This window comes from Prosopis cineraria, unplaced genomic scaffold (assembly GCF_029017545.1).
Source record: "Prosopis cineraria cultivar Desert tree isolate PC_DT_omini unplaced genomic scaffold, ASM2901754v1 PC3, whole genome shotgun sequence".
Classification (NCBI taxonomy): Eukaryota; Viridiplantae; Streptophyta; class Magnoliopsida; order Fabales; family Fabaceae; genus Prosopis; species Prosopis cineraria.
In genome coordinates, this window is record NW_026555334.1 from 41,171,922 (window position 1) to 41,243,279 (window position 71,358).

The 71,358-nt window shown below is 33.1% G+C and overlaps 3 protein-coding genes, 1 long non-coding RNA gene and 2 pseudogenes across 4 annotated transcripts; 3 read left to right on the forward strand and 3 right to left on the reverse strand.

Annotated features, from left to right (window-relative positions):
• Window positions 1-1,190: 1,190 nt before the first annotated feature.
• LOC129306993 (uncharacterized) lies at window positions 1,191-4,779 on the forward strand. Its single transcript, XR_008592282.1, has 2 exons — window positions 1,191-1,306; window positions 2,342-4,779. It is a non-coding gene; the product is annotated as an uncharacterized LOC129306993 (long non-coding RNA).
• An 8,370-nt stretch (window positions 4,780-13,149) lies between these two features.
• On the reverse strand, window positions 13,150-14,189 carry LOC129306456 (thaumatin-like protein 1b). Its single transcript, XM_054947070.1, has 2 exons — window positions 14,113-14,189; window positions 13,150-14,014 (listed from the first exon to the last, which is right to left on the reverse strand). The coding sequence occupies exons 1-2, from the start codon at window positions 14,168-14,170 to the stop codon at window positions 13,335-13,337; spliced, it is 738 nt and encodes a 245-aa protein (XP_054803045.1). The 5' UTR covers window positions 14,171-14,189; the 3' UTR covers window positions 13,150-13,334.
• An 11,412-nt stretch (window positions 14,190-25,601) lies between these two features.
• On the reverse strand, window positions 25,602-26,514 carry LOC129305614 (thaumatin-like protein 1b; annotated as a pseudogene).
• Window positions 26,515-27,997: 1,483 nt separating this feature from the next.
• On the forward strand, window positions 27,998-29,158 carry LOC129304610 (expansin-A9-like; annotated as a pseudogene).
• Window positions 29,159-41,271: 12,113 nt separating this feature from the next.
• Window positions 41,272-56,551, forward strand: LOC129304793 (phosphatidylinositol 4-phosphate 5-kinase 9-like). Its single transcript, XM_054944588.1, is given in 10 exon segments — window positions 41,272-41,430; window positions 42,525-42,987; window positions 42,990-43,914; window positions 44,701-44,868; window positions 46,180-46,345; window positions 53,547-53,657; window positions 53,906-54,093; window positions 54,497-54,654; window positions 55,226-55,391; window positions 55,969-56,551. Coding segments are annotated over 9 exon segments (2,496 nt in total). The 5' UTR covers window positions 41,272-41,430; window positions 42,525-42,650; the 3' UTR covers window positions 56,246-56,551.
• Window positions 56,552-57,857: 1,306 nt separating this feature from the next.
• Window positions 57,858-60,623, reverse strand: LOC129306442 (uncharacterized). The gene is made up of 7 exons (XM_054947055.1): window positions 60,322-60,623; window positions 60,034-60,203; window positions 59,572-59,648; window positions 59,399-59,464; window positions 59,126-59,200; window positions 58,980-59,054; window positions 57,858-58,541 (listed from the first exon to the last, which is right to left on the reverse strand). Exons 1-7 carry the CDS (start codon window positions 60,471-60,473, stop codon window positions 58,101-58,103), a joined length of 1,056 nt encoding a protein of 351 aa, XP_054803030.1. The 5' UTR covers window positions 60,474-60,623; the 3' UTR covers window positions 57,858-58,100.
• Between the last annotated feature and the right edge of the window lie 10,735 nt (window positions 60,624-71,358).

A 71,358-nucleotide genomic window follows, 5' to 3' on the forward strand; every position in this document is an offset into this window, starting at 1 on the left:
GGATTTAGGGTTAACCACTTTGGGTAAGGTTTTGAGTTGTCGAATAATACATTAGATGTTATTTAAATAAAACTAAAATGATTAACAGAAATTAATAAATTTATTGGTGGTGAAGTTGAGCTTTTGATTGGGAAATGTGGTTCTTAAGTGTAAAAGAAAGTGGTAAAAAAATTTAAAAATATATTTTTATTTTTTAACATAATGTTATAAAAAAATATGTTAACAACAATGAATGAATAAATTAGTGCCCTAATGGAGTCTATGGCTATTGTTCTTTTTTCTTTTTTTGGTCAAGTTCATGCTATTGTTTATAGCTGGATCTTAGTTAAATTTTTGTAGTGTTATTTTGGAAATTTTAGTTTGTCCCTAGTGAGTTGAGTTTATAAAATGTATAGTATATAATGATCTCTTTTATGTTTTGTTTAAATTATAGAGACATTCTTTTTATTTTTAAAACCTATACCTTCATTGTTAACACTATTAAAAATATTTCATTAAAAATTTCAAAATACTTAATTTTTTATTTGTAATTATGTTGCAAAATTTTAAAATTATTTTTTATCTTTATAATTTAATTGTCTACTTCCTTTCCCGATTTAAAAATTTAAATAATCACATCAATATTTAAATAAAAATTTTAAATTTTGTGTTAAATTAATAAAATTAAAAAATAAATATGAATTATATTGAGTAATTTATTACATTAAATCATATTATTTCTTTAAGTTTTTTTAATTATGTGTTTAAAATATATTTTAGACAATTTATGTATTAAAATTTTAGAAAATGTTGTTAAATAAATATGTTTATATAAATGAAAAATTAAAAATAAATAAATAATTAAAAAATATATGAATGAATTTTTTAGTAATTTAGAATTATTTTTAGATAACATTTTTATTTAAAAAAGATATTTTAGTTTAACATGTATAACTTAATGACCAATCGATAGTTGTGTAAAAATAAATGAAATATTAAAAATTAAAAGAATATTTATATTATTTATTTATTTATTTATATTAAGGGAGGGTTATACATGTTAGAGTATTTTACTCTAAACTATCTTTTTTTTTTTTTTACCAACACTCTAAACTATATATTTTGCACACTGGCACACTTAATTATTTACATATTTCAGTTGGGGGTATATTTGACTTTGCTCAAAGAAAAGTTTCTCTAGTTGCCTCATTCTTCTAGAGGGGAATCGAAAAATTCGGTGGCTGGACAGAGGGAGCCCGCGCACGCAAGGAGAAGTTTAGCTTCGGCATGTAGCTCTCGTGTTTCTTCCTCGCCTGTTCCCTATAAGGTGTGCCCCATTTCTTTTATTTCCCTTGGGGTTGCTGTTGGTTGAGAGACAATAAGGGAGCTAGAGTGTGACTATATGAAAATTATTAGATTAAGAAACTTACTTTGGTCTAGGCATATCATTATAATTCACTAGTTGTGATAGGATAGAGAAGAAGAGGTTACGGTTCTGTTTTTCTTTTATTTTAATAAAAACCTTGTTAAGAAATTGCTTATGGAATCTTTAAGAGATTGTGTTGATGTGGAAAAGTATTGTTGGTAGTTTTTGAATTGAGATGCTTATGTTTTGGTTTAGTATTTTTATGCACACAATATGTTTGATGAAATGTGTGAGGAAGGCAATATATATTGGATTGAGCATTTGAGTGTGATTATTGTGCTAATGATTAGATTAGAAAGGAAGCTAATTAATTCATTTGTTTGAAACCTGGGAGATTTTAAGAAGTTGTTTAAAGAAATGAATAATATAAAATTATAGAAGACGGAGCAGAAATTAAAAGCTTTTGTACAATTCAAATCTTTTTAGAATAAGAATATATGGGAATCCTACTTAAAACATTACATCTTCTTGTTTGGAATCACCTTGCTGCTCTAATGTAAGAATTCACACCAAATATATATAGATGCTCAGTTGAAGCATCCAGCACAAAATCTCAAAGCTTTTTACCTTTTATTAAAGAATATAAAATTGAGCTTTCTGATGTCAGATAGGTCCATGAATTTTAACCTTTGCTGGCTGTGGATGCAACTAGAGGCTCTCATCAGCATTAATCTATGTGACTGGCTAGCATATTATATGAATGAGTCTTTGAGAAGAGTTATAAGCCATGCTAGCTTCTAAGCCTCACATAATCACATTCCATCCTCAATCTAGCCTAGTGAATCAGGCTTGTAGCTTTAAAAGGAGGAGCGGTAAGAGAGTCTCAAATATGATTGTTCTAATATTAATGCAATGAAAGTATGGGCCAAGACAATATCATATTTTTTCAGAGATAATTAACTAGAAAAGTCCTAATTACTGTCATTATCATTGCAGATAATTAATAACTCCTTCAAAGGATTATAGGAATTAAGTACCCTCAACATCAGTATGAGGGACACATGAGAAATAGGGCTTTTAAGGAAAATCTTGTTATTACTGACTGTTTTGATTGAAGACCGATAATTAATGGGTGATATTGAGACATTGAGTGTTATTTAATCTCTGTATTGGTATATAAGTGTTGAATATTGAGTATTATTTAATCTCTGTATTGCTATATAAGCGTTGAATATGTTCCTAAAGTTTCATTAAACTCTCGGTAAAAGGTTATGTTATTTAGATATGGTCAGCTATTCATTCTCTTCAATTTCTTTGGTTCAATTATGTACTGAAAAGACATTGGGAATATCGAATGATGTTGTAATATGATTGTGTTGTTTCCTAGTTATTCTCTTAGCTCCTAGCATGTCTGAATGTCAATTCATATTGTGGTACTGTGTGAAATTCCAGTCTATTAGGAAGCATACTGTACAATTATTTTTGAATTGAAGTACTTGCTGTCATGAAAATTTGTAATTGTAATAATTATGTTTTTGTTGGTCTTCCTACTTGCTTTTCCTTGCTGGATAGACTATATTTCTAGGGGTGATAGTGGTTATTTTGCCACTGGTCTTTATAGTGATGATTATAATTGGAATAAATTCAAAGGCATGACTATTTAGCATTGTTTTTCCATGAGAAATTTGTCCCGGTTGTCTTAAAATACTGGTGTTGATTTATGCCTCTAAAATTAATAACATTTTCAAGTTTCATAAAAATGTGTAAGATTTGTTGTGGCACACCTCTCTTTGGTTAAAGCATCTTAAGTAGTCATATATCATGGATTTCCATGCTAAAAACCTTGGTTTATCTTGCTGCATACATTTGTCTTGGGTTGAGCTTGACAAATTGAATGTTAAAATGAGATGTTAAAATGAGTTAGTGGAATATTTATACATAAAGGAGGATTTGCTTTGATTGATATATAATTATAAGTGCTGTTTAGTTATATCATCATGGTATGACTTATATTCACCATTGCTTAAAGGGCTTTGTTGTTCTAAAAGAGCCTTTAGCAAGTATTTGGATACAGATTTGAAAGTGAGATTTAGCAAGTATTTGGTGAATATTTGAAATTGAGATGTTTGCAACTATTTTTATAATAATTAGAATGTTTTTATTACTGAAAGAAATTTTTACTAGCAAATATGAGTCCACGAGAAAGTTTGAAAATTGGCTTATGAATGTTGTTTAGATTCTTTTGTAATAAAAATTTTCATATATTGAAGGGTTGATCTCTAATATACCTATGAACACTTATGGATGAACCAAGCACAACGCGCATGTTTTTCATGAACCTAATGCCCATGCCTGTTTTTGTAGCTTCAGGCTATTTCAGATTTGTTACTTATCCTTGTTGATTGTGTGTCACCATCTATTTTTTTGCGGCCTATGTGTCACATCTATCATTTGTGGCCTATGACCCAAGCCTGTTACTTGTGGCGTACAAATCACACTTGTTGCTCGTGGTCTAAGATCACATTTAATTGGTGACTTACCCACATGGATTGTGTACCTATAATTAATATCTTGTGCTTTGTGGGTTCCTTTAAAAGAACTTGTTTTCAAGAAAGAGTGTGTTTTCTTCTTACTTTTAATTTTTCAAAAGAAATTATTATTCTAAATTTTTAGATAAGTTGATCCTAGGATTTCTATTTCAAAGTATAATGAGTTCGAAAATATGTTTCCCACACTTGTTGATAATATTATTTCTGCATTTTATATATTGCGAGTATTGTATCAGCAAACATTTATCCATGTTCATGTCTGTGTATTTGGAGTGCTTTAGATAATTTAAATTATTGAGGTATTATCCTATCATCTTGACAAAGTAAACGTGATTTGGGATATATATGTTTATGCATATTGTAATCATTTTAATGCTGAGCCTTATTATGAAACATCATTTAATTATTTTTATACCAATTATTAGGAATGTTCAACCCCTTTGTTTGAATAATGGTTTTGTTGTTTTCAACAATTGCTCCAAACAACAAGCAAGATATCGACTTGTTTATTTTTATTATTTATCGATTGAGGAGGTAACTCTTATATTCTTTTTGAATTTTTAAAGAAATTTTTTACAAAAATTCATGAGTATTATAATGTCATTTGATGTTATACCACAGTCCAGAGGTGTAATATTTTTTCCCCCCAATTGTAATCACACACACACACACACACACATATATCTTGATTAGTTTTGCGAAGCAAGTCCAACCTTGTATTTCGTGCTGGGCGTGAGCCCCATGTAGGTGATCAGGTTTGTTTTAATTTAATTTATGATTATATTTGGGTTGTATACTCTTTTGCTATTATCATTATACCTTGCATCACAAGTCTTTATTTCTAAAAACATTTATTTGAAATAAATTGTTGTGCTACTATATTTTTCTCCGTTTGTATTTTGATTGTATCTTGTTCTGTCTTCTTGTAGTGGTGTGCGCTATTGAGTTTTAGAAAAGAGGATGACCGCATGCTCATATATTAAATTATAATTAAATGATGTGTTATATTATTTTTTTTAAATTATTATAATTTTTATACTAATTATTGTTATATATCGATATTGATTAGGAACTGTTATTGCTTTTATTTAATTTTAGTTTTCTGTTTGTTTTTCTGTAAATATTCTCCTTTCCTTTGGCCTTTTGATTGAAAAAAAAAAAAAAGCAAATAAAACTAAACAGTGGAAGCAAAATATGGTGAGAGGCTGGGAGCACTTCGACGGTTCTAAAAGCAAAGTGTCGATGGTAAAGGGAGGCTTTGGTTTGAACGGATTTTCCATGGCCATGAAGGCAAACCCGAGAGTGTAAGCCTTTTAAAAAAAAAAAAAAATTTGCCAGTGAGCCAATGGAGACGACGTTTGTGAGAAAGCATGATTGAAAGGGAACGTTTTTAGTAAAATGTTGAGGGCAAGCTATTCATAAATTTTAGCTACGCAAGGTTTTTTTTTTTTGTGGGGGGGGGGGGAATTTTGGCTCTCCTCTCCTCCAAATTTTTTTAACCAAATGAGGGGTGGAGAGCATTTTCCCTCCCTACTGGCTTCCAATACCCTTAAATTAAACACACTTTAAAAGGATTACTCTATAGAGCTGCTTACATAAGAGGTTAAGATTTTAAAAATTGGACTGAATTGGTGGGTTTAACCGATTGAACTGGGAATTAATCATTGGTTCGGTCCAGTTGAGGTAGAAAAACGGGGAAGGAATTAGATTGGTCAAGAACTGGTTAATTGATTAACGAACTATAGAAATCGTGAAAAGTGAATGAATGGTATGCATATTGACCAATTCAAGTATTAAATCTGAAAACATAAAGGAAGGGAAGCTTAAAAAAAGAAAAAGATAAAAAGCAGGGGATCGAAGGAGATGCAAAGAAAAAGCTAAGAAGAAAAGTTATTTTATAACAAATTATCATCAGGTGTGCTTATGCAGAAATTGATCCATCATATTTACAATAAAAATAGGGAGAATTTTATCTGGGGCTCCTATGGGAGAAAAAATTGTATTTAGGGTTTAACATATTTTCTTGAAATACGTAAAATGATTTAAAATATTTTATAATGAGGATAGAAAAAGATGTGAAATAATGATGTCCTTGTAGCACATGCTGCCTTATTTTTTAATTATATTAAATTTAAAATTAAAGAATGCGAGATAGGGGAAGCGGGAAGCGGAAGCGCAATTTTTTTTTTTTAACCAACTAAGCGGAAATGCAATTGAGAAGGGGAAAATTAATGGATTTTCGGGTTAATGTAGAAGCTTTTTTTTTTAATAGAAAAGAAATTCAACTTAATGTCATTAAATGCCTTTCACATTGCGAAATGAATAGGATGAATCATCCTAAATACGTACTTTCATTTTTTAAACAAATTAAAAGATAAGTTATATTAAATAACTTATAAATTTCCTTTGATCTTAGATAAATAATTTTAATTTTAAATGTTATTTTTATAATTCTATATTACTTTTTCCTAATTTTATATGTATTATTATTATTTAAGAATATTAAATTAGTTATAACTAGTTTGATCACAATTTGATCACAGATAAACCATTAACATGTGAATTAGTGTCTTCTCTGATTCAATAACCAATTCAATTTTTAAAACTTTGCATAGGATTGCAATCAATATCATGCACAGACATGAAATGTTGACAAAGCTTAAGCTGAAGCACCAAAAACGGGTTTAAGTGAAAAAGGAACGATTGAATAATGGCCAGCAACAAAAATTACATCATTTCTCTATCTAGAAGATCATTACAATACTCGGGTGCTATTTATAAAACAAAAAAAAGGAAGATTTTTTAAGAGTAATTATAACTTTAGATCTCTGTATTTTGTTCAAATTTCATTATAAATTTTGGCATTTTTTTTAAATATTTTAGGTCTCTATTTTTTTTTTTTTGTGTTCTACGTCCCCTAACATCACTCATGGAAGAACTTAGAATACAAAAAAAAAATTTAGGAACTTAGAACAAAAAAAACACAAAAATATATAGCAAAACTTAAATAAAGTAGAAGGATTTAAAGTTATATGTTTTTTTTTAATCTTATTTATAAATTATATTATTAATTTTTTCAATTTTTTATTTTTATATTAGTGAGATAAAATGTATTATTAAATCATGTGTGTTTTACATGAGCGAGTTATGAGCCTATTTAAGGTTTTTCTTCATGCATGGCTTTCATTGTAGTCCTCTCTCCAATAAATACTAGGCACATACATGAAATGTTGATAAAGCTTAAGCCGAAGCACAGAAAAGGGGCTTAAGCGAAAAGGGAATGATTGAAAGAGTAACAAAAATTACATCATTTCTTTCTGTATAATATCATTACTATGTTAAATTATATCTCAATCATATAAATAAATAATATTAAATAAATTAATGTGTACATATCTGAAAAAATCATTATCAATTGAGATATCTTGATTATTTCAAGTATAGACAGAGATGTACAACCCACTAAACCCCCGTAATTTTCAAAGAGTGCGAGATAATGGAGAAAGTAAAAGTATCGTGTGTTTAATGATTATCGACTGATCGACTTATAAGAATCAAATCAGTAACCACTTTATTAAATAATTAATTAATTAATTATATTTTATTATCTCTAAATCGGGCAATTAAGAGATAGAAAATAACTGATGGTTAGTGGGTTATAGGTTGAGTCTTTGCCCAATAGGTTCACTTGTATGGTCCACCTATCACAGTTCACACAAGATCATCAAGACTAATTTATTTTGGCTTATTAATTAATGTAAATTTATAAATAAACATTCTAACATATTATACTCAGATGCTATTTACAAAACAAAGGAAAAATGGGAATATTTTTTTAAATCATATTTGTAAATTATATTATTAATATTTTGTTAATTTTTTCTTTTTATATTTAAATATTGATAAAAAAATATGTCATTGAATCATGCATATTTAACTTCGGCAAGTTATGAACTTGTTTAAGTTTTTATTTTAACAATAAAACATGTCAAAAATAATTTATATATATATATATATATATAGATGAGTAATTGTTAGGTATAATTTTTTTTTATTTTACATTGAAAATCACTAAAATGTGGATCTCTAGCACGATATCAAATACTCCCTCCACTTTGTATTTTCAAAAATTATTTTTATTTTAAATTATAAGATATTTTTAGAAAAATTTAGTGTTTTAAAACATAAGATGTCTTGATAAAAAATTTTATAAATAATTTTTTATATTATCCTTTCCATTATATTATCTCTTTAACATTCTTTGATAAATAAAATATTAAATTATAGGAATTTTTAGAAATTTTTATTTTTATTTTAAAAAATAAAGTTATAATGTGTGTTTAATAAATTTTATTAGGTATATGTAATTTTAAATTTTATCTAAAAATATCTTATAAAATGAGATAAAATAAATACTTTTAATTGAATTACATTTTTCAATTAATTAATTAATTAATTGTATTTAAAATTATACACTCTTTCTATGTTTATCATTATATGATAAGATATTTTAATTAAAAAACATTAATAAGTACTTATTTGATTCTCTTTATAAATTATTTTCATCAATTTTATCAACACCAATGTAAAAAAAATAAAAAGAATAAATATGTGTAAAATTTTAAATACGTTTTATATAATAATATAAAAATTAATTTTATATTACTTTTTTTTCATAAAAATAATTTTAAAAATATTTTTTAAATATTATTTAAAAAATTATATTATAATTTGTAAATAAAATTAAATGAGTTTTTTATAATATAATTTATAATATGATTGAGGAAAGTACATTTAAAAAGATTTAAAAGATTCTATATTTTTTGACATGACATTATAAAAAAATGTCTTACAGTGCTACTAAGTTGAGAGAATAACTGTTTACAGTATGTGCCTGGATTTGATAAATCGTACATGTATGACGTAGACTGTTCGCCGTTGTTTCGAAAGACTGGACAGGATCATCCCATTCGTTGGTTGAATCAGAAACCGATTAAATGTATAGTACGGAAAATAGCAAAAAAAAAAAAAAAGAGCAAAGGGCTCGATAATCGGTCATGAACCAATTTTTAAACTTGTGGTTGAATCAATTGAACTTTTAATTAATGCTTACTAACTGCAATTTATGTGTATCTATATTTAATAAGAATTGGGAAGAAAGAAAAACTGCGTAAATGCTAAATATATAAGAAACATGCAATACATACATACATTTATGTATTCTAAAATTATAGATTTTAATTTATGAAATAAGCATATACATTAAAAGACGAAGTATTGATGGATATTGCCTCTCCTTTTTATTGTATATTATTTTTTAGATTTAAATATTTATTTTTTATTGTCATAGATAATTTTTTTTTATTTTAAATATATTGATTTATTTAATATTGATTTCGCCGCGGCTTGACTACTGAACCACGAACTTGACATTACTATTCACACGAAGCACGAGTGTTCAAAATCTTAATATTTTATCTTTATGAATGGTAAGTTAATGATGATTATAAGATTACCAATTCAGGCAAAAAAAAAAAAAAGATTATCGGGGACATGGGTCATTCAAAGTAACTCGGAACTTGATCCAGTTTCTAGAATATGTATTGATTGGCTCTTGAAGCCTTGGCGACGTTACCGAGGAAGCAGGTTTTGGACCCCCATGTGACAATGATAGAAAAATTCATGTGCTTAGGATATTCTAGAAGCTCGGGGAATGATTCAGATGAAATTGGAATGGTTCAAAACAACCAAAAAAGCACCAAAATCTTTAGGAACATGCCGGTACACTCCAAAAAAACTCAAATATTTTTAGAATAGTATGAAAAACATAAAAAATATTTAAATTATTTTAGAGACATGTCTATCTTTTATATTATAGAATAATTGGTTAGATATTATCATCATATATTTTAGAGAATCATTGTAGACCATTGGATTATATTAATTTTTATGGTCCACTACAGAAGTGAAAACTTTTTAAAAAATGGAAGAGATTTATAAATATTCTCCTCACTCCTTACTTGTAATCATAGAGCAAAATAACACAACTCTTAAATTTTCTCATCTAAACTCTCTACTTTCTCATATATTCTAAGCATTCTAATTTTTTTACCTAAACTTTGAGGGTTCAACTAACTTAACTTATGATCAAGAGAGTGATTAAGGCCGGGACATGCAGCTCCACATCACACAGTGCCTTGTTCAACACGCTGTACTGTCGGCAGTTTTGTGTATTCGGACTTCGGGCTTCCTAGTTAAAATGGATCCACTCTCCGTAACTGATTTAATTGATCCACTTACTGTAAATTCCAACACCTGAAGGCATTTAATATGTTATTTATATGAATTTTATTTCTATTATGTATATATAAATATATATGATTTAGTATTTTTTTTTATTTTTTAGAATTATACATATACGTTATCTTATTTTTAAATATATATATATATATATATATAATCTTTGAAAGGGAACGTGTTAATTCTTTACGTGTTCAAATTTGTTAACTCTAATTTCTGGTGAAAAATGTTGTTCACTGTAATAACCTTCTTCGAGTTTAAAAAACACATCTTAACCAGAAAATTAAATTAAAGATATTTTGATCAAACAATAAAACTAGTGGTGGGGGAATCATTGGTTGCTTCTGGTGAGGCTGGAACGGAAGAAATTAAATTACAAAGAACGGTAATATTTTTTTCAGCAGCGTACTTGTAATATCCAATGTTATAGAGTATATAAAGACCACTTCAATCAAATTCGAATCCGAATACCATTGCTGAACCCAAAATAAATAATGCTTTTATTGTTAATTTCCATTATTATTTACAGCTCATGCATCATTGCATCACAGCTAAACTCGCAACCGCAAGAGATCCATTTAAAAGCACTTCCTTTCCCGTGTAGTTCAGCATGCTTTTTATCCATTCAATATATTTAATGAAACTATTGTTATATGTGATTTTATTTAAGAATGTCTTGTTTAAAATAGAGGGAATATTAATTATGGCACTTATGATATCAAACACTTCAAAATTAAAATCTGATTTTCAATATCCTTTTATTTCATTAACTTCCTAAAAATATATAGGGATTCGGATCATGTGCAGCAGTTTTTGGCAAGGCATTAAAAATTAGACCGGTCATTAAAAATAATCGATTAATTACGTGAAATTCATATTAGCAAACAAAAATTACATGAAATTTTGGTGACAGCTCATGGTATAAAGATTCGGATATGAAACTATTATTACTAAGAATTAAAGTAATATTTAGTTATATATGGCCCAAAAATACATAATACCCAAACTTTGATGGGAAATCTCTCAGTCGGCTTCTTTAAACCGTAATTATAGGCCGTAAATATTTTGGGGCTCACTTCCAAAACATAATTAAGCCCAATCAAAAGTATATTAAAAAAAGTACCTAAATATATAATCATTTTTAATTAAATCTTACCTCTAATAATATAACTACTTATTTTTAAATTAATATTATTTTTTTTATATTTATCTCTATCTCTATTTAATATGTTGTTTTATTTTAAAATAAATAAACGGAGAAACCTATTTGTCTTTGAACATAAATAAATGCGACTTTCAGATATCATCTCTCATGCAAGGATTATGGTGGATACTAGCATGGCAGCCAGATGCAAGTTAACGAAAAATCAAGTAAAGGAGGGCGAGCTGCAGTGGAACAAGGAAGGATGGAAGCCGCCTTTACAGGGATGGATGAAAGTGAACGTTGATGGGGCCTTTTCGACCGTTGAGATGAAGGCAGCGTGTGGCAGTATTTTGCGAGATGATAGTGGATCCTTCCTTAGTGCATTCATGAGTCACCTGGTATGCAAAGACAGTTTTTTGACTAATCTAAAACACACTGCACGTGATCTGCATCCCTAAAATAGTGGATCTATCTTCAGTGCTCATCAAGCTCATGGACGGCCCAGAATTTTTTAAATTTAAATTTTATTTATTAAAATAAAAAGTTATAAATTTTTGGATAAATAGTTTATTATCAATTTGGACAGTACTTATTTAATTTGGGTGGTTTAATTTAATATTATAATTTTTATAAATTGACTATTTACATATAATCTGGACAATCTAGATTCAATATTAAATTGTTATCTGTAAGGTCTAGATTTAATGTTTTTATTTTTTATTTTGATAAATATAATATTGAAAAATAAAATATGTAATCTTTTAACTAGAACTTTTTAAAAAATATTTTAAAAAAAACTATAATTTACAAATTTTAAACCTGGAGCATGCAAAATACATTTGGATAGTTAATATATAAAAAATAAAAAAAATTAATATTAATTGGACCCTTCAAATTAAATATAGATTAGATTAGCTATAAAATACCTTATAATAAAAATATATTTTTTTAGGTAATTTTGAGCTACATTATTAAATTTTAAAAATTTTTTTAAATTTTTTTATACATAATTAAATTTTAAAAATTTAAATAAAATAAAAATATTAAATTAATTCTTTAAATCTGAACTATCCAAATTAAAAATCTAGAAGGTCTAGGTTATATCACATTGATGAAGGGTGATGAGTACTAAAGATAGATCCAAAAATAGTGACGTACCACAAATAGATCCAAAAATAATGGCGTAATCACGTTGGAATGAGGGGACAAATGCACTCCTCACTTTGAAAATCTTTTTAAATTCAATGTATAAATTTTTAGTATCATGCATTTATACTCTTAAAATTTTAAATTATTTATGTTCGAGTTTTATTATTTTCACCTCTACCTCTTAAGCTTTAAGATTTTGCAGCCCTCACTCGTGAGCCCTAGCCACCGCCCATGTGTTTGTTCAGTGGCAACTAGCAAGTACTGGTGTACACAGGCACGTATATGCACATAAATAATTTAATTTTTAAAGGCATTCAGAAAATGGAACGAAAATTGTGTATATAACACACACACTCACACGGATATGTATATCCTTGTATCCTTCTGCAGATATATACAGAAAGGTGTCTCAATAATACAGTGCATTCAACGCCATGAGTAGGAGGCCATTTATTCCTCTCACGAGATGTAAGTTCTCGTTTGTTTCCTAAAAAAATATATATATAATAGATTATAAAAAATAAAAAAATAACATGATTAAAGAAAATAAGTAATCACATTTATAAGGGAAGATGTAATTTAATTTATGAGTTTGAGAATTGTGATTCATAAAATTTTAACAGGATATAATGATTTTTAATTTTATAATATATATTAATGAGTTTTATTACATAAAAAAATTAATTCATTTTTATTTTGATTTTTTCAATCATTTTATTTTAATAACCAAACGAAACTTAATTATTTAATCAAGTGCTGGCCATATTATTCCTTGTTGTCTAGATAACTAATAATATATAAGAGAGTCCATCTTCTTTACGGAGCGGAGCTGCGGAGGTGATGAAGTTCAAGGACAGAATGTTATGACATAGTTAGGGCCGCCAAAACAAGTGAAGGTGCTGCTCTTGTCATCATAAGCGTAGCTGTAAGCACCAGGGCATTGCTTCTCGAAAAACTCTGAGTACTTGGTGGGCGGGCATTTGTCCGGTCCGCCGGCGAAGCTTCCTGTGCAACAGTACTCAGGCTTGTTGAAAGCCAAGCAAGCACTCTTACAGGCGATCACCTTCCCGCCCGAGCCTTTCACTTGCAGTTCCGCTGGGCACGCCGCGTTGATGTTCGCCGGACAGCTCGATGGCTTGCAGTCGCCCTTACCGCCTCGTGGAGCTATGGACATGGGGACGTTGAACCCGTCCACATTGCTCACGTCGTAGAAATCCTGTCCTCCGTTTGCCGCCACGGTGAGCTCGGCTAGGGTTGCAGGCGGGACCGCACCAGCGCCGTTGCATGCTACTTGGCCGGAGCCACAGTCTGCGGTTGCGCAAGTGAACTTGCCAGCGTTATTAGTACATCCAGTTCGAGCCCAGAAGCGACCCGACCATGGAGATGGAACGCCCACGGTGGTGGACGCTCCGCTTTTCAACTCAAACCCGGTCTTGGACAGCTGAGGCTTCTGGTCACCTGTTAGAGTTCCCGGCCATACTGTGTATTGGCACTTGTTGGTAAAAGTGATTGTGGCAGCTTGAGCCCCTGCATGAAATTATATATACGTATATATAACATTTAATATTCTGAGACCGATGAGTATATATAAAGAGCGTGAAGAAATTGAATGATGGTGAACATACCAATACCGGCGAAGAAGAAGAAGGCCAGAACAAGGGAAAGAACAAGTTGGGTATTCATGGTGTGTGCGAAGGAGCGAGTTTTTATGAGAATGAGGAGGGAGGAGGGTATATATAGGCGCCGAGGCTTGAAACCTTGGACTGGGTGTGGGTACACGTGGCCATCATTCATGCTCATTGCACTTCCGTGTACGCATTGAGCATTGAATATTCGGAGCTGGCGTCTCTCCATTTTTTCTCCGTTCATTTCCCTCCATTTTCCCAATAACGTTTCTTTTTTATAAAAATAAAAAATAGACATTTCTGCATTTAATTTACTGCCGTCAATATTCAAGGAGTGGCCTCGTGTTTCTAATTCATGCCCTCGTCTACTTGTTTAGTTATGGACCATATTTCACTTCATTAAATTGCAGTTTTCAAGAATTAAAAAAGTGAAATACTATATACATATATAACCATAGTTTATACAGGATTTGTTTTTTTAAAAAATTATTTGTACGTTAGTATGTTCCGATTCTTATTATAAAGCATTTTTAACTAATCCATTGCAATTAAGGAATGACACTGTCAACTTATTAATTATGTTTTAAAGTGAATAAATTTTAATTTTACTCCTATTAAAAATAGAAAGAGAAAGATATATAATATACAATGAGTCATAAAATTAAATTTATAAAAAATTTGAAATTGAAAAATGATTATTAATAACCTACATGTACTTTATATTAAAGATTAAAAAACTCTTTTAAAAGGTGCCTTATAATAAGAATAGGAGGAGTGTTAACTTAATAAAAGAAATTCAAATAATACATACTCTCTTCGTTAAAAAATGTGAGGTATTTTTTAAATAGTTAGATGTTCAAAATGTAAGAAATTTTAATCTTTTAGAATATAATTATTGTCTTTTTTCATAAGTATCTTTATTGATAAATGGCTTTATATTGTAAATATAGAAAGATAGGATTACTTTAAAAGTAAGTAACTACTTTATTGAGAGTAAAATTTAATTAAAAATATTTTATATTTTTTAACGGTGAGAGTATATTAATAGTGGTGGCATATTTTAACGTTGAGGTTTTTTCAGGCGTCTACTGGACTTGAGGGACATTGAATTTACTTTAGCAGCGGAAGGAAAAGGCTCCGAATTTGCTATCTTGCTGTGCCTAAGACCTGCGAGCAAGGTTTCCATGTTATAAAGACGGAAAAAGTTATGTTATTTTGGATAAGTGTTTATCGAAAGAATAATAAATGCACCAATTGGACTGTTAGAGTTGCTCGTGCTATATTGACAGTCAATACTTTAGTGTTTAACAAACCCTCTTCTAGAGCGTAGGTGATTATTATTTTAGAGATAAGCAGGTACTGTTTATTATATTTTATATGGCTTTGCTTTAATATTTTATTGGGGGGAAAAAAAAGATACAGTACAATTGTTTTGCCTTGCTTCATTGATGATTTGTGGAAAGCGGTAGGCAAAGGTGCGTTTAGTTCTGTTTCTTATTCTTTCGTCAGCTGTCAAATTAATAACATGCTAAAACCCTTCGTTGGAGCAACCAGGGATAGAAATTGAGATTATGGTGAGTAAAATAACATGCCAAGAATTTTGATCTGTGGGAGAAAAAAATCGAATGAGAAGACAGGTTTATTCTTATGTTCATACGTTAATTAGAAAATATAATTAACAGAAAATCAATTGGGGATGGTCACGAAATCTCTCCCATTCTTACCAGCTAACCGTTTCAAACCTATCATATAAATGAAAGAAAAAATGAATGAATTTACATCTGTCCTGGAATCTGCACCAGCTTTCTCATCGTCAACGATTTTTTTTTTTCCTTAAATCACGTTTTCACATTGATTACCAGCCTTTTAAAAGGGTTATGCGTGGTTTAACATAGTCGACGGAATACATATAGCTATTTTAAAAAATCCATTTTTGTTAATTAAATTATAATTAACAACTATATATATATATATATATATATATAAATTGCTCATATAACGTCTGGGGATCAAAACAGTGAAGATTTTCTCATCGATAGGTAAATTGATATTTGTAGGAGCCGTGTGTAGAAGGGCGTTGAACAAATTAAAATGCAGCCGCCTGGGGCGTTGTGTAAGATGAGTCATAGAGCTCATCCATCTGTTGATTCTAGTTAGTTTGAACCACAAAAACAAGTTTTTCGCTTTTTTTCGTTAAAAGACAATTATATTAATAAACAACGGTAAAAGAAAATATAAAAGTTAAACGAACAATAAGTGGAAAAGTAATTTTGACATGCAGGCAACTGGAATTTTCGCCGTAGGAAATAGACGATTGCTTTCCGCGAGCGAGCGAGGTTCCAGATCCACTTGATGGCACGGCACAAGCAATCATGTGCATAGCAGATAACAGCCATCTGAGATGTTGCTTGAGGGTAGAGATCGCATAGTTGATTCTTGTGATAAGGTGTCATGAGTACCCTTCCAAGACGTTTTTTGGGAGTGAGTTCAAAACTCAATAAGAGTATAAAATGCACCTCGTAAGGGAAGGGTGTCCAGCTAACTTATAAACTAGCTCCCACCAATGTAATCTCCCGATGTAAGACTCATGACATAGCCCACCCCTTAAGAGCTGACATCTGCAACGGCTTACACTCCACGACGCTTTATTCAACCTTCGGTTTGGATAGCCCTTTCCATGAACAGCAACTCTCAACGAGAGCACCAATGTCACAACCACAAGCCATTTAAATAGAACTCATCTCCAAAAGGTGCCTCATAAAAAGATACCCAGCTGACTTATAAATTACATTCTACCAATATGGCCTCTCAATGTGGGACTCACGACATGAAAATGATGATTTAGTCTCTAGTTCTCTTTGGTAACCTGCTCGTTGCTCAATAATTGCTCTCAAGATATTCTATGAGCCGGGTGCTAATCGATACTCTGATTTCTTTTTCCCCAGATTAAATTGATTAGGATTGATCTTTTTGGAAGGGTATAGAAGTAGGAAATTTTTTAATTTGAGCAGAGAATTTCCTTCTATCAAGTTAGTCGAGTGAATGGAGAGGGCACCAAACCAAATTGCTCTGGGGAGAGGGCAATTGAAAAAGATGTGGTGTTGATTCTTCCGCTTCGCAACCAAAGACACAGCTGGATGGTGTAGGCTTAGAATGTACCTGTCACGTTTTGTTAATTTCAAACCAAGAACAAGTCAAATACCACCGGCATTACTCCCTCTCAATTTTAATTAATTATTATATATCTTTGTTTGCTTCCCAATAAAATCTAACACCGCCGTCTCTGATTCGCTTGAATGGACTACGTTTTGTTTGTTTTATGCAAAAAATGAAAGACGGGACTTGCTATTTGCTGCTGGCATGTATTAGGAAATAGGAATGTTGATCCTTTATTTTACTCTTTTTTTTCAAGTGAAGATAACACGATCCTTGTTGATTTGAAAGACCGAGGATGTGAGGAGGAAACGCTAGGGTCCGTAATTTGCGGGGGAAAACCTGACATCACTTTGGACTTTCACTCCATTCACTTCCAACACTTCGCTAAATATAATGCCTCTAGTTAGCGGATGAGATTTCTTTGTGCGACAAAAAGAAGAAATGAGATTTGCGTGTTTCAAAAATGATTTTTTCGGTTTTAATTTAAAATTTGTACATAGAAAAAATATTTTTAACAAGACGAAGTTATAAAGTTATGTTTATTTCAAATTTTGTATCCATTAAAAATAATTTATTAAGAAATAGAAAAATAAAATTATATTAAATTTGAATGGTCCAATTTTAATCCAGCCAATCTGTATTGGTGTTCAGACACTAGCACCAAAACTGATCCCTTTGAGTCAGTTTTCTTCCTTTCCCTTGACTTGAATACTTCATGCACATGCTTAGACATGGGGACGCACGTTGAACCCGTCCAGGTTTTGGCCGAGCTCATCTGGAAGACGAGCAGGAACGTTGGTGGAGTGATTTGAATAATTGAAAATACTTTTCAATTGTTGATTAAGTATCATATTATTGAGTGCAACTCTACTTAAATATAAACAGGATACAAAATATAAACACCTACTTTAAAGAGAATTTAAATATTAATTTATCATATTATAAAAAATTAGTTCATTTCACTAGAGTAAAACCTTTTAGTAATGATTGCATAAATTCATGTCACCCATGCAACGGGAACTTTTTTTTAAATAGGACTTGAATTAACGGAGACTGTGGGCCTCCACAATCCAACTTCCCACATTGGCTTTGCACAAGTGCAGGACTTTTTGTTAGATTTTTTATATTAAATATATTTAAAAATAATATAATTTATTAAAATAACTTAAGTCATTTAGTTAGATAATTTTTAAGTTTGTATATTTATAATTTAGAGAGAATTTTCAGTTAAGGACTAAGGAAGATATTTAATTTCAAGTGGATACAAAAACATTTTGAAATTTTAATTTAATCCAAAGGAGAAAAGTTAAAAAAAAATTGACAATGAAAGACTAAAATACCTTTCATGTGTTAAGCCAAATCACTGGTTATTAATTTTTTTTTTACTATACTTGTTAATTTATCAATATCACTTGTAAATTATATTCATTTGTTAGACACCCAGTAATATTAACTATTATTTTTTGCTAACTTTACATGTTAATTTATGAGCATCAGTATTTAGTATTTACACAACCGATGTTCATAAATTAACAAGAAAAGTTACCAATTTTAACAACTGATGAAAAATTAATGTCAGTTTTATAAATTATTGACATGTCAACTCATGAAATTTGCATGTGAAGGGTATTTTAGTCTTTTTTACTATAAAAATTCTTCTAATTTTTCTCCCCCAGACTAAATTGAATTTTTAAAATGTTTTTAGACCCACTTGAAATTAAGTCTTTTCCCTTATTCCTTAACTGAAATTCTCCCTATGATTTACCCTTTAATATTTAAATGTGAGACTCTTTTATATTCTAATACTTCTAAGTCCATATAGTTTAAATATTTTTTTAATAAAAGATCAGGTTTTTGTGGCAAAAAATAAAGCTTAGATTTGCTAAGAATTGTTGGAGAACGCCATTCATACACCAGTATACTAGGTCAAACGTTAGAGTTGATTGGATTGCTTTCCGCAAATTGAGGGGCTAAATAACTTTCATTTATAATTATATCTAATATACATACACATACAAATTGGATAGAAAGCCATTGATAATATATACTCTTGGTTGTAAAAAAATAAAAATTAGGTGTAGTGTGCAAAGCATGCCAAAGACGTGGACTTAAAAAGAAGAAGAACCTGACTTCTATTCAACGTAAAGAACTCGGGTTTCCTTACCACAGTTTACCTAAATGTGAGAATGAGAAATAAAAAAATTAATGTAGATGTAAGAAGTAGAGATACATTAATTAAATAAAGCAGTGATGGGTTATGCCAGCCGTACAATAAAAAAATAAAGATTAAAATGATATGATAAAGGAAAAGTAAAATGAAGTAGCAGACACGGAATTAGAGACTGGTAGTTTGTTGATGCTGATGATCCTTGTTAAAAAGGGTTCCTCTATTTATAGACAATTTTGACTTGGTACCTAAGCCCCATGATCGTCAGTTTTCTTGAATTTAAGAAGCACTTCCTCTATCATAGCCATTTATCATAAGTGGAGTGTGGATGGTCTTGACTTAGTAACTAAGGCTTCATAAATATTTTTTTTAATTATTTTAAAGCTAATTAAATTGAGTGGAACTTGGGCTTTCAAATTTATAATTTAGGTGCAAACAATGCCCCTTGCATACAAATTGGTCGAAGCCTTCATAGGCCAATTTTGTATGGATATGTCTTAGAGGATCGGCTCATTCTTGTTCTGATTGATGGTTGATCTGGTACTTTTGTTGAAGGATACTCTTGTGATTGAGAATTAAGAACTATGTGGTCTAGCTTAGAATAAAGTTTCTCAAGGATTAGGATATCAAGAGTTAGTTTTGGAATTAGCCCTTTAAGTTTTTTGGACTTTAAGAATTAGTTTTGTAAAACCTAGTTGCTAGAGGGCTCAAACTTATGACTTTTACCTCAGTGAAAAGAGCCCTTTGAGAGAGAGCTCTTGTGGAAAGGGCTCTTGCAAAGCTCACTTTTCTAACTTTGACCCTTGTGACATCAGTCCTTATGGTACTGGCCTTGATAGCTTTGGTTCCGATAGTGCTAGCTCTGATGATTTTAACCCTTGTGGCTCCAGCCCTAATGGCTCCAACCCTTATGGTGCTAGCCCTGATGACTTTGGCCCTGACGGCTCTAGCCCTTTTAGCCAAATAGGTTTACTATTGAATTAGACCTGCCATTTATTCTTTAAGGAATGTTATAGCGGTACTCATCAAATGGCACTTTGGGAGATTGCCCCTCAAGTTTATCTATTCTCTAAAGGTGTAAGCCAATTAGAGCTTGTTCCTACGACGATCTAAACAGCATAGAAAAGATGTTCCTTAGGCCATCCTTCAGGGTTTACAACAAAGCTCTTTGCCTCTCATTAGCTCGTACTTCACATTCTGCGTGTGCAGCCACATTCTCTGAGTTGTAAGATTCAGGTTTATTATTTTTAACAACATATTAATCCTTATGTGTCCTAGGCATTCCTTTCACATGAGTCCCACCAAGTGTGCAAAAAATTGTTTGTAAAAACAATTAGGCATGATGTTGCGAGGCCAGAGATACGGGGTCTCACAAGGATGAAAGAACCTAGCTTTTATTCAAACGCGGGGAACTAGGCTCCCTTACTATAGTTCACTCGAATGTGAGAATGAAAAATAAAAAAATTAATGTAGATGTAGAGAAGTAGATATACACTAATTAAATAAAGAGGTGGTGGGCTCTGTTGATCTTACAACAAAAAATAAATATTAAAACTACATGATAAAAGAAAAACTAAAATAAAGTAATAGATACAGAGTTTGAGATGGGTAATTTATCGGTGCTGATGATCCTTGTTAAGAAAAGACTTCTCTATTTATAGATGATCCTAATTTAGTGCCTAAGCCCCATGATCGCTAGTTTTATTAAATTTATGAAGCACTTCCTCTATCATGATCACTCATTATGGGTGGAGTGCAAATGGTATTAACTTAGTGGTTAAAGTTTCATAAATTTTTTAATTATTTTAAAGATAATTAAATTGAGTTAAGCCTCCAAATTCATAATTTGGGTGTAAACAACTCCTTTAATCTTTAACAAGCTATAGTATACATTTTGAACCTTATATAAAGTTGAAGTACTAAAAATATACACTTGTTAATATACTCCTCTTAATTCTTATTACAAATTAAAGAACTAAATTGAAACTCAACATAAAGTTAAAGGACTAAAAGTATAATTTATTATTTTTAATATCATAAAAGCTTAAAAATACTTTATCCTTAAAATAAGCTAAAATAGAGTAGTCAATGTTGTTTATATATTCCCTCCATTTTTATTTATAAGAAAAATTATTACTTTTAATTTTTTTATATAAGCAAAATCACATTTTTTAATAAGTATTTATTACATTTTTTTAAATTACCCTTCACAATTTCATCATTCGCAATCTTAAAAATTAATGAAGTTTTTTAATTAAAAACACAATTTAATGAAAGGTATTTTAGTTCAAATCTTTATTTTCAGTCACAATTAATATAATATAGTAAACTAAATTTTTTTAAACTATATGATATAATTTTTTCTCTTACAAATAAAATAGAGGGAGTACCAACAAGTAATTTATTATAGTTAGAGTAAAAATTAAAAAAAATTAACATTTCAAGTTTTTTAGGAGTGATAGAGATAAGCAGGTTTTTTTCTTAAAAAAAAATTGAAACCACACATGCCTCAATCACTCTAAATGAGATCCCAAGTTTGATCAACTTATAATTATTTCAAGCTGTTAGTATTTCTATCCCCTCAAATTAAAAGAAAAAAAAAAATAGCATATGATTCTATTATTAGGTGCCAGTTGACTTCTCCCTCCGTCTTTACATATTAAAAGTTTTTTAAATTTTTTTAATTTTTAAATGTAAGAGGTTATCAATATATTTTAATAAACGAATCATTATATCATTATTACTTTAAAAAAGAAAAAAAATATTCATCAATTTACTTTAAAAAATTATTTTTCATTTACAATAATTAAGAGCAAAATTTAAATATTGTTATGCTTTTAAGTAGATAATAATTTTTCTATTGATCTATTTAATATAAAATATTTTATATATAATTTGAGAGCATTAAACTGGGGCCCCCTATAATATTGGGGAATTGCATTCGTTGCTCCTCACCGTGTACTCCATCAAGGCTAGGAGCAATTCTGACCCTTTAACTTTGAGATATAATATTTATAATATAAAGAAATATAAAAATTTTAGAATTTTAATAAATCTATTTATTATCAATCTGGCCAACACAGAAATATAAAAATTTTAGAATTTTAATAAATCTATTTATTATCAATCGGCCAACACAAATTTAATCTATAATTCAATTTAATAATAAATTTTTTATAATTTTATAATTTGATTATTCAAATAACTTTGAACAGTTCAAATATAATTTAGATAATTTAATTTAATATTAAAAAATTATAAATCTTATAAATTAACCTTTTATATATACCCTAAATAGTTCAGATTTAATATTAATTTTTTTATTTTAATAAGTATAATTTAAAATATTTAAAATTAATTTAAAGGGACGGTATAAATTATTTTAAATTAAAATAAAGGATTAAATTGCTCCTGACCTGATGATGCGGACGCATAATATATGTGATGCGAAGCGGTTGCGTACTGCTCCCTGCTTTTTCTCCCTGCAAATTCCAGGAATAATATCAGCACGTAACGGCGACCAATGCCGGGCCCCAACGTCAACCTCACTGATCACCGCTTATAGAACATGTTCATATTTTTTTTTCCAAAAAAAAATGTTTATAATAGTTTGATTAAAACATAAAATTCAGCTAAAATGAATGATAAGCCTTCGCTTGTAATAAACATGCGTATGTTTTAATAAGTTAAATAGTAATGCCATTTCGATATAAAATGAAAAAAGTATCTTTTGTTATTTATTGTTAGCAACGTCGTCATACAAATATTAAACTCGAGCAAGTTAAGTAGAAACTATGTTAGTAAAACTTCCTTGATCTGGCTGCTCCACCCCACCCCCCACCAAAAAGAAGAAGAAGAAGAACTTCCTTTTCTTTTTATTGAACTTCGATGCAGCCCTAGTCGATGAACTGGACTTATCAAATCTTGGTCCCTTTTTTTGGTCTCCTAATTTCTAAGCAAACATAATAGGAAAAAAAAATACAATAAGTGATAGATTCGATTAATGAGGGTTGTTTAATTTTTTTAGTAATGGTGGTGGTGGGGGAATGGTATTCATATATACCGTGGTGTGATTATACAGCTTTTATTTTTTTTTAATTAAATAAGTACATCTTTGGATTAACTTATAACTTGATTTAGAATAGGTCAAATTGAGATTAAAATATAAAAAATTTAAAAAATATTATTTGAATTAGCAAAATTTTTAACCTTGGTTAAGGTGTGAACAAGCATTTTTTGAGAAGCCATCAGACTTGACTTTGTTCCTCTACATTAAGGTTTCTCAGCTAGCTGTTGGAGGCATTAATTATCTTTTAAATATTTATGCTTGCTCTCTTTCTCATCATCTACACTTGAGCGCTGCTTTCCTTCTTTTGGCGGTTCCTTATTGGATGAATCAACTTGTAAGAAGGATGTCACTATCTTGGGTAACTCAGTCTGGATGAAGAAGGAGCGCAAAAGTGCACAGAGGGAGTAATTTTTTCATTTGGACATTGATGGAGTATCAATAAAAATGAGAGTAGATTAATTATAAATTTGGCTTCCCCTAAAAAAATCCTTATTGAAAGGAGTCAAAAATGAGGGGAGGGGAGGGGACTCCTCTTTAAAGTTTATGAACCAAATGCCTTTACGGCCATCTTATTGTCCATCTTAGTAATAGTTAAGTTGAAATGAATTGGTTAATCTTAATATGTAAATTAAATATATAATACTTGACCATACACACAGATCTTAAGAAATATATTATTTAAATTATTATAAAAATGTATTTAAATTTACTTATTTTTTAACATTATATTTATTTAGTAAGATGGCAAAAGTAATATATAGAATAATTATTTATATTTTATTTATTTTATTTTTAAAAAATTATTTTGATAAAAAATTTAATATTAAATTGAAAAAAGAGTTTATTATCATTATATCTTATATTATAATTTGTATCATATAAATATATATAGTTTAAATTTTTTTAATTATTTATTTTTAGAGATGAATAATTAAGTATACAATTTAAATTAGATTACAAAATATACAAATGATTTAAAATAATAAATTTATTTTAAATTATAATTTTTAAAATATTTATTTATAGCATAATACTATAAATTATATATAAATATATCTTATAAATAATAAAATTAATTAAAAAAATTGTGATGGAATTAGCAATGGAGTCATGGCAGAAAGCTTTGTGATGAAATTTTTCATTGCAAATTCATACTAAATCAAAAATAAGATATCTCAAAAATTAGCGATGAATTTTTTGTCATACATTCCATTGGTAATTATTTTTAACAAATTACTGATAGAATAGAATAATGATAAAAATTTAGTGATGGAACATTTCATCCCTAAATTTGTCACTAAATTAGAGAGAATTAGTGACAAAACATTATTCTGTCATTAAATTCATCACTGATTGCTGTTTTTTCTAGTGATGTAACAAGGACAAATGAATTATTTTTAATGATTTTTTTAGTATTTAATAAGAGAAAAATGTAGAAATAAATATAAAACTAATAAAATTTTGTAAAATGAAATAAAAAATAATCTTTTCTTTGCCTTATAAAAAGAACCAAAAAGAGTATATATTTTAACGAGAATAATGAATTTATTCGGATGGAGTTGTATAAACTAATCACCATCACAGTACTTGATTATTCTACTCTCCTTTTGTCTTAAATTATAAGATAAAGTTGGGAGTATATTATTATCTTAAAATATAAGATAATTTAAAAAAATAAAATTTTATTAATGATACTTTTTTTATATTATTCTTTAAATGAAAAGAGAATTAAAATAACATGGTAGTGGCAACTTGGTGTGCTGAATATTTTTGAAAGTTCCCAATTTTGTTTGAAAAAAATAAATTTTTTAAAATATTATTGTTGTGTTTTATTAGTGTGTGCAATATTCTTTATCTATATCTTATAATTTGGAATGAAGTAGTAGGAACACACAACTCATCATATGTAAATGTGCTTTGGAGCATCAGGCAATAGAGAAAGAAACAGAACGCATCTATAATCTTTCTCCAGATACAGAAAGGTATATGTATCGACAATGCAATACAATACAATCACCGTTTAATGCAGGTGATTCCTTCCTCTGATCTCAAGATACATTTATTTCCTCCCATTATAAATATTCTTACCAAGAGCAATTAATGAGACGATCGATCAGGTTCAAGGACAGAACGTGATGCATAGTTAGGGCCCTCCAAACAAGTGAAGGTGCTGCTCTTATCATCATAAGCATAGCTGTAAGCATCAGGGCAGTGCTGCTTGAAAAACTTGTAGTAATCGGTGGGAGGGCATGTAGCAGGCGAGCCAAAACTCCCAGTACAACAATACTGAGGCTGATTGAAAGCCAGGCAAGCGCTCTTGCACGCGACCACGTTCCCGCCTGAGCCCCTCACTTGCAGAGCAGTCGGGCACGCCGCGTTGATGTTCGCCGGACAGCTAGACGGCTTACACGCACGCACCACTCCTCCTTGAGGAGCTATGGACATGCATGGGCACGTTGAACCCGACCCCGTTGCTGACGCTGTGGAAATCCTGTCGGCCGTTTGCGGCTACGGTGAGTTCCATTAAGGTTGCGGGTGGGGACGCACCAGCGCCGTCGCATGCTATTTGACAGGAGCCACGATGTGCGGTGGCGCAAGTAAACTTGCCAGAGTTTGTAGAGTATCCAGTTCGAGCCCAAAAACGCCCGGCCATGGAGATGGAAGGTCGATGGTGTTGGACGCTCCGGCTGCCGACTCGAAGCCAGTCTGGGACAGTTGAGGCTTTTGGTCATCGGTAAGAGTTCCCGGCCATACTGTGTGGGAGCACTTGTTGGTGAAAAAATGGTGTGGCTGCTTGGGCTCCTGCTTGAAAATGAGTGCATTGGATATTTCAAATATATATGCATGTACACGGAAGTGAACATAAAGAAAGGCAGCATATATAAAAAGAGATTATGAGAAAAATAAGAATGTGAGAGTTAAAGGAAGAGAAAGAGGTATACGGGTGAGTGCTGAACATACCAAAAAAGAAGAAGGCCAAAATTAGGGAGAGAGCAACTTGGGTACTCATCGTGATGGAGTATCTATGAGTGGAGAGGGGTATATATATAGCCTAGAGGCACGTCAGATATGAGCCTCTGCTATTTGTCCATTTGAAATTTCGTGTGCACATTGATTGAAAAATGAAACAATAAATATTGCAGTGCAAAAAAAATTAACTTTAATTAATGTTGCGTTGAGGTATTATATAAAAAAAAAAGAGAGATACATGTGCCTTGTCAAGAAATGAAGTGAAATGAGGAAGGGTGGTTTGTTTCAGTTTATTTAATTAGGGGTAATATCATTTTTAGTTCCTAAATTTTTTCCAATTAATGATATATTATTTGAATTTTTGACTCATTACAAGTTAATCCTTGAAATTTATTAAATTAAAGAATTATATGAGTCGTGAAGAGTTAAAAAATTATAATAAGGACCGTTTGTTTCAAGTCATAAGTCCATGGACGGAAAATTGAGGAAAAGTTCAAGGGAAGAAAGTTACATTTTCCCTTTTATTTAATTTCTCTCCTTGGTTGTCAAGTAACATATGCGGACTTTTTGATAACCATAAACTATGATGTTAAGAATATGGGGGTTGAAAACGAAGAACATGGAAGGAAAACCAAAAAGTATCTTTAAAAACAAGAGGAGAAAACAAAATGGAAAGTAACTAAACCAGATTTTCCTTTGCCCCGTTTTTTAAGGTTTACTATATACCGTACCGTTTCTGCTTTCCCCACGACCAGCGTGTCTGTAGATGGGAATTTTTTATTTAGAAATTATGACAGTTTTCATCTCAGTTCTCAGATAATCAATCTACAATTCTAAGATCGACCGGAGTAGTCTTGGAAAATTTTCTTTCTTAATTTAACCTACCATTATAAAATTGTTAATTTTTTGATGAACATATACTATTTACGAAAAGTAGTTGTTAGATTTTTACTTCATTTTTTATGGTTGTTAGATCTTTTTGGTGTGGTTTAAAAAAAGTGGGGGAGAAAATGGTTAATTTGGTAAAAAGTTTCAAAAGAAAGATGCTGTTTATATAAAATAGGGGGAAAACTATAGTATCAATAGAATCCTTCTCTCTTTTGATAAAAAAACAAAACAAAACAAAAAAATGCAATCCTCCTCCCTGAATTTGTTTTTGGAGCCAAAATTCTACTACCCAACCTTCCCTGGTAATCAGGATATGAGTGTGTGTGTGTTCAGACCAAAGTGCAAGTTTACACTACTAATTTAATTCCAGGGCAGTGAATTTAAGCGTAGTTAATAAAATCAGGACCTAAGCAAAAATATGATATTTGATGATGCTCTCTCTCTCTCTCTAAATCTGATCCCTACAAAATTTGTGGCTTGATCTCATCTCTGGGAAGTGAGGCGCAGAGTGAAAAACTCGCTCCTGCAGCTAAATAAGAAAAGCATACTCAACATTGCCAAATTCTCGTACCACATATATATTTAGTTATATAGACATCTCTACGATAAAAAGGTCCTCCCCGAAAGAACAGAAACTCGCGACAATAGTATTCAATTGTACACCATGACCTTTGCTTTTACCACCCTTTTGGCCTCCTCCTTTCTCCTTCTCGTAGCAATTCCACTCCCTTGCGTGCATGCAGCTGTTCCGGGCACATGGAAGAAAGCTCATGCCACCTTCTACGAAGGAAGCTCCACATCATACGGTATATATATATATATATATGTATGTATGTATATATGTATGTATAAATTCTAGTTGATATAATATGATATATTTTGTAGCTAATTTTAATTACATGGTGGATGCAGGAGGGGCATTTGGGTATGATGATGTGGCACAGCAAGGGTACGGTGATACAGCAGCGGTGAGCTCGGTGATGTTCAAGGAGGGACTGACATGCGGGGCGTGTTACGAACTCCGATGCGTGGATTCTCCTCAATGGTGCAAGCCAGGCCAACCCGTTGTTGAGGTCACGGCCACCAACCTTTGCCCTCCAGGCTCCGATGGAGGATGGTGCGACCCCCGAAAGAGCACTTCGATTTAGCCAAACCATCCTTCGCCAAGATAGCCACCGACTACAAGGCCGGCATCGTCCCGGTCGAATACCGCAGGTTATTCAACCAGCCCTACTTATGATCCGTCACACATTATGAATCTGTGCGGTTAATTAAGATTGAGGATATACGTGTTGTGTGTTAGGGTGCCGTGCAAGAAGACGGGAGGGATTAAGATGAAGATAACAGGGAATCCATACTACAATGCGGTGTCGGTGTGGAACGTGGGAGGGGCCGGCGATGTGGTGGGCATGCAGGTGAAGAATGGGAACTCGGAATGGAAAGAGATGAAGAGAGAGTGGGGTCAGAAATGGATGCTTGATGGTAGTAAGTTACAGGGACAGGATTTGAGCTTTCGGGTCCAGACCAGTGATGGCCAGGTCGTCACCTCCACCTCTGTTTGTCCCCAGGATTGGCAGTTTGGTCAAACCTACGAGGCCCAAAACTTTGTTTAGTTTATTTTTAAGACTTGAGAGACTGCATGCGCACATGGAAAATGTTGTTCATTCCAAAGTCTCAAGGCATCTCATTACTTAGGCTATTTGTCGCTGGACCGCTAGGCTCTAGACAGAAACTTCGGCCACTTTTGCTCACTTTCCAAATTGGGCCCAGAGCCTTTTACAATTTACAAATTAAAATGAGACAACTCACGTTTGGGTTTTTTTTTGGTTGTTGTGGGATTTTTTTTTTTTATACAAGGACACGAAAAACCTGTGCAAAAGTTGAGCAAAATCAGGTCATGTCAGATTTTATAAGAGATCTGTATCCTGAAGGCGAATGATTGTAAATAATAAAATTAAGATTATCCCAAGAAGCTAGGTAAGCGAGCATGTCTGCACATCTGTTTGCTTCTCTAAACGTGTGTTCAAAAGTAATGATCCAATCTTTCATGATCAGTGTTCTGACTCTATTGATGATTTCAAAGAGAGGATAGTTATCAGGGAAATTATGTTGGATAAGCGAGAATGCTTTCACAGAATCAGAGTATACATTGATTTTATCAAAATGGACATCCCAACAAAGTTGTAATCCTTCTAAAATGCTTAATAGTTCTGCTGTTATGCTTAGATGATTTTTGTGGGATCTTTAATTTGATTTTTTTTTTTTCCTCCCCTCAAGAACCTTACAACCGGGATGTGGACTTTAATGTCTTGCTCCAGTGAAGATTAGAAAGAAGTAGGCATTTGGCCAGCCCAAAAAAAAAAAAAAAAAACCAGAGAGAGAGAGTGCAAGTGCAATAATTGAGGAACATCCGAATTGGCTCGAAGCATTGATCTTGCTGCAGTAAAAGAAAATGAAGGCTGAGCGAACAATTATTTATGCATGCACCAAAATCAGGGGACCTGAGCATTCAATTTTCCAATATATACCCTGTTGTCAGTATATGAACAATTATTTATGCCTACTGGCCACTCGCCTGATTGTTGATTATAAATATAAATATATATAGCTTTTAAATTTCTTAATTTTACAGTTTAATCATCCACTAGCGGGAATGCCCGGCCACTCGTGTGTTCCTGCTCGTGACGCAATTCCATAGACTTGGTAGGTCGTCGGTTTTAAATTAGTTTTATGTCACAGCCTCGTTGTTTAGTCACTGGAAAGGGCATGTTATCACTTTCCTCACAACCTCCTAGTTGAAGTTCTAATTGTAACACTATGTATTTAATGCTAATTGACTGTGACCATTCTTAGTTTCCCGCACTTGATAAATTAACCCACAATTTAGTACGATATTGTAGTCTTATAATCCACCACATGTTTGAAAACTACGGAGCCAACACGCTATCTTAGCCAAAACTTGTCTTTCCTTCTCTCTAGCTACGTCGTGGCCCATATGTTTGTCCTTTTTCCCTATTTTCATGTCTTATCTTTTTTTTTTAAATAAAATGCTAACATCCAGTGCATGGTGAGCCCAGCGAGATGGGGTTAGCAATATATTTATAATATAATAATGTATTTGGGCCCTTGAAACGTAATATTAGCCAAAATCAAATATCTTCGTGCTGTCGTTTGCCCCCTGATTGTGATATGCTTCAAGACCAATTAGCAACGGGACTTCGTTGGGTGTTTTATTGATTAATTATTGTAACTACTAGTACAGGATAGGGATTTCAGATTTTTTTTTTTTAAGTTTTCTTGTGCGATGGCAAATCATTATTGATAGTATTAAATTACTCGAGACAATTTTATATTCATTAATATTCATTGAGAATAATATTTTACTATAGCATGCATATAGTATTAAATGGATTTACATCAATTCATGTGAGATTTGCTCTTTTTTTTAATATTCTTGCCTATTTTATTATTTTTTATAAAATACAAAATATTCTCGCTCTCTCTTGAATATAAAACTTCACATAAATTCACTAATTATAATTTTAGAGGATTTAAATTAAATCCATGTTGAATAACCACGGTACGTGTAGGTTTCACTGAGGGGTTGATGTCAGGTCAATTCAAATGAAAGAGTAAGCCGCTGCTGAAAGAGATATTCAATTCAAGATTAGAGTAAATCAAACATTGAATTATTCAATCCTCAATTTATTTATTGAAAAAATATCCACCATTGACCCTTGAAGAAAGTTTCTATCATTTATGGTGTGTCTGATTGAAAGTTTCTGCAGGAGAGAGAAGAGAGTTGCTTCCCTTTCTTTATTTGGTTAGTAGTTAATAAAAAAAGGGGAGGAGAACTCCTTATTTGGTTAAAAAATTGGAGAGAAGACTCCTCTCCCTGGGGTTTTTTGGAGATGGAGAGAAAAAATAATTAAAACAAATTTAAACATTTATTTTAAAAATCATAAACTACTTTTGATATTAAAAGATTATGTATTATCTTTCCTTCTCTCTTTCTTATAACAAAATTAATATGTAATTTTTAATGTATAAAATTTTAATATTTTTCATTAGACTCATTGATATGATATAATTTGTTCTTAAAATTTTTTTTATTAATATAAGTTCATATTCTTAAAATAAAATTTTAATAAATTCTAATATAACAGTTTTTTTCAAAGCAAAAAATAAAAATCAAGTTAAATTTGATGAAAATAAAATTGTTACCTTATTTTTGATTCCACACCCCCTCTCTTCATAAATCAAACAAAAGTTTATTAAAACCACTCCCCTCCCTTCACTCCATTAAAATCCTTCCCTTTCCCTTCCCTCAAACCAAACACCCCTTAAGAATCAATAATTTTACAAATTTTATTGCACTTCATTAGTTCTTGATTGATTATATTAATTTTATTTTCAAAAAGATTGAATTGCCGCCCCTAAATTGTTATTAGGAATTTGATAACAACATATTTGATATTGACAACAGCTTATTCTTATTTAAACAAGTTTGGAATATGCTTGGATTTAAAAGTATTAGTTTTACGTTAACAACAATTCATTTGTCTCATGACAAGAATTTATTAGAAAATAACAACAACCTATTTTAAATTTTAAATTTAGATGCAGTTCAATCTTGTTCAAAATAAAATTACTATCAATCAAAGATCAATGAATTGGAATGAAATTTGTAAATTTGTCAAACCTTAAATAATATAAACTTCCTACAAGGATCCTTGGTTTATATTTTTCCTAATTTATTTATATGTTATTCAAAATTGAAGGACCTGCGGTACATAAAAGAAATAGGCCTTCACACGAAATGAAAGGAGGCAAATCGATAGGGTGGGTCGGAGAGGAGATAAGTGTGAGTGGAACAAATGGCCGTGGCCCGTTGGGGTTGGGTCCTGATAATAATGTTATTAATATAAACAAGACAACGTGTTAGTCCCAGAGACGAACCTCCTTCACAGAAGCAACCGGTTTGTATTGACTACATTTATATAAAGGAATTCAAATGGTTTCTTTGTGTGGTGTAGCTCTGAACTTTGTGCAACTGACTCAGAGTCTCAGACAAACATGGAAAGCAATAGCCACCGGACATTATTTTTCTCTGTTTTTTTTTTGGGTTATATTTTTCCACGTGAATTTATCCTCTTTCCAATAAATTGGGATCATTTTAAATGATTCCATTCATACAAAAACTAAAATAAGAGGGGGGAAAATAAAAAAAAACTGAAAAAAGGTGTTGTGCACAGCTTTTAGCCACTGTGCCTTTGTTAATAGTCGAATACAGATATCTTACAAAAATTATTAAATTATTGTATATTAAAAGTTAAATGTAATGCAATACTATTCTTGTTTCTGAGGGTGAGAGAAATTAAACAGAATAAAATGAAAAAAAAAATACATATCGCACACATTCAGTTATTAAATAATTTAATCTCAGAAAAGACTTTACAGGTTCTGGGGAGGGAAAAAGCTGAATACACCTCATGTCATGCTACTTTCTTGGTTAAGGCCGAGGAGAAAAATAAATAAATAAATTGATTGGTTAAGTTAATGCGCGTAATTATATATTAAGGCGCGGACGTCTTGCAATGCAGCTTGCAGTTGCAGCCATAAGAACAAGAGGGTGTCAGCTTTGCCTTTGCCAAATAAATGCCCTGCGTGGATCACAGAAGAGTTAAGTGTTGCTGTCCCATCATTTTTTGGGGCATTTTTGTCATTTCATATTAGATCCTGCTGTCCATTAGATCCCCACTCAACTTTTTGTTTTTTGGGTTGTTACGACTATGCGTGTTAATGTTTTGTTAATTTTGCTGTCCACCCAACTGAAAAAAGAAAGAAAACTGAAATGGAGACGTAAGTAAATAGAGAATAAAATGCATATAAAAACCTCATAAATTTTGAGATGATTGTATATGGCTCTTCTCATTTTTAAACGTTTAAAATTAATTTTTTTAACTTTTAATTTAGTTTTTCCAAACCTCTTATCATTAATTAATTATTATTTTATTAATATAATTATTGCTATGTCAGATTAATGTAATACACAAGGCACATAACATTAAAAAAATATATTTTATCATTTTTAACACAATTTAATAAGAGGTAAAATTATAATTTTTACTTTCAACATGCATGAAAATACTCTCATTTTTTGAGTTAAGAAATATTGTTCTTATTGTTTATTGGAAGCACAATTTCAGAGAAAAATTAAAATTTTATTATTTAAAACATTCTTTTATATTGAACAAATGAAAAGCAAAATATCTAAAAGCTATAATTGATAAAAATTATACTAATAAAATTTTATCCTTTGATACAAAAAATTATAATATTTTATAAGTTGTTTTTAACAAAATCGATACAAAAATACAGATAGCAAAAAAAATGTATGTTGTTCTAAAATGCTGCACATATTCCATTCACAGCATACTAGTAACATATTTTTTGTTTAATAAGTGTTGAAAACTTTATTCAAATAAAAAATAACAGCTATAAATAAATAAAAGTATAAATAAATAAATAAATAATAACAAAGTTTATTTCTCTTATCAATGGTAACTTTTAGATATTTTTATTTTCATTTATTTAATGTAAAATGCTGCTTTAATTGATAGAAAATAATAAAATTATAATTATTCTTTTACTACCCATAAACAAAGAAAATAATGTCGCTCAACTAAAAATTATGAGAGCATCATCATGCATTAAAAGTAAAAATTACAAATTTACCCTTGTATAAACTGTGTTAAAAGATTAAAATATTTTTCTATATCATGTGCCATATGTATTAATTGTATTAATTTGACATGGCAATAATTATATTAATAAAATACTAATTAATTAATGCGAGGGAGTTCTGAAAATAAAATTAAAAATTATGAAGGTTAATTTTAAATGTTAAAAAATAAAGAACGTGATATGTAATTATTTCAAAATTCAAAAAGGTTTCATACATTTTAATTATAAATGAACAACGGACGAAGTTGCTGATAATGCGTAGTGGACTGCTCTTCTAGATGCATTATTCAGTTGCACGCGCCATAAATATCAATGCCCGCAACATCAATTTGGAGGGGTTTGGGCGGTTTATCTGGTTGACAAAACGAGGGAGATCAGATTCCTATATTTGGAGGCGTTCGGTGGCGGGTGGGACACAATTTCTATACTGAATAAATTATCCTCACTTGTTCCGATTCCAAAATTACCTTATGCGTTGTGTGAGAAAGCGGCGTTCAAATCGCTGAATCACCATCTTACGTTAAATGATGCATCTTTCTTTTTTAAAAAGAAGAAGACATACCCTACTGCTACTGCTACTACGTTTTTGAATACATGTTATATATTAGGATGTCTCACTTCGCACCATAACAGCTCGAAGACTTCGTTTCTTCCTTTTACAGAAAATTAAGTGTACTGTTATTGTAAGGTATGATACAGTCGTTATTGATTGGACATTAAAATTCCTCCTCGTCGCTCCAATCAAATCAAACAGGGAGACATTAAAATTACTTCCCTTCTCGCAATCGTGTTTAGCATACTGTAGGCGAAATGATGGATTAATTATCATCACAAGAACATTGATTAATCAAGATGCATGGATTATTCATGATCTAGATAGGAACGTACAGTTAGCCACGATAAACAGTGAGTATTAATTAATTAAAGTAAAAGGTCTATATCAACAAACATGGGAATTGGGAAATACAAGAATACAAATAAAAAATAGGTTTCCCTTGCAAATGGCAGAAAACAAAAGGGAAAAAAGAGGAGGAGGAAAAAAAAAAAATGGGGCAGGAGCGGGAAGTCGGTTGGAAGGATCGATGCGGAAGTCGTTGATAAAATTGGAATACATAGAGAGAAAGGGAAAGAAACACGGATAGATAGTACTAATTGTTATTAAATTAATGAGGAATGAAAACTCATGACTTGGGGAAAAAAAAAAGGAAAAAGAAATTACCGACAGTTTGGTTTGGTGGCATATAATAATTGGTAATCATGAGATGACGAGAATGGCGGCCATGATTTGGAGCTTTCGGAAATCACAAAGTTGCGACGCCAACACCACGCTCTCGCCCATCTTCCCTGTGTCCTTTTCCAACCAGTCCCATCCTGCCGACCAATTTCACCCCTTCCATCCATTTTGATATATTATATCATGTGCTTCCAAATCCTCCAACCCACGCCTTGACGAATCCAATTTTGAATTCCCCTCGTTTATTAATGTCTCATACGATATGTTCATCATAATTCATACCATCACATCAGTATGCGAAAGCCCTGTGCTATAACCGCGTCGAGTTCGCGGGTGGACGTTGAGCCTTCGCTAATGATACGGTTTTCTTGAGTATGCATCATTAATCACTCTTAATTAATCATAACACTAATCTCTGGTCCTCCTCACCTATACTACGTACATGGCGATTATTCTCTTTCTGTTTAATCCTGCCTGTATCGTCTCCCTGGGAAAAGGAGGGGGAGAAAAAAAATAAACATTACAATGATGTACTTCTTCTTCGTCCACGTGTTGGCGGACAGCGACTTGGCTCGTTCAAGTATTCAACAATATTTCATGACGAAAGACGGGGACGGCCTTGTTAGTTTCCTCCCCCAAATCCACTTTTAGAAGGGCAATTTTCATACAACGGTTAATAGCAAACTAATTAGGTGGTAAGCACTCAGCTAGCTAGCGTATGCTCATTCCGGTTCATAATATAGATTACTGTTAACTAATTCATTATTTATAAAAAAATATTAATTAAAGCTTTAATTTCTTAAAAATACGCACATATTTTTATTTATACACCTTCAATAATTCATAGCACCGTGTGCATGATCTTTAATTATAAAACATTTGAAGTTAGGGGAAAAAAGTAAGGGTATAAATATAAAAAACACAAAAATAATTTATATTCTGGATGAAAGAATATTTCTAAAAAGTGATTTATATTGTTTAGAACTAAAGGAAATGATGCTGATTTTTTTTTTTGTTTACTTTAGAACCAAAGTATATATGATTACTTGCCAATTAATTTTAGAAGCTGGGGAGGATCTTAGTAAATTAATTATAAATCCACAACATTGTTCGTGAATATAATTTTGGTTGGCAGATCTTTCAAGACTTAATCCTCTAATGATACATCTCTATGAATTTATTTCCGCTGCAGACATGGATATAATAGAGATCGTAATAATATTTCAAATAATGGGAAATTAAGAACTACCTCATTGAAAGCAATCTCTTGAAAGTAATTTGGATCCAGGACGCGAGATTTGCGTCTCCTAGCAAGCCTGGGTTCATATGTTCATCGAATCATAAAAAATGTTATTCACTTGACATTATATGTGTGTTTTTGGACTTATATTTCCTGGTATTTTCACCCACTCGATCACTTTATTGATTAATGCTATTGACGTATTAAGCGTGATGATTATTCCCACCATATTAGACTTCAGAAGCGGCTCACGTGGTGCATAAAGACTAAAGAGGTTATTTAATTTCTTCAACTTCTTTTTATTACACAGATAGAGTATTAACCTACCTTTGGTCTATAGATATCCAAAAAGGATTAAAGGGCAAAATTGTCTTAAAATTTTTTTTTATGGGCGCCTGGTACCCTAAATTTTTTTTGAAGTATTTTTGCCCCACCATTAGAAATTATGAACATTGACTGTTAACTAAAATTTGATTAAGGGTTAAATAATATATTTGTTTTGAAATTTTTTTTCAAGGTGCTGGGTACCCTAAACTTTTGTTTGGAGTTTGTTTGCCTTGAAAGTTTAAAAAAAAAAAAATTTTGCCCTATTGTCAATATTGACTATTACTTTGACTTTAATTGCCATATATAACTATGTGGCTTTAAAAAAAACACATCTAGATAACAAGAACACCTCCATTAACATCAATAACAACGCAAGAACAACAAGTAATTTCAAATCATTCAAACCATACTATACTTGAAAATATTCAACTATCCGTTGAGTCAATTCATATGAACTTGATCATGTAGAAGATCTCTTCTTCCATATTCAACAATTTCATTATCTTACTCAATATAATGACTCTATGGGCTTTGACCTTAACTCGAACTCTTTTGAGGGCTTTACAACATCAAAATTGACCATGGTGGTAGTAACGAAAACAGTAGCTTGGATATTATGCGGGGAGCACGTGGCAATTGTCATGGGAGAACAAAGGCAATATAGGGGATGTTAAGAATGGTAGATTTGCCTTTGATGGATAAAGTGGCGATGTTGTGGGCTCGAGTGACCATTTCTAGGGGTGAAAATATCAAGCCAGACGTGAGACGTCTTATGAGACTCACAAATCTCATGCACTTATTTTTTCTAGCTTCGTATTTGGACTCCAATCCATAGTAATATGGAAGCTTGCTAGTGGAAAAGGAGCAAAAGGAAGAAGAGGAGGATGATGATGATGAAGAAGGCAGGGTAAAATTACTATCTTTTTGAAACTTTTAGGGTAAACAAACTCCAAACAAAAGTTTAAAATACCCAGCGCCTTTGAAAAAAAATTTATGGGTAAATATGCTATTTAACTCTTGATCAAACTTCAGTTATGGTCAATGTTTGTAATTTTTAACGGTGGAGCAAAAATGCTCTCTTTTAAAAAGTTCGAGGCAAAGATACTCCAAAAAAAATTTAGGGTGTCAAGCACTTTTAAAAAAAAAATTAGGATAATTTTACCCTTTAACCCCATGCAAGAATTTCTTTATAGCGGACGCCACTTCCAAGATTCCCGTCATCTCGACTCAAAGGGAGCCAAGAACCATGCACACTGAAAACATTAAGCGAGAAAATTTTAAAAAAACATTTTCCGGTATGTTAAGTTTTTCCTTTTCACTACCAAACAATTTAACACTAATAGTGTCATAGATAACCGAAAGAAAATAAAAAGTAAAGGGAATAATAAGTTCCAAGAATTTAAGCACGTCCATCAGATCCCACAAAATTTTGTTGAAATATAAGTTGGAAATATTAAAAGCTTGGGCAATTCCATGTATGGGACTCTGAGTCGTTGCAACTGTTCATATCACATCATCAATAATCATAACTTACTTTTCAGCGTTTTTTTTTTTGAAAATTAACTATCATTAAATTCATATTTTGGGATCTAAGTGTCAAAAAGAAAATATTTGGCGATGCCAGTCAGAATGAAGGAAATTAAACATGCAGACGCGCAGCAGCCCTCATGAAAGTTACCGGAAGAGAGAATGCATGTCATGAATGATGCTATGATCTGTTATATAAAAAAAAAATTATCTTCATGCATATGCAATCGCCTTCCATAATATCATTTTCAATAGATTAATCTTAAAATGATGGGCCGCTAAGTTTGGTAGGCCCCTGGAAAGCAGAAGAGAGAAAGCCATCAATTATGTAATGCAAATTAATTTAATATGCATGGTCGAAAGAGAAAGGAAACAGCGTATACCAATAATAATGGACATTAAGACTTGATCCACTTTTTGTTCGGGCAATAAGCTGTGCAGAAAGTGGTTCCGTGGGTACAATCTTGATTTATTATATATCATATTCCTGAGGCCAGACAAAAAGGCCTGCATTTTTCCAATCCAGAAAACAACCTCATATGCCTTTCTTAATGATTCTATATATTTAACAAATGATGCATTCACTTTGGCCAAGAAAAAAAAACAAAAACAAATGATGCATTCAACAAGTTGAATCCTATGCTGGAACCTTGGAATTCTTAATTCCTGAGACAAAATCATGGGCCAAGTTGTGTGGTGTGGATTTGGAACCTTGTGGCACAAGTTTCCTGTGTGATTTATTCGTGCTTTTAGCTTGGAATCTAGCCTGCTCAAAGTTGGCGATGCTTCGAGCTCTGCCCATCATTGCTCCTACGTGCATTATTCTTCATGTCTCCCTCCTTGCCTTTTGATCACTTCTTTCAAAACTTCTATCTCCTTCGGGAACTGCGTCTCTCCTTTCAAAACTTGTCACCTTCAATCCAAAAGCTATTGCTTGGTCTTATGAACGGTAAAGGAAAGTGACTTTCCAGTTTCCACTCCACGGATTAAAAACTGTGTTTTGTTTTTTGTTTTCTTGTCAAGAAAGTAAACTTTGTACTCCATCATACATAATACGACAGCAGTGAGAATAATTAAAAATTTACTCCCAATCAAAAACACATCTATAAAACATAACAACACTTTTAGTTACTTAAATTTATTTCAATTATTAATTTATTTACTCATACTTAATTATTATCGATTTAATTTCTTAAATATCAATTTAATTTGTAACACTGTTAAAGTCTGCTAGTAAGGATAATAGAATATTGATAGTAATATGTAAATTAATGAAAAAAAGTGTAATTATTTAAACAAGGAAAACACAAACTCTTAAAAAAAAGAGCAAAATATGGTGTAATGGATTTATTAATAAAAATTAAACTGATTTGAGAAGTAACTAATTTATTTTCATTTAATTAAATATGTATTAAGTCATCAACAAACTTCACATATTAAATTTATTTGAGAGACGTTCTGTGTTTTAAAACATAAATGGCTAACATGATATAATTTATAAAAACACAAGAGACCATATTAATAAAAAAAATAAATTTAAGAAACCAAGAAAATAAATGAAGCGAGTTTAAGGGATTAATAAAAGTTTCCTTTCCCTGTAAAAAAATATGGACGGTGATATTTTAAGCAAAAAAAAAAAAATTGCATTGCATACAAGCTAATGAGTTTAATGCAATTTGTCACGCATGCATAATCTCATAAATGATGTCATTTTCATTAATTTACTTAGATACATATATTATAATCATTTCACACGAGAACTTTGAAAGAAAAAAGCGTATATAATAATTAAATTAAACGAGCAAGCAACATCACGAGCCGTACTTATAAATTAACCCTTGGCCAAGAAAAAGTTAGTCGGAACCAAGTCACCTAATTAGTGTAATTCGTAGCCACTGAGGGTGGGGTAGATGGACCTACAGGCTACAGCTGCTGAATTTGTACAAACAAGATCGGACCCGATGTTACCACAACAGTAGATGGGAACCAATACTTTTGCATGGAACCGTCGTTTTTCCAGAGTGTGAAATTTAGTGGACAAAAAGTGATAAACGTTACTTTTCAAAACCACCTCTTTCATATACAGTGGGCTTTTTGTGCCCGGTGGGACAGCCATCCGCCCATCTCCATCAAACGCAACGGTACAAACCAGGTCAAAACGACACCGTCGGTCCCAGAACGGTGCGTCCTGTATCATCCCCTGGGGCCATCCAGCGACAAGCCCATTGACTTGTATTAATTAAATTAAATTAAATTAATTAAAATAATTTGTGAAAAAAATGACAGCAGGGGAAGGTGGACCACGAAATAAGATTTTGCCATTTCGGGTTAATCATTTAATAATAATTAAATTAATAAAATAATAATACTCCTTCCCTCTTAAATTATAAAGCATTTTTAAAAAAATTTTTTATTTTAAAATATAAAATATTTTGAGTAAATTAAGGTTTGATTAAATACTTTAATTTTAATATTATTCTTTCTTTCTCTATAATTAATTTTCATCATTTCTCTTTTTAATATATTAAGTGATGAGTATTTTAATAATTTTATATTTTTATTTTTAAATTAAAAAATAAAATTATTGATGTATTTGATGTAATTTATTAGTATATAAAATTTAATTTAAAAATATTTTATAATTTAAATGGAAAGAGTAATAATTATTGAACTTAACTGTCAGATTAATATACATACTGTTTACAGGTGGATAATCTTGTCTTTTCACCATCCAGGTGATGGAATCCAAGGACGAGGCAGCGGTACTTTTGTAATTTTATTTTTTTTTTTTAAGAAAGAATTTACTTCCCTTGAAATATAGGTTATCTCCAGCTTAAGACAAAGCCGAGCAGCTTGGGATCCGATCCCATTTGATGATCACCAGGAGTGATCCTAAAGCAATACTTTGGGAAGCAGAAAAAAGCTTCAAAGTTTTCAATGACCATTTCTTGTGTTTTACTGTCTTAATTCTCCACGACTCTCTCCCTCTGAAGGTAGTGATATCTGCTTCTTCTTCTCTTTCTGCATTAATCCTTGTGTATTCTTTTCTTGTTCAGTTACGGGTATGGAAGTTTGTCTATAGCTATAGGTTGCAAGCTCTTTTGGTTTTTGCAGTTATCTCCAATAATGTGCAGTCAATTATCTGATGGCTAAGAACTTGCCGCTGTGTACTTTTTTGAGGCTGTGCCTTTCTGTTATATTCTGGGTGCAGTATGTTCAAAAGATTTATAGAAAATATTGATATCACTGATAGATTTTGTTATTTTTGGAAACGGAAGAAGATTCTTTTTTTTTTTTTCCTGTTTCATCAGGAGTCTGGTGGGTTTGATTATCAGTTATTTTGAGAACCTATTTTGTTGAAATAATATGTATTCATCTCTTGGTTATTGCTTGGTTTAGGAAAGTTGGCGCTACAATGTCTAGGAAACCTGAACAAAAAATATATTACTCAACTATAACATGTGGAGCTACGTTTATTGAAGTCGTGGAAGGACAAAGTTAATATTTGCAAGCTTTGCCTCTAGTCTTTCTGCATTTTATATGCTTCCTCAACGCAACTACTCTGTTTTGCATACAGCCAAGGGCAATTCTACGCATTTGAATTTACTTGGCTTTTGGATGAGACAATCATATGTTCTTTGATTCTTTCTCCTTTGCAGAGGAAAATAATTGTGACTTTCTCATATTCAATGTTTCCAGAAGTTAACATGTCCAGCTTACTGCTGGCCAAAAACTAAAAAGAAGAAGAAGAAGAGAACCTTTCAACTTACCATACAAACACTCTTCCTCTATCATGTGGATGATGGCACTCCTTATTTCTTTGGTTTGATTAATTTGTTATCCTGTAATAAAAATTTGCCATTACTTTTGCTTATATAAGCAGTTCCAGTTGCCTTTTGTTTTTCAAATTACTGTGGTTGCATGTCATTGTCTACAAACTTTGTGTGAAAATAACATTGTTTAGTCTCACTGCTCTATAAGATTCAACTGTGCGTCCATCTATAAATGAACAGAATGTGAGTCTCCTCCTTCAGGTGTGATAACAAACCTCTAATTTATTTTTTTCGACTCCTCTTCTCCTGTCAAGGTGAAAAATTTTCAGGTGTAAATCTCTTGGTAAGATTTCCTATATGCAATCCTTCTTGTCTTGTAGCTGTTGGGAAACTGGGATACTTATAATTCTATAAGGAAATCTTCCTTTTAGTCATTATGCATGTCTGGCCCTGTGGCCATAGTTGATCGCTTGGATGGAGCGCTTCCTTGTGCAGAGAGAACAAGATCTCTTGATGCCGTTTCTGGTATAGACCATATATCTATATTGGCCAGTGGGGAATCAGGTCATTCCTCTGAACTTGCTGGCTTTAGGATTGGAGAACTCTTTCTTCCTAATGGAGAGTCATATTCCGGAGCCCTTCTTGGCAACGTGCCTGAGGGCAAGGGTAAGTATGTGTGGTCAGATGGTTGTATCTATGAGGGGGAATGGAGACGGGGGATGAGACATGGTATTGGAAAATTACAAGGGTCTTCTGGAGTGGTGTATGAAGGTGAGTTTCTGGTGGCTATATCCATGGTACAGGAACATATGTTGGTTCTGATAAGTTGACCTATAGAGGTCGATGGCGACTGAATCTTAAACACGGGTTGGGTTATCAAGTGTATCCTAATGGAGATGTCTTTGAAGGCTCATGGATTCAAGGAACACCAGAAGGACCTGGCAAATATACCTGGGTCAATGGAAATGTATATTTAGGGAATATGAAAGGTGGGAAGATGTCAGGAAAAGGAACTCTCACCTGGATAAATGGGGATTCATATGAAGGAAGTTGGCTAAATGGTATGATGCATGGATTTGGAGCATATACATGGAGTGATGGAGGCTGCTATGTTGGAACCTGGACAAGGGGTTTAAAAGATGGCAAAGGAACGTATTATCCTCAGGGAAGCCGTCTACCATCTGTGCAAGAAGTCTACCTCAGTGCCTTGAGAAAAAGAGGGTTATTACCAGATTTGAGAAAACAGAACCAGGCACATATTCATCATGCCGCTTCAGTTGATATGGGAGCTGTCAAGGTTGGTGACAACCACAGATCAAGTCGTGGTTCATCTGATAAACTTTTAAAAGGAAACCTGTTAAATCTGGAACAGTCTCACGGCAGAAATGTTTCTCTTGAAAGGCGGTGGAGTCTTGAGGTATCTATTGAGAAAGTTATTGGGCATGATTCAACATTAGGTTTAACAGAATCTGTCTTTGAAAGTGGAGATAAAGAAGTTAATTCAAAGATCCCAATTTTGGAACGGGAGTATATGCAAGGGGTATTAATAAGTGAGCTAGTATTAAATAATAGTTTTTCTTCAACATCCCGAAGGGCAAGACGGCTTAAAAAAAAACTTGCTAGAGATATTAAAAGGCCTGGTGAAGCAATCATCAAAGGTCACAGGAGTTATGATTTAATGCTCAGCTTGCAGCTTGGAATAAGGTAAAAGTCTCTATACTAACTTGTTTTCCTCTTCTTTTGCTTAAGTATTTTTTATGAATCACTGCAATGCTATAAGATTTTGCTTTCTGCAAGTGTCTGCTTGATTTCTAATGCACATGGAAACATTCCAAGGTGTTTCAACACTTCAAAGTTTTGATCTCATACTCCCATGTTTGTGTGTTTTTATCAATGGCGCTCTTGAGAACCTTTGTTAAAGGAAGATCTTAACACAGTGATATCAATAGGTCTTCCTTATGGACATATTTAACTGTGTCGACAGTCATGTTACGTTTCCCTTGTTGGGTGTTTCAGTAATTTTTTGTTGAGATCAGAAATTTAGATCCGAGTTATTTGACTCCAAGATAAACTGAAAATATTTATTTTCTGCCTTCAGCTTTTCTTTTTTCGAACTCTACATATAAATTAAATTATTGATTCAGTGCAAAAGAATAACGAACTATGAAGATCACCTCCCCAGTGCAGTGTAGAGGGAAAATGTAATTATTAAAAAAAAAAAATCTGTTTTGAGAAAGGAATACTAAGTCAATCTTTACCTTGAGTCGACAGATGTTTGCTTCTCATGTTTCCCTGCTACTGTAGAATTAAGGGTCATATCCTGTTTGCTTTTGCTGACTTGCGTATTAGAGCATCAGGAGGCAACCATAAATAATAGGGGCATGCTTTCATACTAAAGCCAGAAGCTGAATAGTTGTCCTGGTGTTGCTTTTTATTTGCTTTTACATGGTTTTCCACTGCTGATGTAAAGATTCATTTTGATATGGTTAGATATACAGTAGGAAAGATTACACCCATACAGAGACGAGAAGTTCGCATGTCAGATTTTGGTCCCAGAGCAAGCTTTTGGATGAATTTTCCCAGAGAGGGTTCTCAATTGACACCTCCTCATCAATCGGAGGATTTTAAATGGAAAGATTACTGTCCAATGGTATTCAGGTTAATAGTTAACCCTTTGCAACTTTAAGCTGTAACTGCTTAAGTAGCTTTTGTATAATTTATTTACTTACCAGGCATTATCTAGACTTGGTAAGCTTCTTTGGCTCTTGAATTAAGTAGTTTTTCTTGGCTTATCATAGATCTGGACAAGATGTTTTTTACTTTTTGGATAAGAGGAGGACATGTATACATTATTCACACTTCCAGTACCTGTTTTGAATAATTACTCCCTATCACTACTTACAGATTCACAATATTACCATGGATATAGATTACATCAGCAAATGTATGGCTGATTCTTCAGTTTTTATGTTGCTCTCTTAAAGTTAAGAAGTTTGATCTACCAATAGTATTTTCTATCTTATCCAGAGAGATGGAATTTTCCCTAGATCTTTTGTCATTAGTTTTATTTTTGGATAGCATGAAGATTTCAGTAGGGTGTTGAGGGAAAAAATACAACTTCCGGAGAGATGGGGTGCCCTCCAAAACGCTAGAACTAAAGAAACTGAAGAGCCAAAATTGGATATAGAAAGCAAGAAAGCTATGAAATATCTGTGCACATTAGAAATGAAAAATTCTCTGATCCAACCATGAGCAGAACAAAAATGAGTAGCCTTAAGCACAATTTTATCTCGTAAGTTATGTGAGGGTAGAGATGGGCCCTTGACGATACAAGCATCCCGCACCTGCCAAATACACCACGGAACTCTCTGAAAATCTGCACCCTGCTACAGGATTTGTCCCCTCCCCCCTTTTTAGTCATAACTTCTACAGCGTATGGTGAGAAAATCTGAAACATTTCATGTCATCTTATGCTCCATAAATTTCTTTCATCTTTCTTGTATCCACGTCAGATTACAGTCCTTTATGACATTAGTGCAAGTGCAAAGTTGTTCTTCAACAATAAGTCATAATCATGGAGTTATTTATTAAATCATATTGGCTACTTGTTAAATTCTTGCATTACTTGCATGAATGCCTTTAGAGTACTCTCTTAATGTGTATATTTCATTTGGCTGATGAATTAATCTGAGCAGGATCATTGGATGTTGAGTTATACTTTGTGGGAGACTTAGTGTTCAGCGTGATTAGTTTTGTGGGATGTAAAAGACAATAATCATACATTATTTTTCTTTAAGAACACTGACAAAAGGAAAAAGGGAATAGTAATTAGGGAAACATTAATTGCAATCACAGCAGTTGGCCTTTTGTGCTTTCTAATTATGAGTTATACGTTGGCAGGAATAGCTGTCACAGGCCCTATTTTCTCTTTCTGGTTTGTAATAATGATCTCATCAATACCTCTTACAGAAATTTGAGGGAGTTGTTTAAGATTGATGCTGCTGACTACATGATGTCCATATGCGGAAATGACGCTCTGAGGGAACTATCTTCTCCTGGAAAAAGTGGTAGTGTCTTTTTCCTGTCTCAAGATGATCGTTTCATGATCAAGACGCTGCGGAGATCTGAAGTAAAGGTGTGTTTAATTATTTTCATTTTACACATGTGCTTATATTAATTACTACTTGTGGAAATTTAGAAACAAAATGTTTCTCTCATTGATCTTAAAGTATGAATTACAACCAATACACACACACACACAAAGTTTAGAGACAAAACTAATAAATACTAATAACTCTTCGTAATTAGCAATGAGCCCTAATGATTAGGCTAGAATATCCTTAATAATCAGTCCTAATACTTACAATAAATTCAGATATTCCCACACTCCCCCTCAAGTTGGATCATAGATGCTTATCATGTCCAACTTGCTCATACAATTCTCAAATGCAGGTCTAAGTAACCCTTTATTTAAAACATCAACTGCTTGCAACTTTGCAGGTAAATAAGTTAAACATAGAATTCCTTCTTCTTTTTCTTTAATGAAGCAAGCTCACCATTGAAGCTCCATTGTGATAATAAGGCTGCCATAAACATGGCCATAAATATTGCTCATTTGTGTCGGTCTATCACAACTCCTCCGCTTTTCCTTGAGCCAGAGCTCTTAGTTCAGACTCAACATTGCTTCATGAAACAACTCTTTTCTTCTGGCTTCTACATGTAACTAAATTCCCCCACACAAATGAGCAATAGCGGGAAGTTGATCTTTGATCTTTATATGTTCCACCTAACTTGTATCAATGTAAACTTTGATAGATCTTTGCTCACGTTTTCTCAAGAACAAGCCTCTACCAAGAGCACCTTTCGTATATCTCATAATCTTATAGACTGCCTCTATATGACTCTTCATTGGACAACTCATATATTGACTGACCATATTGACAGCAAATGCTATGTCTGGCCTCATATGAGAGATATATATCAGTTTCCAACGAGCTTTTGATATCTCTCCTTGTCAACTGCTTCTTCCTTTTCTTTGGCTTCCTCCTTTTCTTCTTCACATTCCTGATTTACCTTAGGCTTCTTTGGTTTCTTGATTCAATAGGAGTTTCAAGAAGTTTGCAGCCTAATATACCTGTCTCTATCAAGAGATTAAGTATATATTTTCTTTGAGAAACATATATTCCTCTTCTTGACTAGGAAACTTCCATCTTGAGAAAGTTGTTTAACTTCTTAGAGCCTTGATCTTAAATTCCTTGCCAAGGGTAGTCTTTGCTCTCTCTATCTCTTTAAGGTGATCTCTAGTAGTATTATGTTATCAACATAGATAGTAAGAATGCACTTCTTGCTTCCCTCAACCTTAGCAAATATTGTATGCTCCGACATGGCTTACTTGTAACCTTTGGACTTTAGGACCCTTGAAAACTTGTCAAACCAAGTTCTTGGTGATTATTTCAAGCCATATATAGACTTTTTTTAGTTTATAGACTTGTTTTTCCCTATCTTTATCAAACCCAGGAGAAAAGCATTTTTTTTGTCAAGTTGATGAAGGGCCTACTTAAGATTAGCTGCCGCAGACAATAAAACTTGATAATGTTCAATTTTGCCACCGGAACAAATATTTCTTCATAGTCTAGTCCATTCATTTGGGTAAACCCTTTTGCAACCAAGCAAGCTTTTAACTTGTCAAGAGTTCCACCAACCTTGTATTTTGGGGTGAACACCCACTTACAACTTACTATTATCTTTCCTTTAGGTAGTTGAACCAACTCCCATATCCCATTCTTTTCTAGGGCCCTCATTTCTTTTATGACGACACTTCACCATTCAAGGATGCTGAAGGCTTTCTGTATAGTCTCAGGTACCTTCACCTTATCAAGATTAGTAACAAATGCCTGATATCAGGGAGAAAGTGCATAACATGAAACAAACCTCTCTATCAGATGAAAAGTACAAGAACGCAGTTGCTTCCTCATAGCAATGGGAAATTGAGATCAGTGAATTCACTTACTTGTTCTGTATCACCTAAGTCTCCAAGAGTTTCTGCCTCAAGAGTTACCTTTGGCTCTGACTTTGACTCTCTTGGTGCTTTAGATATAGGTTGCTCATATCTTTTAATCTCCTTTTTCGAGTGTAAACAGATAGTTCTCCTCTTTGTGGTCTTTCTGCATCTCCTCCTATTTGCTTGTGTTCCTTAAGTTGTGGTATAAGAGAAGATGCTGCTGGAAGGATAGATTAAGGTACAAATGAAGGTAATGGTTTATAAGTTGGTGGCAATAATGGTTCAATTGGTTCAAACCATGGCTCAAGAAGCGCTAGTTCTCTATTAGGTTCTTGTTCCCAAGTTTGAGATTCACCTATTCTTCCCCCTAAATTGAAGAATTAGGATAGAATGGAGTAGCTCCATGAAAGGTGACATTAAGGCTGATGAATGTGTGTTTTGTAACGGGATCAAAACATTTATATCCTTTCTAAGCAGGAGAATAGCTAATGAATATGCATTTGGTGGCTCGATGTTCAAGTTTGGTGCTTTGGTGGTTATGGACAAAGGTTGTGCAACCAAACACACGAGTAGAAGAGTAGTTTCAAGATGAGATGTAGAGAAATTACTTTGCAATTTGTAGAAAGGAGTTTTAAAGGATAAGATTTGAATGGGCATACAGTTGATGAGGTAGGTTGCAGTCAAAATGGCATCCCCCTAATAAAACTTAGGCACATTGTAGGCAAACATGAGTTCTCTAGTAACGTCAAAGATGTGGTGATTTTTTCTTTCGGCAACCCCATTGTGTTGAGGTGTATGAGCAAAATAACTGGTATGCACAATACCGTGTACTTAGAGGAAGGTACTCAAAGATTGGTTAAAATACTCAGTGCTATTGTCAGTGTGTAAGACATGGATGGTGGTGTTAAACTGGGTTTTGATCATGTTAAAGAAATTCATGAATGTGGATGCAGCCTCAGACTTCTTTTGTAAAAGGTAAACCCAACAAACATGAGTGTGGTCATCAATAAAGAAAATGAACCATGTAGTTTTAGTGTGACTGGGTGTACGAGATGGTCCTTACAAGTCACTATGAATAGTTGTAAAAGGTTTGGTAAGTGTGTATTTGGCTCTGGGAGAGGACGTTTTATGGTGTTTAGCAAGTTCACACACTTTACAATGAATGGCATTAATATTCAAGTTGGGACATAGAGTTGGGAACAATCATTGAAGGTAATAAACATTAGGACGACCCATCCTCTTATACCGCAGCATGAAATTATTAACTTTAGAGGTAGATGTAGAGTTACTGACTATTGGTGAGGTACTCACTCGGTTGGGGACTTTGAAATAGTAGAGCTCCTCGTGCTCCTTAGCACTTCCAATTGTCGTTCCAGATGATAGGTCTTGAAACACACGATAAGATGGAAGAAATACAGCATAACAATGTGACTGCTTTGTCAATTGGCTAGCCAAAAGTAAATTGCAATCAAGTTTAGGCACATGAAGTATGGATTCCAGCACCGTGCTAGAGAGGCATATGCAATCTTCACTTTAATACTCCCAGCACATTAGGTGTAAGTGGTAAAAAACTGGTGACAATTAGTCATATGATTTGAGGCTTCAGAATCAACAAACCATATTATTTTATTTTGTGAAGTTGTTAAAGCTTGAAGGAATCTCCCATTTTGCCACTGTCGCCGTACGTGTAGACTAGGACATGATGCATCTTATATTCGAGAGAGCCCACAAGAGTACCCCCATTATTGTGAATAGGAATACACTCTCATGATAACATGGGTGCAAAAGCCACAATCCCATAAATATATAAACACAGCACAGAAACAAGTACACGTGATCGAGAAGATGTGAAATAAGTGTGCCCAGAAGTCGGAGTGGACAAGATCTGACCATAAATGTTATATCGTCGTCAAAAAAATTAACTGTCACTGGTCTTAGGTGAACCCATGCCTCCATGTGCCATGCGAATGGCACTAGTGCAGAACTTTATGGGGGCATGTGTAGCTCACACATGCCGCCATTGGGCATCATTTTTTGGTGTTTGGCCAGTTGAAACCTCCTGATCTCCCTAGGGCTAGTGGTGAGAGTCTAAACAAGCTCCACCAAGGTCCACATGAATGCCCTTAGGTGCTGTACAGGATCCCTTATGCGATCCATCCCAGAAAATAAACCCTAAATTTTATTTCAAGCTTGATGCTCTAATTTCATGTGGAAATTTAGAAGAAGAAAATGTTACTCTCATTGATCTTAAAGTATGAATTACAACAAGTATATATGTACAAAGTTTAGAGACAAACTAATAAATACTAATAACTCCTACTAATCAGCAATGATCCCTGATAATCAGGCTAGAATATCCCCTATAATCAGTTTTAATATTTACAATAGATTCAGATATTCCCATACTACCCTTAAAGACTATTACACTTCTGATTCTTTCATCATGTGGAGTTCAAGATATGGATATTGATTTTGATAGAATCCAAGATGAGTAGAGAGAAATAAGGAAGATATATCTCTATGAATATATGAAATCAAAATCTAATTTCATAATACTAATAAGAGAATATGAAATTGATAGAAGAAAATAAGCAGAATAAATCTATCAAGATTATATAGAACAAGAATCTCGTTCTATAATTGTCTTAATAAACACGCTTAGAGAATCTTTAAATGGCTAAAAGTTTCAAAAGTCTGTTGTATTCATGATATGCCTGCTTTTGAGTTATTAAACATATTTATAATGTTAAATACAATCTAAAATAATGAGTAAAATCTAGATAATTAGAGAATTAAATAAAAATAAATAAAATCTCCTAGAATCTATATCTATATAAAATACTAAATAAAATTTAAAGAACTAAATATTTGAATAAAATCTAAATAACTAGATATATAGAGAAATATCTAAATATATAAATAAAATATAGATAACTAAATATCTACATAAAATCTAAATAATATTATTAAATAGAAAATGTCTAAAATAAAATAAAATATTATGTATTCCTAATATATTTTTAACTTCTCAAATTATCCATTATTCCACCATAACTAGTACTCTATCAATATTCCGCCTTTGAAAATTCGCCTCATCCTCAAGGTGAGACATAGGCAATAGCTTTCTTGTGTATCTAAATGTTGAGATGGGAGTAATAGATAAATGGTAGCATCTCCAATGTGGGTTCCAAAAGGTCGAACAAGAGGTTGCATGGAAACTTAAAGGATAAAGTTGTAGTTAGACCCACTATCCACCAAGTTTAGAACCTTGAGCTCAAAGAAGGTCTCTTAAAGCTTCATCATTGTGGAGCAGTTTTCCTAAATCCGCAGCAAAGGAAGGTGGTGCATTTTCTAGCACTATCTTGACTCTAGTGTTGTTTTTTGAAGGAGAGATGAGTTCTTTGCCATGTTCAAGCTTTGAAACAGAAGGCTTGGAGTTTGTTGGGGTGTCTAAGAGATGGACAGAAGGACTCATCTCCTTAGCCTCGTGAACGAATGTATTTCCAATCAAGAATGTTTCATTTTGACTAGGTTGTTGCACTCCTTTTGGACCATGAGAGTGTTGAACCTTAGATTCACTGTTTCAAGCTAAACTCAAGTGCTTGTACACACTTTTAGGTTGAGGAGTTTTGTGTTTCTGAATTTTCATATCTCCCTTAATGCCTAAATGAATTTGGCTGGCTTTGATTTGTTTGCTAGTTAGCATAATTGGTGGACCCCTGATGGTAGAATTAAAAACATCAGGGTGAGCTATGGTGTAAAGGAATAGGTGCCTTTCATGAACAAGGAAAAATGGTTAGATAAGGAAATGCATGTTGAGATAGGTGGTGAGGTTGACGTTGTAGAAGTAGTGTAGAGGTGGTAGGATTCTATTAAGGATCGAATGGCTTTGATGCCAAATGATAGGATCCAAGATGGGTAGAGAGAAATAAGGAAGATAAATCTCTATTAATACATGAAATCGGAATCTAATTTCACAACACTAATAAGAAAACATAGAACTAATAGAAGCAAATAGACAAAATAAATATATCAAAATGATATATAATAAGAATCTCATTCTATAATTCTATTTAGAAGAATTTTCAAAGGGCCAAAAGTCTCAAAAGTATGTTGCATTCATGATATGCCTGCTTCTGAGTTGCTAAACATATTTATATCGCTAAATATAATCTAAAATAATGAATAAAATCTAAATAACTAGATAATTAAATAAAACTGAATAAAATCTCCTAGAATCTTTGTCTATATAAAATACTGAATAAAATCTAAGAATTAAATATCTGAATAAAATCTAAATAACTAGAAATATCTAGATATCTAAATATCTAAATAAAATATAAACAATATTATTAAATAGAAAATGTCTAAGATAAAAGAAAATATTATTTATTCCTAATATATTTTTAACTTCTCAAATTATCCATTATCCCACCATAATCGGTACTCTATCAGATTTTGACCAAGGAAGGTTTTTGAGATTGACACTCAAGGGCATCATATATGAAATATCTCATAATTTCATGTTGTGCATATCTCTTTTTAATTTTCTTCTATCCTTAGTGGACCCCAATTTATTTATCCTTTGCACCTTAGTTCACCTGTTGGCTTTTCAATGCATAGACATTGCGGAATTAGAAATCAATATGTGCAGCAGAATGACAGAATATGCTTTGGAAAATAATTAATCTAGCCCAAGTTTCTGAGGGACTCAATACTTCTTTCATAGTTGCCGCATGTTATAATTTTCTTCCCCAATACATATTGCAAGTTTCAAGGAGGATTCGTCTTCTTGTCGCTTCATTTGTATCTGTGTAGCAAACACGTAACCATAATCTCCTCACATTTTTCATGGTCATTGATTAAGAAACCCTTGTTCAATGTTTCAGAGGAAGACAAAAAATTGAAGGTAATAGTAAACACGTGAAATTCAGGAAGCTTCCATGCCTGTGTAGGTTTACCAGTATCGTTCAGGGAATTTCAAAGCAAAGTTTCTAGTTGGCATGTGCAACCATGCACAGGTTGTCATTAGAAAGGACCCACTGACAGTTGGTGTGGTTAATCCTATTCAACCGTGCACAGGTTGCAATTTGCATGATAATTCTGGCAGCAGTGATCTTTTTTTTTTTTGGGTATAATTTCTTAAAAATTTGCATGGATAATTTATCTTTAAGTAATAGAAATAATCTCCTACAAGTTTGTGGCATCATTCTTATGTGAAATGGAAAACAAACCTGTTAATATCATATTTGGCAATGATATCAACTCGCTTTTTGCTAGTTCCTTTATATTCGTTGTAAAATTCAGATACAACTGACAGAAAATTGTCTTGTAGGTTCTTCTAAGAATGCTTCCAGACTATCATCATCATGTGAAGTCATATGAGAACACACTAATCACAAAATTCTTTGGTCTTCACAGGATTAAACCTTCAAGTGGGCAAAAGGTAACACTCATTTTGACCCAGCGGCATTTTTCTGTGCCCAAGTCATTTTTCAGAGTCATAGTAATGCTTGTTAATAGGAGGACTTTGACCTTTATACTTGCAACCTAGAATTTTAGTACACGCAGTTTATTTACTCCCTCAAAGATTGGACTCTATCATAGTTTGCATATTTCATGCAAAATGACTTCAATAATCTGTGTATCCTTTGAGCAACGGGCTAATGGGTGTATATAAAAATTGTTGTGCAGTTCCGCTTTGTTGTAATGGGAAATATGTTTTGCACAGAATTGAGGATCCATCGGAGATTTGATTTAAAAGGATCATCCCTCGGACGCTCGTCAGACAAGGTAGAAATTGATGAGAGTACTACTCTTAAAGATTTGGATCTGAGCTACTGCTTTTACTTGGAACCATCTTGGCGAGAGTCTTTGTTAACGTAAGTGGTAGTTTAAAAAAATCTTCTGTCATTTCTCCTTCATTACATTTGACATATTTTAGGATAAAAGAGTATTATGAGAGGAGGGAAAAGAATGGGATATTGTCCTTAGACAAAGCAACAAGGAGCAAATAGAAAACAAATATGTATATCTTATTATACTGCACTTTATGAGTTCTTGAAGCCATTGTCCCATGGGTCAGCGTAGCTCTTCACACATATTTTGGTATTGTATGTTATAAATGTGAACTTTTGTTACGAAATGAATCCTTTACCCCCCCCCCCTTAAATTGTTGCCTTTTAGAAGCAATAACTGCCAAAAAGCAGCAATATCGATTGTGCAAAATTTGAAGCTTGGACCCTAACAGCAAATATGGAATATTTCCTCTTGTACTTTTCGCAGGCAGATTGAAACAGACAGTAAGTTTTTGGAAGCACAACACATTATGGATTACAGCCTTCTTCTTGGTGTACACTATCGAGCTCCCCAACACCTGCGTTCTCTCCTGTCCCACAACCAAAGTGTCAATACAGATGGATTAGCAATGCTTGCTGAGGAAGGTGGGTATTAGATTCAACTCACGAAAACAGATATACAAGGTGTGGCTTTACATGCTTCTTGTGTAATTCAGATGATGTGCCGTGGAAGGACAATGTCATGCCCCCAACCTTGAGTGTAACCAACAGATGCTACAAGCACTACTTATTTAACCATTAGGCAGTAAAGGGGATTAATTCTCGTGGGGCTATCTATTTTTTCCGGTCCCAGGCTGGCCTTTGTTTGACCTAACCATGATAAAAATAAATTTCTATGTTATAATTTGTAACATATGACAGGCATAACTAAAGCCAAGTTTCTCTACTTAAAGTTTATGATGTTCGGGATTCTAAAAGGCTTCAGCTTAGAATTTTGCCTATCATCATGTTTGGTCTAGCCGTGATAAGAAATCTGGGCAATAACACTTATATGCCGTATAGTATAAGTATCACCCTCGAGTCCAAATTATTAGGAGCACTAGTTCCCACAATACGAGAATTTCCCTCCTTATATATGTCATCTATTCTTACTTTTCTGTTAGATCATGGACTTGAAACTAATTAATTTAATACACTGCTCCTGATCAACCGACAGACCCACTAGAGGATGAAGTATCCAACTACCCAGAAGGCCTTGTTCTGGTCCCTCGGGGAGCCGATGATAGTAGTGTTGTCGTGGGCCCTCACATAAGGGGTAGCCGTTTGCGAGCTTCAGCTGCTGGTGATGAAGAAGTGGATCTCCTTCTACCTGGTACAGCAAGGTATGGTTTGTTTACGAGTTCAAATGGCCTTGTTATCAATTCGTTATGTTACTTCTGTCATAGTGCTCTTGCGCAATCTGTTGTGTCATTACTTTAATGTGTATTATAGAGAAAATTACGTTCACTGTTGTTGACAAATTGTCTAATGGCACTTTTAAATGCGTAACCAAACACTTGTTTTTGTTTTTTTAAGTTTGTAGCTCTCCTCATCTTACCTGTGATTTTTTTAATTATTTTTCCAAGGCTGGGATTTGATACATTAATTCCAAAGTACATGGAATGCCTTACTACAAATTGAATTGCAAACAAACTTTTCATGTTCTCCCCAGTGACTGGAAACTTTATGGATCCTAAAACACTCTGTAATTTATTGCAGTTCACACATGAATTTTCCCTTAGATGAGATTCCTAACTACTGCTACATGCTAATCGTTTTGGAAATGATCTCTCATTGTTTTGTTCTTTTTTCTACCTATTCACGTCACTTAATATCAAAATTTTCCTTTTCACTAGACGGATAAGTTTTATGAAATTTTCGAGACTGAGGTTTTTTCTCTCTTCACAACTTGTTAAGCAGACTTCAAATCCAGCTAGGTGTCAACATGCCTGCGAGGGCAGAGCTGATTCCAGGAAAACAGGAGAAACAAATGTTCCATGAGGCATATGACGTTGTTCTGTACCTAGGCATCATCGACATATTGCAAGATTACAATATGACTAAGAAGATTGAACATGCGTATAAATCTCTCCAGTTTGATTCATTGTCGATCTCAGCTGTGGACCCTACTTTCTACTCACGTCGCTTCTTGGAATTTATTCAGAAAGTGTTCCCACCAAATGCAATGACGGGTTAAAGTTGAGGTTAAATTCAACTGATGGACTTTGCTAGGCATTTGCCCCCCTTTTGGGCACGCTCTTGGATGTCTCTAGTAAGTGGCTGCTGGGCCACGGACACCTTGGTGATTGTGTTAGTGAGAAGAAAATTTATCAGATATTGTAAGTATTGGGGTAGATGACCCTAACAATTGGGTGGGTCTAATTTTATCTTCTTTAGTTTGTAAAGATTCATGGCCTGATTTCGCCCTTTGTCCTTTATCTTCCCGCGCACTCAAAGTTTTTTTTTTTTTTAAATAATATATAGTTGGCTTTTTATTTGTGTATTGTCTCGTCTATTGTAGCTTAAATCATGTCATGCCAAGGTAATTTCTGTTAATGCTCATTTTTAGTCCTTCTCAGTGTTGTCATAAGGAGATTATAATTACTCGGTTTTCTTATGTTATGTGGAAAGAAGCTGGCCTTGTTTCTTTTGTGCAGAGTGAAAAAGATCCGAATATTCTGGCAGGGCTATTCATTTTGCTGCTAGTTCAGGGAAACTAGATCACTTGTTATTATCATACCATGAATTGAATGCACCTGTTGGTTTCCGGGGGAAGAGTTAGTTTTACTCCACTGTTTTTTTTTTTTTTGGGTCAATAGTTTTACCCCACTTAACCACACTCATTCTCCATCTGAATCCAAACTTAAATCTATATTTTAAATTTTTACATGTTGCTTCCATGTCAAAAAAATTGCACCAAATTGAAGGATGACATTGAAACTTGAACTACTCCGTCAACAGAACAAATGGACAAATAAATTTAAAAAGAAAAAATATAATTTTCAATCCTATAGTTTTATTAGATACTACTTTTAATGTCTAGTTTTTTTTTAGTGTTTTTAATCTTTATAATTTCAACGTGACATTTATTACTCAAGTCTTTATAGTTTCAATGTTTTTAATCCTTACAAAGACTAAAAACATTGAAAAAATTATAAGGGTTTAATCAATAAAATTATAATGATCAATAATTATATTTTTTGATTCAAACATAAAGCATATGCAAATGCACAGGCAATTTTAGCCAGGTTTTACAGATCAGGAGGTTCATTAAGGGAATATTTGAATTTCTCCTTTACAAAGCATCAACCGTCGGTATGAACTAAAAACGTTTACGAAAATGTTTGCAAGAAATAAGTTAAGGATGAATCTTCAAACCGTAAATATGAAGTCAATTAAACGACACAATGTCCTCGGACAATCGTTGGATCCCGGTCGGTAAATGCTGATCTGGAAAGGCCCCCGGGGTAACTGAACTGATAAAGTATGATACCCTTATCAGACATAGGATGTGTTTTGGCCTATCCCCTAACTGAGGTTTGGGGGGTGTCCAAGCCTCAGACGGGAGTAAAAAGACCATTACAAGATCTGAAATCTTGTTTGGGTTAAATATATATATATATATATATATCAAACGAGCTTATAGGCATATGCTATGCCCTAATATTTCCCTCCAAATGTGGTAATTTAATAACTAGACACTTCCATTTAAAAAAAAAAAATTGCATGAAATAACCAAAAAAATAAAGAAAATTTTATAATTCATAATTTACGAATAATACCCCCTGTAACACACACACACACACTCGTTAGGCACAATGCTAGATTAGATGACTTTATAGTTTATACACCCAAATCGTAATCGTAACTTGTATTAAAAATCAATGAAGACGCAGATCAAAAGAACATTACACAGACAATTCTAAAATGGCTAACAGTTCCTTTTGTCTTCAGACCAAAGGGCTTACTGCTTAGTTACAGTTCTCAGTCAATCATCTACCCATTTAGAACCCAATAGCATCGCTCCATTGGTCCAGAAAGACATGTTGCTCTCACATTAAATTATCCATTCTAGGCGGCGGCGGTGGCGGATGAGCAACCTGGCCCTGCATTTGTTGTCCGGGAAAAACTTGCCCAGGTGGCATAGATGGAGGCCTAGTACCCATGTTGAAACTTGCTGTTGCGCTGCTGGCAACAGGAGGTGGAGGTGGGATAGAAGCAATTCCACCAGAAGATGCAGATCTAGGGCCATTTGACATAGGTGGGGGTGGCGGGGGCAATGATCCAGGCATCGGAGGTGGTGGAGCTCTGGGAGGATTTCCAAGAAGCACACTAGGTGGTAAGCCTTGAGGCGGAGGAGGTGGCGGTGGTGGAGCTTGAGATGGTGGAGGCATAGGCCTTGCTGGAACACCCGGTGCAGCTGTGCTATTGGCTGCTGAGGTAGGCTGGGGTTTGTTTGCCTCTGGTGGCTTCGGTTTGAAATACAATTGCAACTGCAGATTTAACACCCCCTTGTTCATATTAGACAGCAGAGATAAAAACAATCTGCAGTTCTCATCTGCAGCTCATTTACTCGATTCACACTTCGCATCAAGGTTTGCTTTTAAGTTACCACTCTGGCAATTGAAGTATGCTTAATAGTGTCAAAAGTTTTACACACCAGAATCATCAGCTTGTATCTATTACTTGTACATGCCTAAGCATTAATTTTCTTGAAAAATATAAAAATTGGTTAAATACTGTTGATTTGTTTTCATTTTCAAAATTTATTTCAAAAGGAGGGGGTGATGATCAGGAATGTCTTCATCAATGGAAAGCGAGACTTCATCAACATTATTACTGATCCCACAAATGTCAGACAAAGATATGCACAAATCCAACATCTACAGTCAAGATATCAACCCGTTGGAGGAAAGAATAAAACAACTGACCGTAAACATCTTTGTGTCTGGGTCCCAGTGTGAGAAAAACTTTGGAGTTGACTTGTCAATCTCTGTGCTGGGAACCTAAAAACGTAGAATAATCAGCACAAACAGTGAAATGCATAGGTGAGCCATTCACAACGGCAATGACATACCTTGAAAGCAATGATTTCGTATGGTTCAGCTGCGCACAAAAGATACTGGTATCTTTTATCAAAGGGTTGCACTCTCTGTGTCCATGAAAATATGATCAAAAATTTAAAAAACAAACAAAATACTAGCTCAGGTTTTTCAAACACAATTGATAAAATGCAGGCAAGAGTTAATTATAATAAATTACTCATAGTTGACCAAAAAAATTGCTAGTAAAAACCTTAAAGACAGGAGAAGCTATTAGAAGAAATTATATCAAAAAAATAAGGGTCTACCTGCTCATAAGAAGACATAAATCGATGCCTTGGCTTTGCTAGGTCTTCAATCTCAGGATATTCAATCTACGTTACAAAGCATATGTAAAAATAAATAAAATAGTATTATCTGATGTTAAAAGAATTTTATTTTATTTTTTTTAGAAAAGGATCACACTGAGCTGACGGAACACCTGGAAAAGAAGAGATCTCTGATTTGTCTCTGGATCATATTGCTTGGTCACTCGGTACCCAGGTCTACCAATCTTCACTGTCAACACATTGAATATCCATGAAATAATTCTTTTTATTTATTCAAGAAGATAATAAAAAGAAAATTTGCTTGAGTTAAACAAAAAAGTAAATGTATTTTCCCTACATCTATCGAGTTTCAAGTTAAATGTACAAAAGCGTCAAGAAACACCAAAGCAAAGCATAGAGATGCAGTTAATACACACTAGTTATCCAGATTGATCGACAGAGGAACCTAACTGTCTGGCTAACATAATATCGAAATCTACACCTATCCTCGTACCATTCCAGAAAGCATTGCAGCAAAGCAAAGCCCAACCCTCCTGGCTAAGGATGATAATGACATCTAAAATATATCTATCAAACAACATTCTACTTAACCAAATTCAAAATAAAAGATTTACCTGTCTTGCGAACGGAGACTTTACGCTTGTGGGGCTGAGGTTGGGCGGGTGCCTCTTTGGCCTCACGAGCTGCTCTCTTAGCCAAATTGGTCTGATGCCGCTTACCCTGTGTGTGCGCCAGATAATTCCCTTCGTTATTGTGCAAAGTGAGACAAAGTTTGCACTCATAGCTTCAAAAAAAAAAAACAGTGAATACAAAGAGAAACCTAGAAGCAGTTCAATATGAGAAGCACAAGGAGAAATACTGAGTGCAGGGATGTTGAGCAAAAAAAGGAAGAGAGAGAGGACCTGCCAAGATGATTGCGCATGAAGTAGGGGTCTTTGGCAAGATCAATTGTCTCGAGGGCGAGTCGGCGGAGACGCTCACGACGGTCGATGGCTTCATTCTGGGCGGAGGCAGCGCCCCCACTGCCAGGCTTTGAACCCCAATCACGATCCATTACTGCTGTTGCTCCCGCCAATTACTGGGGCTGCTCCACCCGTCTGCCGCGATGTCGTCCGTACGCAGCTCCACAGGGGAACGAGGACGAACTGATGAAGAGTGCTGCCGAGATGAGAACCAAACCAGCCAAACGACACCAATATACCCGGAAAAATTAGAACCGCCAATACGCAGCTAAAGACCACCGGCGATTTAAAATGATACGGACTAGAATATTGATCCCAGATGCCCAGCCCACCAGCGAATGGACCCGGGCTTAAGTGATGGGCCTATGAGCAGAGGCAAGTCATAGCTGATTAGCCGCCCTTGAATATTTTGGGAAATTTACTAAAAAAGTACCTGACCACAAATTTAATCGTCGAGTGTAATATTTTAAAGAATTTAACCTTAAATTAACTATGTTTAATCATGATGATTGAGTAATTTGATGTGATGTGTGGCTAAAGATGTTTAATAAGTGTATTTGGTTGTGATTTCAGACCTAATTACGAGTTCAAAGTGAAATTAGGCCATCTTAGCATTAAAAAGAGAGAACAGCCGAAGAAGGAATCTTTGTGCCACATGTCTTGACGTATAGCAAGTTCGCCGTAGCACATAAAGTGATAGCAACAAAGAGGACTTCTTATTGCCATGTGTCATCGAGCATGGCCAAAATATCTAATAAGTGACTTGTGAACTAAGATAGAAATCAGAAGAGGAAGAAAGGGAAGACGAAGGAGCTCATCCTTACTTTGTTAAGGCTTCAATTTCAAGAAGGTTAGAGACATTTTGAAGTTATCAAACCTTAAAAATAAGTTTTCTAATCTCTTCTTCTCCCCTCTCAATCTATTTTCTCAAAGATTTGAGTTAGGGTTTAAATGGAGATGATAATTTTCAGTTTATATAGATTATAAATCTAAATTCATTGACTCAAATGAAGTTAATGAGAAGTGTTTAGAGTATTTAAACTTAGTACTAAGGGTTTTAGATGTGTTGGTTGGTGAATGTTATTAATGTCCGAAAATGGCCATTAAATCTAAAATTTATGAAGGTTGTTAAGCCATTAATGATAGTGTGAGAGTTTAATAAAGCTATTAAAAGCTAAAAAGAGTTAATATACCCAAAGGATAGATTTCAATGTAAGAAATAAGAGTATTGAGTATTTTAAAAGTGTAAAGTGAGAATTTGGAAGTGTATATTTGACAGTGTTGATGAGTTGGACTTAATTAATTGTAGATTAATTGTTCAGGCACCGTATTTAGCTTTAAAAGCAAGCTTGGAAGTAAGTTATTGAGGAAAAAATCTTTGACCTCCTAAAGGTTTAGGTAACTGAGGAAACCATATTTTGGGTTATTATTTATTAATTGTGTTGTAAAGTGAAATGTATTTATTTGCATGTACAATTGTGATTTGTGAATGTGTAAATATGCTAAGAAATATGAGTTAGCATATTTACATTAATTGAACAAAAATGCAAAAATGAATTTGAAATGAATTTTAAATTATAATATAGTATTGGAACGAGTGGTTGATGATTGATATGATAAATTTGATTTGTGATTAAGTATAATGGGGTAAGATAATTGTGTTAAGATTGAAAATGATAAATATATGTGGTGCATGTAAAAATGAGATTTATGTGCACTTGAGTAACGTATTTTCATAAGCCTAACGTGTTAATATTGAAATAATAAAGTTATAAAATGAGTAAGTATCGTACATGGCATGATCAATTAGTGGGAGTTTTTCTAAGAAGAAGAATAGTTAAAATTCATATGGTATTTACGGTCGACTTTCAATGCATAAAGATATAGCCTTATCTTACTATTTATCGAGGGACTGTCCCATAATTTATCGAAGGACTATAACCTAGCTATTTCTATCAGGTTGGTAAGGAGGTTTAGCTTAGGGTATAAGACACCTGAAAATTTTAAAAGTAAGGAAAATTGTGGTCTGAGAGTAAGTATTGTAATCTTTAGTCGGGTTATACTTCACAATTGATGAGCTTAGGTAGTTCAGTCACACGGACAAGCCTTGCTAAATATTATAGCCAACAATTTTAGTCGGAGGAAATAAGGAAGACGTAAGGATGGTTGATCATGTATATGTATTTATTTGACGTGTCATACAGTTGTTTAATTTTGTGGTGAGTCATGATAATAGATTGAGTCATTATCACATGTTTGTGTGTCTTGTGGTAATGTGCTGTGTGATTCAAGATGAGAATTATGAAAATGAGTTAAATTGAGAAATGACAGTTTGTGTTGCATGTGATAGTACATGTATTTTGAGAAAATCAACTCTATTTATGTGTATTTATTTAATTGATATATAATTATATGGGGTAAATATACCTTGGTTATTGAGTGTCTAGACTCACCCTTTCATTTTAATATTTTACATGCTTTAGCTCTGGTGTAATAAGGAAAAAGCTTCTAGAAGCTTAGAAATCTAGGGTTCTTATTGTAAAGCCTCTTGTCTCCAATAATTTTGTGCAATAAATAAGTATATTGCTAGTTAGGATGTATTTTATTTACACTTATACTATATTGTTGTTTATGATGTCTGGAATATATTTTGGGCTTTGGGATGTTGTTTATGATAAATTGCAATTGTTGTTAAGGCCAAAATACTAATGCTAGTGTAATAAAATTGATTTAATCATGATATTGAAGATTTATTATGAAATATAATGATAATGCCTCTCCTTTTAATTTTTTATATTAAGGGGTTCAGAAGTAAAAATTTGATATTATGTTGTAAATATGCATGTGGCATGTTGTACAGGTAGTCATGACTCTATTTAGTACAGTTTGGGTGTTAAGAAGGGTATTCGGCACTTGTATGGGGTTTTAGACACCCTTGATTTGTGAATAGAGTTGAAAATATATTTAGGTGTCTAACTTTCTCGTGTGACTTAATTTGAAAGTAAAATTTGTGTCATTAGCTAGTTTATAAAAAGAACTTTATATAGATACTTAGATTATCTTATTCAAATGTCGAATGGAGAATTGGGACACATCATAAGTTGTCTAAAAATTGCTATCATGTGACAGCAAAGTTGCTTTAAAAAACATGCATGGTGCCTTTGTCACAGGGCATGGCACAAAAGAGAACAACCACATCACATGTGCACAAAGCCACGATGTATTGCTCTGTTTTTCAGACTATGATAATTTTTCAATTGTTTTCAAATTATTTTACTTATATAAGGTATTCCATGCTTCCATGACATTATTTTACTCTAATTAATAGTTTAATAAATGGTTTTGAGTTATTTTAAACTATGAAAACTTGATATACCATTTATATAAATTTCAAACTTGGTAATCTCTTGATTACTTTGAACTTTGTTAACTAATTGTGATTAGACAAGAGAGACCTTACAAGGAGAGGAACCTGTAAGATTTTCCAAGAAGAAGTTCTTCGCTAGCAATATGTTTAAAAGTAAAAAAACTAAATTACCTCTAACAAACTCTCCCTCTCTCCTTAAAAATTCTCTCCTTCCATGAAAGCTTCTTTGGCCTTTAGTAAGCATTTTTCTCAACGGTGTCTCCCTAGCAAGCGTGTGTAAGTGTTGTTTTGGTGTGTGAGTTGGTATTTGATGATAGATGTTATGTGATACTATTGTAGAATAGCACCAAGATAAAAATAATTTTCAAGATTTGCAATATAAAACAATCCAGATTGTTTCCCAAGGAACCAAATAATTATCCAAGTAAATTAGGATTTTTGACAACTAAAACAAGGGTTAATTTAAAACACTAAGCAGGGGGTTTTGAAACTGAAAATTAAAATATCTAATTAACAAAATAGGACAAACAAGAGATACTTAACAATTAACTAGAAGTTAATATGACAAATGCAATTAACTACAATTTCTTCCCCTGATCTGCAATGGTTCTTGTCTAAATTAAATTCGTAAGCAAAATTTCAACTTAAATTCTTGAATGTTCCTTCAAGGTTTATGCCATTATCCAATTCAAAATTCAATAACATCTCACTTAAACTTCAAACTAAACTCAAGTAACAATTAATTTGGGAATTTTTTATAAATAGGAAAAAGTCATTAATTTCCTCCTCTAATTCCCCTCTCAAACCTCTAATCAATCACCAAGAAGCTTATGGCATCTCAATATCCAAGAAATGTAGCAATATGTGTGTGTGTGTGTGTGTGTGTGTGTGTGTGTGTGTATCCAAATCTGGAAAACATAAAGTTTGCAACACTCACATAAATAAACAAATTAATTGACAAAATTTTCATATCTAAGAATTCCATTAAAACATACTTCAAATTTGAACAGTATAATCCCTCAAATAACAAAATATATTATGTTCAAAGCTGAACATAAATGAAGCATAGAAAAAATTACAACAAAAAAAATGCCAAAAATGAGGGAAATAAGACAAGAATTTCAACCCAAAGTCTCCATTATAATTATAAGACTCATGTTACAAACCTAGTTAGAACATTGTAGCTAATAACATGCAAATAAATTGGAACCCATGGCTCTAAAAATTGAACAAGATCTAGCAGCTATGAGGGTAGAAGAAATTGTTGAAAGTAAAGAGAAGAAAAAGAAGAAGAAGCTCGAGTTTCTCATGTTCGGCCTCTACTCCTTCTCTCCCAATTCCCAAACACTTATGCATTTTTCAATTAATATTTATATTCCTTCCTTTTCAATTCAATAATCCGTGCATATTATTGATCTTCAATTTAGCTAAAAAAAATCTGCACAAAAAAATAATATTTAATAGCGACATGTGCAAAAAATATTAAATGGTGATATAATTTTGAAGATTTAATCCATTAATTCTCACAAAATATAAAGTGACTGATAAAATAGAATATATTTTAATTAATCTTAATTAGTCATAATTAATCAATAAAAAGACCCAGTGAATAGGATAAAAATATATGAAAATATGATCTATTATCATATATTCACAATTTGAAGCAAATGGAAAAATTAGAGTTAATTGATTCTCAAAAATAAGTTTTTAAATTTGGTGATTTTGCTTATTCTTGTCAATTTAAGCTTTTAAGTTTGTTTTGTTGCAGGAAATTGGTCCCAGAAGCTAAGTTTCTAACAAACATGATTTGGATCTAGTCCTGTGCGAGAAAACATAGGCGGTAATAAAGCAACATCCACCGGCCGCAACCTTTTTTTGATAATAAAGCGGTGAACATTCATGGTAAGGTAAATTGTTTGTGTCCCTTTCACTTTTCACACAGTTTGAGATCTTCTTTCTATAAGTTTCAAAGTCTAAAGTCATGGATTGTATTTCAAAAGTCATGCATGGTTTATATTTCATTGATAATACTATTTTCTTATATCTCTCATGTTATGTTTCTTAGAGATTATGTAATTGTCAGTGTTTTTCAAGGAAGTTGGATGAAGATGAAGAGACCAAATGCTGGAATTTGTGGTGTTGGTACTGCCTTGCAGGCTTAATTATTAGTTCTTACAATGCTAGAACTTATTACATAGAAGCTTGGAAGTTTTGCTTTATTTGCTTTTATTGAATTTTGATGATTCTAGCTTTATAACCTATCCTACATGACATGCATGGGTAGTATACCTAAACTCTCAAAGTTGCATTATTTGTTCTAGATCAATCATGTGTGGGTAGTGGTGCAACCTAAATCTTACTCCTTCCGTTTTTATTTCCAAGAGAAAAAAACTGTATCACATTGCTTAAGAAAATTAGTTAAATATATTAATTATGTCTAAAAATAAAAGAATTAAACTATAGTACCCTTCATTAATTATGTTAATCAAGCTTTTATTAATTGTTTCTTATGACTATGAATGATAAAATTATAAGGGGTAATTAAGGAAGTTTGCCATAAATTGTTATTGAAAAATGTGATTTTGCTTATATAAAAAAACTAACTAAAAGTGATAGTTTCTCCTATAAATAAAAATGAAGGGAGTATAATTCAAATGTTAGGGACATTTGATTTCCTTGATTGATATTTAGACTTTTTATACATAACAGTTACAAGAATATTATCATATTTCATTTGGTGAAGTCAAGTAAGGTGATTTGCTTGCAATTTTCTCTTGATTTTGCAGTAGAGCATTTTTCCTTTACATGTTTTATCTCTAACTCGAGTCTCTTTCCATAAGATCATGCAACAATAGTGGGCATGACTATTATGATAACTTGTGGATGTGGATGTGGAGGGCCTTGGCTTACATGACTATTATGAGCGTATAGGATGAGCAGATGGGCTAAAAGTTGAAAGTTTCTTAAGAAAACATTCAAAGGCTTTGAAGAATGAACATTGCCCTACTTATGTGGTGATTGTTAATTGCTTTATTGATGTGGAAAAGCATTTAAGATGTAAATGATTTCTTGTTATGTGTAGTTGATTATTTATTTTATCTTCTTATAATGTAGTTTATATTGTCAAGGGATGTGAGAACATACTCTTGTATAATGATAAATGAATTTTTGAATACAATTATTTGCTCCAATTGTTATCTTGTTTATAGGTATGCTAGTATCTAAATATACATTTACGATATCCTGAAAACACGATGTTATATATAACCATATTCGAGCATACATTAGCGATATACAAAAAACACAATGTTGGTGCAATATATTTGTAACAGCCCTCCTGGGTCACCACTGCCTCTCCAGGGTCTTTTCCCAGGCGCTGGACAACACACATGTCACCACATGATTGCCGGCTTTCCCACTGGTGGTACAGTAGTTATTCCTCACCCCACCCTCACGGGGGTCTTTTGGAACCTCCCCAGACTCGAACCTCCAACCTCTACCACCTTAATGAAGTTGAGGCGAAGTCTGGTACCATTGAGTCAAGTGACTCAATGGTACCAGACTTCGCCTCAACTTCATTAAGGTGGTAGAGGTTGGAGGTTCGAGTCTGGGGAGGTTCCAAAAGACCCCCGTGAGGGTGGGGTGAGGAATAACTACTGTACCACCAGTGGGAAAGCCGGCAATCATGTGGTGACATGTGTGTTGTCCAGCGCCTGGGAAAAGACCCTGGAGAGGCAGTGGTGACCCAGGAGGGCTGTTACATAAAAGGCGCCTTTTATGTAACAGTACGAAGCCACCCCTTGGGCCTCGACTCGGTACTGGACTCTGGCCCATCACTGGACCAAAGCCGACTTTCCCACAGGTGGTACTGTGGTTATTCCTCACCACTGCCTCTCCAGGGTCTTTTGGAACCTCCCCAGACTCGAACCTCCAACCTCTACCACCTTAACAAAGTTGAGGCTAAGTCTGGTACCATTGAGTCAAGTGACCCAATGGTACCAGACTTCGCCTCAACTTCGTTAAGGTGGTAGAGGTTGGAGGTTCGAGTCTGGGGAGGTTCCAAAAGACCCTGGAGAGGCAGTGGTGAGGAATAACCACAGTACCACCTGTGGGAAAGTCGGCTTTGGTCCAGTGATGGGCCAGAGTCCAGTACCGAGTCGAGGCCCAAGGGGTGGCTCCGTACTGTTACATAAAAGGCGCCTTTTATGTAACAGCACGGAGCCACCCCTTGGGCCTCGACTCGGTACTGGACTCTGGCCCATCACTGGACCAAAGTCGACTTTCCCACAGGTGGTACTGTGGTTATTCCTCACCACTGCCTCTCCAGGGTCTTTTGGAACCTCCCCAGACTCGAACCTCCAACCTCTACCACCTTAACAAAGTTGAGGCGAAGTCTGGTACCATTGAACTAAGTTGACTCAATGGTACCAGACTTTGCCGAGTCTGGGGAAAAGACCCTGGAGAGGCAGTGGTGACCCAGGAGGGCTGTTACATAAAAGGCGCCTTTTATGTAACAGCACGGAGCCACCCCTTGGGCCTCGACTCGGTACTGGACTCTGGCCCATCACTGGACCAAAGCCGACTTTCCCACAGGTGGTACTGTGGTTATTCCTCACCACTGCCTCTCCAGGGTCTTTTGGAACCTCCCCAGACTCGAACCTCCAACCTCTACCACCTTAACAAAGTTGAGGCTAAGTCTGGTACCATTGAGTCAAGTGACCCAATGGTACCAGACTTAGCCTCAACTTTGTTAAGGTGGTAGAGGTTGGAGGTTCGAGTCTGGGGAGGTTCCAAAAGACCCTGGAGAGGCAGTGGTGAGGAATAACCACAGTACCACCTGTGGGAAAGTCGGCTTTGGTCCAGTGATGGGCCAGAGTCCAGTACCGAGTCGAGGCCCAAGGGGTGGCTCCGTGCTGTTACAATATTAAATTCAAGTTCTAAGCCATATTGAAATCAAAAGAACAAATATCTTAAAGATTGAGGTAATAGAGGCTACATTTCATTCCTGACCTTCATTTTATTCGAATCTCACAAATGAATATCCTAAAAATTGAAATGAGATTACATATCTTGAAAATAATGTCCTGGTGTAACATTCAAATATGAAAATTGGATATCCTGAAAATTTATACTTAATGTTATATCTTAAGACAATATGCAAGTCTCTTTAATCATATACAACCCTTCTTCCATAACATGCAATCGACCTTTAAGAAAATGCAATTGGCTTCCATTGATTCAAGTATGTATTTGTGATATTTAAATATATGAAAGAAAAGTACATTTAATTGAAGATCAGTTGTATATAATGGAAAAAACATTGAATATACATTCAAATGTGTCTATAAGAAATTTTAACAAGGGATATTTGAATATATAGAAGTGATATTCAAATATATGAAAGAAATTAAATTAAAGAGCAGTCAAATATTGTGGAAGAAATATTGCATATGCATCCAAAATTGTCCATAGAGAATTTTAACAAGGAATATTTGAATGTGCATAAGTGAAGTTTAAATGTATAGAAGAAAATTGCATTTCATTTAAGAGCAGTCGCATGTCGTGGAAGAAACATTGCATATGTTTCCAAAGGTTTATAAGAGATTTTAACAACGAATATTTGAATATGTAAAAGTGACATTCGAATATGTAAAATAAAATCACATTTCGTTAAAAAGCAGTTGCATATTGTGGAAGAAACATCACATACACATATCTAAAGATATCCATAATTGATTTTAACAAGAGATATTTGAATATGCAAAAGTGATATTTAAATATATGAAAGAAAGTTGCATTTCATTAAAGAGCAATTGCATATCATGAAAAAAACCATTGCATATACAGCTAAAGGTATCCACAAGGGATTTTCGCAAATGATATTTGGATACACAAATGTGATATTCGAATATATGGAAGAAAATTACATTTTGTCAAAAATTGATAGCATGTTGTGGAAGAAACATCTCATATGCTTCAAATGTGCTTTAGGGCTCAATAAATTGTTGTAAAAGAACCTTTTAAGTATTAACATGAAATTATTGACAATGAAGGACATTGTGTTATATCAATAGTGAAGCACCTTATGCAATATATGGCAATAAAGGATCTTGCTCAACTTTTTTATTTTTTAATCATAAGGTCAATTTGGCCATTTATAGCTCCAAATTAATGCCAGTAAAGGACCTCCTCTTAGAAATTTTTCAAGTTGCTCTCCACAATTGAATTTGTGGTAAGATAACTTTTAGCAATTTTTCCTATTTTTTATTTAAAGAAAATTTGAGTTTTGAAATGAAAAATATTGAAATACTTCATAATTTAACCAATTTTTTCCTAAAAAAAACGATAATTTTGGTTCCTTTTTTTCGGAAATCAACACTTATATTAATAGAAATCTAAATTTTATAAATAAAAATCTTCACCACAAAAATAGGTTATCATCGATATTTTAAAATTATTGTTTATGTTATCCAAAATTATAATTTAAATTTTTCAATGCCATAAAACTATTTTTATTCTAGAGGTACCCCCAAACTGTAACTTTTTTAAAATATGAATATCAACATTAATATATTAATATATATATAGAGAGGCAATATTTTTTTTGTGAAGAATGAGAAAGGTAATTGTTCTTTCAATTTAGTTTTTAAAATTTACAAAAAAGAAAACCATACAGTGATTTGTGTGCCTGTCAGAAGCAGGAAGCCGGAGAGAGTGGTGAAGGGGTGGGGTCGTGGGGACGAACCTGCGGGAAAGGGCAGAGTAAAGGCAAACCACTGGCATGATAACCCCCGATTCCATCAAGATGTGGGACATCCGAATCAATCAAGCACAAGCACCAAAGTTTCTGTTTCTTTATATCAAGTAACTCTTTTCGCTATCAGCTTTCCACCAATACATTAAAGCTCTTCATCCACATGCTTCTCAATATCCTAGCTCAGAAATCATGATCCCCCTCTATGCTTCGCATTCCCTTATTTTTCTGTTCTTGTTCCCTGTTATCTGGTATTTTCCTATGATACAAAATAAAGAAAACTGTACTCTCTTATCCAGTCCCGCCAACATCGGAAAAGAGTCCCACGGAAACGCATTGTTATTACGGTGCTATTACATGTCTCATTAATTTTAGGGATTCAAAAACAGCTGGGAGAAAGGAAACATTTTCGAGGTGCCTTGAATGGATATAGTGTATTATGATTTCTGAAGAAACATGCGATGAAAGAAAAAGACAAATAGTGACCTCCCACCCAAACATCACATCCGTGGTTTTGTTATTTTGCTTTTCAACCATTTGAGAGTGCCTCTTCACCCAATGGGTCATGTCATTTTTTCACGCCCAACTGGTTCATCAACATCTATTCTTTTAATGTTTTCCTTTTTTCGTATTAAGATCATCCCAAATGCCGAGTCATTCCCCTTTCATATGATTTGAATGTAATTAGCCATCACCTAGACACTATGAAGGTATTGTTCACATTAAAAACAATGACTTTAGCAAGTTCCGAAAACGAATAATAATGGTAAAGAAGAAGCTCTGGCATTGAAGTTTTCAGTATAGAGATGAAAGACAAGGATGATGCTGTTTTTGAGAGTCTGTGCCTGCCTTAATC

Bases quoted from the DNA above. Each gene is read 5' to 3' on its own strand.
- LOC129306456 (XM_054947070.1), bottom strand. From the start codon at position 14,170: ATGAATACCCAACTTGTTCTTTCCCTTGTTCTGGCCTTCTTCTTCTTC. The intron at 14,015-14,112 runs GTATGTTCACCA...AATTTCATGCAG, and splicing joins CTTCTTCTTCGCCGGTATTG to GGGCTCAAGCTGCCACAATC.
- LOC129306442 (XM_054947055.1), bottom strand. From the start codon at position 60,473: ATGGATCGTGATTGGGGTTCAAAGCCTGGCAGTGGGGGCGCTGCCTCC. The intron at 59,649-60,033 runs GTAAATCTTTTA...ATGTGTTGACAG, and splicing joins AGTCTCCGTTCGCAAGACAG to TGAAGATTGGTAGACCTGGG. The intron at 59,201-59,398 runs GTAGACCCTTAT...TCATGGACACAG, and splicing joins TTATGTCTTCTTATGAGCAG to AGAGTGCAACCCTTTGATAA.